Consider the following 72,089-nt stretch of genomic DNA (forward strand, 5'->3'; position numbering starts at 1 on the left):
ATGTATACATGGTGGGGTGGGGGGTTACAGTCAAATGTGTGCTGTTAGTTGGTTTTTGCTTTGATAACCCAGCTGTGCAAGGGGGGGGGGGGGGGGAGAGGATGAGAGGATAATCTCCCGCTCTGGTGCTTCACTGTCATCTGTTCCTCGCTGCTGCATCCTCTGACTGTTTGACAAGCTGTAATGGCAGTGTAGCGCTATGAGAGGGGTGCAGAATAGCAGCAGTAGTATAGTGTGTGTGGAGAGTAGGGTGTAGAGCGGTAATGTAATGTAGTGTGTGCAGAGGGAGGGGTGCAGAGTAGCGGTGGTAGTGTTATGCATGTGGGCAGTGGTATGCTAGGTACCAGCAGTGTAGTGTGTGGGGAGGATTGTTGCAGGGTAGCGGTAATAGTGTATTGTGTGGAAGGCGGGGTCCAGGGTAGTGCAGGGTTGCAGTGATAGAGTAATGTATTTGGGGGGTGGGGTCTAGCAGCGATGTAGGGTAGTGGCAGTAGCATAATGTAGTATGTACAGGGTAGCGGCAGTAGTGTAGTGTGAGCAGTGAGTGGGGTACAGAAAAACTGTGATAGTGTAGTGTGGGAAAGGGGGTGCAGGATAGCGGTGATGTAGTGTGCAAGGAGGAGGTGCAGAGGGAATACAGGGTATTGGTGGTAGTGCAGTGTGTGCGGGGAGGAGGGTGCAGGTAGCAGTGGTAATGTAATGTGTGCAGGAGGGGGGAGCAGGATAACAGTGGTAGTGCAGTGTATGCAAGGGGGCAGGGTGGCAACTGTAGTGTATTGTGTGTGAAGAAGGGGGTTTAAGGTAGTGGAGGCAATTTGTGCAGAGATGGGATGCAGGGTATCATTGGTTGTGTAGTGTGCGTGGAGAGTGATGTGCAGGGTAGCACTGATGTAGTGATGTAGTGTGTAGTGTGCAGGGCAGCGGCAGTAGTGTGTGATGTAGTGTGCAGGGCAGCGGTGTACTGATGTAGTGTGCAGGGCAGCGGCAGTAGTGTGTGTGTAAGGGGAGGAGGTGCCAGGGTAGCACCAATGTAGTGTGCTGTGTTTTTAGGAGGACACAACATTTATAGTTTGCAGGAGGGCCCCAAACCTACTAGCATCGGCCCTGAATATGATGTTGCCTTGTATCCTCCATTGCAGGCCCATACATACTGCACATGAGCAGTACGGGTTTGGTACTTTGAACTATGCACAGCAAGTCCATCTGGACCTGAAAAAGGGTGCCAAATGACTAATGAAGGAATGGCACAAGCTAAAAATCGTTTTGCAGATGCAAAAATGTGACCATCTAAAACTGTAGTAAAGAACAAGTAACCATATAAAAATATACTAAAGAACAAGTATATTTTTCTTATAAAGAACTGACCATACTTTGAGCATGTTAAATGTAACAGATTGTAGAAACTACCAAACCTACCAGCATATTATCATATTTATTAACAAGTGTTGATTATGAAATAAAAGCATATTAGGAAAAAAAAGCAGTTTATTTTCAGTACAATTATACAGTACATACCGTTACAGTAATCGTTATCTAACAATAACAATTCTTAACTGTTCTTTCTTTCAATTGTGTAGGACAACAGTGTAAGATACAATACTCAATCATACCTCCCAACTGTCCCGCTGGGGCTGGCGGTGTCCCGTGGCAGGGGAGTCCCACCTGTCATCCGTGAATAGAGGCTGTGCGTCTATTCATACCCCACAGCAGCAAAACCAGGGTGTGGCCTTGTGGGAGTGTTGCAAGTATAGGCCACACCCCCTCCCTGCTAGGTAATGCCCCCCCAAATTTTGGGTATGTGTACGCTGCACACCACTGTCCCTCCTTTTCCCTCTTCAAGGTATGGGAGGTATGCTCAATTCTGACCTTAAAATATGTGGAAAATGCTGTTTGAAGGCAGAATGAAGTGTCTGGTTATTGTACCGATAAGGAAAGCTGATTTCAGAAATGTCCTGCTTGTTGTCTTCCATGCAGGGACGGACGTGAGCAGATTTCTGGGCCAGATGGCCATTCCGGCCCTGCTTGCATGTGTTCTAAAGGCCTGATTCAGCTTGAGTTGTAGTTTTGCAAAACTACAACTCTTCTCAGCAGCAATCGAGGGCCCCCACCACAGGGCAAAGCTGCACATCATGCCAGGTCCCTCACACTGATGCATTCACAAACTTTTGCAAATACATCACTATTATGCGATCGCTTCACTAGATAGTGAAAGGATCGCATGGCAGGAGTAGCCCACTTGCTGTGTAGCCTAACTGCAAAGTTAGACACAAACCCGCCATGTTTTAGGTTGCAGCGGCTGCGTGTGACGTCAGGTGACATCTGTTTTGATCATGGTAGGACCCAGTGCCTTCAATGTAACAATGGGTTTGATTTGGATGTGGACAGAGTAGCTTTTTCTGCCGCTTCCTTAGAAGCAATAGTGATAGCGCTGTATGGTAATGCAGTAGGAGGCATCTAATACAAGCAGACGCATATTTCTGCCAGAATGATCTGACCTGCACACTAGGACACAGCATCAATTCACTAACAATCGGGTGGTTTTCGGCACCCATGGGGTTGAGCAAGCTGCCTGACATTAAGGCCATTAAATCTCTGTGCAATGAAGGACATCGCTCTCCTCTTCCCTCCCCCTAAATGAAAACGTGCGGCTGTGATAGTCTCTGTGAAAAGAAGGCCCGCCCCCAAACAGCATCATACTGTCAATAGGTGACAGACTGATGCCGGTCCTGTTTCTCACAGGCACAGAATGGGTCCTGTGCATGTGACGATAATTGGTGCTTGGTGGTGTGACTATGCCAATCACAATTGAGATAATCCATATAATAGTATAATATGTAAACCATTTAAAAAACAAAAATGGTAGTTTTATTTATATTAGTATATACCACATCTACCTAGTACTGTAATCCTTTCTTTGGGACTTTAAATCCTAGATCAATTTTCAATTTCTTTGTGAACATTTCATAGTGCTTTGAATTAAGGATATAATTCCCATCAAGGTGAAATCACTAATTTAATGTTTGTGTATTCAAAGGTCATTTGCTAAAAACACTCAATGTTAATGGAGACATTTGTCCTAGTATTCAGACTGTATGGAGTGTCAGCAGTAACCATAATCATGTTTGTTCCTTATATTCCATGACTTCCCAGAGTCTTGTATCCTTGCTCTTGTTGTTCTAATACCACTTCTAGATTTGCCAGGATCAACTGGTAGGGAGTCCAAACTTACAGGCTCTTCATCGAGGTTTATTAAACCATCATTGTGTTTCCAGTACCTGAAGCTGCTCTCATAGCACCTGGAAGCCAGTGGTTGGCATATGATGCCATTGCATTGGAATGTCCATAAGAGCTGCTCAGCTGTATTGGTTAACAGGTCATATTAGAGGATCAAGCTTGGTGTGTCTCTTTGAGGGTGAGTTTAGATCCTTCTAGAGGAGAAATAAACACGAAAAAGGTCATGTGTCTTGTAAATCGATTAAACAGATAATCATGTGTACAAAAACGCTAAATGAATCTAATCACCTAGTCATCAAGAGTACACCTTGGTGGCAATGGGAAAAAGGTAATTACAGTAGAATATGTGTCAGAGGCTTCAGTGATCAAAACAGCATGGAAATAAAGAAGGCAGCAAGGGTGGAATGTAATACCGCCCGAGTTCGGCGGCAGTGCGGAATGCCAGCCAAACTCAGACCTTTTCTTAAAGGGGTAATCACTTACAAGGCAAAACCATGCCGCCAAACTCGGGTGGCATTACATTCCGCCCCAATAGTTACATTTACTAAGCAGTGGTTTGACCGTTGTTTAGAAAATAAAGGCATCACAAGCAGTTTTGGTGTTAAAAATATAGTATTTACTAAGCTTCAGATTTAATACTGTTTTTTAAATTGTTGTCCAATTGGATTCTAAATGTGGATCCTACAAGCAAATATGCAGCAAATCTGACATTAAGGGGTATTTGTAAGTGAAAATATCTGAAAATGAAAATGTAAATTGCTGATCCCGGTGCGAACGTGTGCGGACGTTATTGCCCGTGAACGGGCCACTGATATAAACGGAGAATACGGGAAAGTTACAAAGCTGCCGTATTCTCTGGATACATATTTCCCGATGTCAGTGGCATCTGTATTTGGCTGCCAAATTACCGGCAAACTTATACGTATGACCCAGCAGCATCACAAGGATCAATCAGTGTGATGCTACCCTGTGTAAAAGATAGGATAAAGAAATAAATAATAAAAAAAGCATGGTCTGTGGTCCCTGGCAATTACCAGCCCCTGCTCATTGAGCCAGTCCTGTTGGAAATACAGGGGGGGGGGGGGGGGGACTGGTGCCCCACTGTATTTCTATAACCAGCACGAGGCTCATGGCGCAGTCTTGATCCCCAAAATATAGGGAGACACAATGACTAGGGGCCCCCCTTATTTTTGCAACCAGCAAGGGGCTAAAACAACCAGCAGTGTCATGTCACAGGCGGGGGACACTTTTGTCACAAACTCCCTTGGCCAAAACATGACAGTCATGGCTGGTCAGCCCAGAGCGGGTCCCTGGGGGAGTGGGGATACCCCAATAAAGGGGTCTGCCACCTCCAGGGGTAGCCCAGGGCTGTCCTGGTGCCCCTGGGTGGTGGCCACTGGGCTGATGGCATGTCAAGTGTTAAAAATAAAACAATAAACACATGCAGGGACTTCCTGAACCACAAGTCCCAGCCTGGTCCGCTGATAGTGCCAGGGCTCTAGTAAAAAGGGGTGTGGTCAATGGGAGGGGCATGGTCAGTGTAAGGGCATGGCTACTCCCCTGTAAAACAATCAATTTAGCAGGGGCTGGGGTATGGGTTGTGTACGGGTGGCCGACCAGGGAGAGAGAGAGGACAGGCTGCTTCTTCCTCTCTCCTCCGCTCAGCACACAGCACTGAGCCGCATGTGCTGAGCTGCCTGGCTCCTTGCAACTAGGGACAGAGGAGGACCCAACCCCCCCCCCCCCACTTCTCAACGGCACTGGTCCCAGCATGGGGGGCATTGATGGGCCTGCTGGGTCTTGTAGTTCTACAACAAAACTAATGTTCCAATAAAACACAGACACACCTAGAAAAATAAAACTTTAATACATACTATAATCACCCATACATACTTACCTATAGGGTCCACTGTAGGCCTGTCCTCTTCTCCAGTAGAATCCATAGGGTACCTGTGAAAATAAATCATACTCACCAGCTCCTCCAGCGTAGACCACATCCTTTTCATTCCATGTAGGTAATCCACAGGTGTAAAAAAACAAACCGAGTAGCCCGACACCATACTGACATGAGGAGCCACAAGTGTTTTAACACTTATATCACCTCCCAAAGAATAAAAGAATAACATGTGCATCTATGGGCATTCCCACCATAGAAGCCCATGTTAAATTTTTAGCTAATTTTTTGTACTAGCAGCGTCGGCCAGGAGGACATTCAACTATGGGCCTTTAATTCTACTTCTCTCATTAGTCTAACACATGCATATCTGAGAACACAACTTGTAATGACTTGTAATGAATATCATTATCATCCAGTGCAGTAAAGATAGCTACTGGGAATATAAGAGTTTCTAAACAATTTTCCCATCATTAGCACACATCATGTTCCTTACCGTAGGAAAGTGGTGTAGGATAGTGGTCTGGGTACGGTTGAATCCCATCTGATGTTCAGAAAGCTGTACAAGGAGCTGCTGTTTCTCTCGCCCCCATCGCCGAGCTGCCTCCTCTAACTAGCAGTAAGAGATACAATACAGTAAGAGAACAGTACCAAACCACAAACAAACCTCAATGGCACTGAAGGCCAATCAGAAATGATGAAATATCGTTAGACTGTCACCTCTCTCTCCAGGCTCTGCACTCTTGCTTGGGATTTTTCTAGCTTACTAAGAAGGGTAAACTTCTCAGTGTTGGTGAATGTATCTGGTAACTGTTAAGAAAACAAACCACATGAATATTTAATATTCCATTCATTTAAAAAAACATATTTGACATTGTCGCTTGGCGAGTGCCTTATCGCGGAGCTACAGTATGAAAACGGAAGAGCAGAATCCACATGCACACAGTAGAATGCACTCTGAGCTAGATTCTCTAAGCTTCAAAAGTGATAAAATGGAGAGTGATAAACCACCAGCCAATCAGCTCCTGCCTGCCATGTCACAGACTGTGCTTGAAAAATGTCAGACAGGAGCTGATTGGTTGACTGTTTATCACTCTCCATTTTATCACTTTTGAAGCTTAGAAAATCTGTGAGAAATTGACTAAGCGTTTTTTGGAACCCCCCCCAAAAAAAGTAAAGCCTAAGTACAGTATAGACACACTTTATTGTACAAATATAAAACAACAAAACTGTGGAATAAAAAAAAAAAATAGTTGTTGCTGATCCATAGCTGCACATGGCATGCTGTGGGCTTGACTCCTTTTGGGATAACTTTACTGCAAGCCATCTGATACCCCTTTCACACCAGAAAATGCAGGGACCTACCCAGGAATACGACCCAGGGATCATGCTGGGGGTTGGCCCCTTTCACACCAGAAAAGTTCCTGCATTTTCTGGTGTGGGAAGGAGACTGGCAGGAGGTGGGATGTCGGTGGAATGGTGGCGGAGGCGGGCAGGAGGTGGGTTGGTGGCGTATTGTACTTACCCCAGGTTGCTGGTCCTCTGTGCAGGCCGGAGATCCACACAGGCGGCTGGCGCAGATGACAGGTCAGACGGCGGGCACAGGGAGAGCAATGGAGAGCTGCGTCACCTTCATCAACCGCCTGTCCTGTCATCTGCACCCGCCGCCTGTGGATCCACAGCCTGACCGCACGCACGGAGGACCGGCAACCTGGGTGAGTAACCCTACCCCTTTCACACTGGATAGGACCCCGGGTTGAACCCGGGAACAACCCTGCTCCATAGCAGGGTTAAAATCACGGCTAATGTTGCCGGAATTTTGGCCCGGGCCCAACCCAGGAATTTAGGCTGGTGTGAAAGGGGTATTATTCACACCTGATGCAGGAACCCGAAAGCCTTATATAATTAGGAAGACGGTAAATGCTGAAGGCTTGCAGGGATACGCTTGGGGTTTGTCACAATGTAAGCAAAATTATTTTATTTATAAAAGTGCATTTACCATAAATACTGCGGTGTGGTGGTGGGCTCCCTCATGGCCGATAGTCTCGACCCGCCACCATGTTGTACAGTAAATATGCTAAGTAAATGCTCATTCAGCCCCAGGGACATGTTGGGGAAATGTATGTGGAGCTTAGCCCAATTTTTATGGAGCTGAGCTCGGCAATAATTTCCACACCAAGTCTCTGGGGCTGAATGAGTATCTATGTAGAGTAGCATAATTACACGGTGGCGGCCGAGACTATTGTCTACAAGGGAGCCCACTTTTATAGAGCTACTGTAAGCTCTGCATACTCTACACAGGTAAAGTGGAAGCAAAGGCGGACAGGAAATGGCAACGGCGCTTCACATATCCATCCGCGGCACTGTACTGTAGTTTTCATTATTGGAGCATTCGCCACCCAGCCGCGAAGCAGTGTAATTACATGCTTTCCCATGCTTCTGCCATAGTACACCTTACTGTGCCATAACGAGACATTTCTCATGGCCCGACAACAAAGCCAGTGGCAGGCAAAAAGGATAAATGAGCGTGGCTACATTTGTATAACGCGTATTACTTTCTGTTTAGTTGTTGACATTTGATGGCATTTATCTAGCCTGGTTATTTTTATGCCTGATACGCTCAGACCATACTTGGTCTTTGGCATACTGTGCACCTGTAATCTACTAACCAGAGCATGCTGTGCCAATACTGTTGTTGGGAGTCGGGCTCTCTCCATCTCTTCTCTTAGGCGTGTATTCTCAGCCAGTAACGTAGCATATATCTCCCCTTGCAGAGTCTCTGATCGAGTCCCTAGGAATGGAGAAAGTAATAATGAAGAAATACAACCAAGAACATTTATCTTTATCTTTGTCATCTCTCTGTCACCACACACACCGAACAAAATCACTATAACAATTGTCTCTTGCAAGAGTTACTAATTAGGTTCTTATGATGTGTCCCACATAACGTGGTTCTCATTCACATATATATTACAAACAGTATAGGGGGTTGGTAACCTACAGGGCCTGATTAAGGTTTCTAGATGTCCTAGGTCAGAGATGGAGAACCACTACACAGCTGGAGTGCCACGGTTCTTGATCAGTGTCCTAGGGTATTACATTTGTAGCACCCACTGTAATGTTGCTAACCACAGAGCTCAGCTCAGGAATTTGCCATTCACACTGCACACATTAACATTGTCCTCTCAGGGTGCTTGTAGAGTGTAAAGGACACTTTGGCTTCTGGTGAATGCGAGGAAGACGCTAAAGATAATCATGCACGCCTTCACAGGTTACCCAGATAGTGTCATAGCACAATATTCATAGGTTTAGCACGGAGTACAAGGGTCGCATAGCCACAGCCACCTGGTAGTTACTACAGTATAAAAACTTTCCTCAGTACCAGGACAGCTGGTAATTATTAACAACTTCTTTACTTAAGCTGTGTGGCTGATACTAACATGGGGCAGATGTAACAGGTGCAGATAGAGTTAGATTTGTGTGAGTTTTATTGTTTCTGTGCAGGGTAAATACTGGCTGCTTTCTTTTTACACTGCAATTTACATTTCAGTTTGAACACACCCCACCCAAATCTAGCTCTCTCTGCACATGTTACATTTGCCCCACCTGCAGTGCACATGATTGGGAATGAATTTGCCCTGTGATCAAGTCTGAATTGGGCCCATGGTCTTCATTTTATTCCCCAGCTGATTACTGTGTGGTGCCCTCACTACCCACGTCCTGGCGCCCTAGGCTGCAGCCTAATTATCTTAATGGTTGACCAGGCTCTGGTAGCTAATAGGCTGTTTGGTAGGTGACCATATTTGCTAAACTAGCTAGACCTACTGTTGTTAATGGTAGTTTTATTTATAATTTTGTTTTAGCACTGATGGAACATAACAAGGATGCATGTTGGAGGTCTATTCACCACGGTAATCTTTGGGGGCTTAGTGGCTCCTGATAATTAAGAATCCAACTTGCAGTAAGTATCACCAATGGATACAAAATCAGCTGTCCCTGCAACTCCTAACACTGCTACTTTATTAACGATAACATTTAGTGCTGCCAAAGAAGTCTGGTGGAATGAGCCAAAAAAGGAGCAGAGGGATCCAGTTGAATCCCAATTTGCAACCCCAGACTATAGGTTCCCACTGTCAAGCTCCAAAACAGTCATATTTAAGGAGCTTGATGAATTTGGTTCCCCACAAAATAGTATGGGGACAGTGGCCAAGATTGGTACTGACAGGTACACAGGAGATATCTGTGATACCGGCTGTAGTACCTTTACAATGAAAGCCTGGGGGGGGGGGAATGGAACATGTGCAGATAGAGTTAGATTTGGGTGGGATGATGAATAGGCTCCTTGATGAATAATTCAATAAACTTCCTGGAGATATATATCCCTAAATATCTAAAGGCCCTATACACTAGTGTGAGGTATCGAATGGAAAACCCCTATGTGATACCTCACCCACTCAACCGGCAGCTCCTGGGCGGTTGGACCACATATGATACATCCTAGTGTTATTCTTTTTGCATATGATGTATTGTATGCGATCCCAGTCATAGCTGTGGGATCCGACAAATTCTTTTGGCGGCCATGACAATCTCCAGATCCTATGCGCACGGGACCACGCATTGGATCGAAATCAGAGGTAAAATACATAGGATGTGACACTTTTCACGCGATTTATTGTCCCGATGGGTCGAAATCGTGTGAAAAAGGGCCAAATTGCACTAGTGGATGGTTGCCTTTACAGTACGTGTCTACTGTAGAGGAATTTCTGTTATGTATGGGCAAGTATCTCTATGAAAAGGATGCTGAACCCACAATGAACAAGACGTACTAAGGATAATCTGTCCTACCTTTATTGTACAAGTGAATCGAAATGGAAGCATACCCCCCAATGATACACACTATATTATGTTCTAGCTTTTTTGGTCCTCACTGCACCAAATAAAATTATTCCATTCTCACTCACCAATACCAGGCTCTGACTCCGCAGAATCGCCCATTATGTTTTCCTTCCCCACAGTCACCTATTCCTACACACCACTGACCCTTACAGTACATTTGTTTTAGTTTGCTGGGTCATTGCTTTTGTTGTACTATATATTATATATTGTACCTCACACAATGAGCATGCTGCATAAGCCCCATAGCAGTAAGTAACACTCCCTGATGCACACAAGACGGACTAGCCTTCTGTAGTCAAACACGCATTTAAAGTGATTTATTCAATGATCCCTCACTAAACATGTGCTATAATGTCCTCATTTAATGCTGTCACTACTCATGCTCTCTTTCATCTGTATTATCCCTTAGCATAGTGCTATTTCTCACCCTGCTCAATCACACAGTACTTTAAGATTAATATCACCTCTCACCCAGCTAAGGAAAGTCATATATCATAGGGCACTTCTGGAGAGAAATGATTGCTTCATATATATCATAAAAAAAAGATCACAAATTATTTAGCACTTAAGCCAAACATTTTGCACCTTTTTGTTTTAGCACACTGGGGGCGAAATGTAATAGGGTGCGTTTTTTTAGACTAAAAAAAAATCGCACCAAATCGCACCTTTAAAAATCGCGTTTTTTGCCGCGAATTCGCATATGTAATGAGATGCGAATTAGCGGCAAAAAATGCGATTTGCCGCGATTTGCCGCGATTTTTAGTCATGAAAATGTGCGCATTTTCAGTCATGAAAATGTGCGCATTTTCATAAATGCGCTTTTGTTCCAAAAAAAAAAAGTTTAAAAAAAAACGGCGTGGGGTCCCCCCTCCTAAGCATAACCAGCCCCGGGCTCATTGAGCCGGACCTGGTTCCAAAAATACGGGGGGACAAAAAGCATAGGGGTCCCCCGTATTTCTGAAACCAGCCCCGGACTCTTGGACCGGTCCTGGTTCCAAAAATACGGGGGACAAAAAATCTGGGGGTCCCCCGTATTTTGAAACCAGCACCGGGCTCCAACAGCCCGCGGTGTCATGCCACAGCCGGGGGACACTTTTTATACAAGGTCCCCCGGCCAAAACATGAGCACCGTGGCTGGTCAGCCTTGGACGGGGTACCTGGAGGAGTGGGGTCCCCCCCCCCCAGGCTTCACCCGTCCAGGGCTGAAGCCCGGGGCTGTCACCGGCGTCCGTGGCCAGTGGACGCCGGCCTGATAGGGTTAAATCCATCATACATATCATTACATTGCTTTTTACCGGCGAACTACAAGTGCCAGCAGACCTCCCCCGCATGCTGGGACTTGGAGAACCACAAGTCCCAGCATGCGGGGCATTAATGGGCCCGCTGGGACTTGTAGTCCACCTGTAAAAAGAATGTTTATAAAAAACACACACACAGAGAAGTACAAGTTTATTACACACACACACCTCAATTTTACACCAGCGTTACTTACCATTCCTGGATCCAGCGCTGGTCTGGCTGCTTCACAGCCGGCTCCCCCCCCGCACTGACAGGCAGCGGGGAGAACCGGCTGTCTCCGTTGCTTCTAACAGCCTCTGTAGCGCTGTCCGAGTGCTACAGAGGCTGAGAGCGTGATTGGCTGAGCTACAGTATGCGTCTCCATGGAGACGCATAGCTCAGTCCTGATTGGCTGAGCTATGCGTCTCCATGGAGACGCATACTGTAGCTCAGCCAATCACGCTCTCAGCCTCTGTAGCACTCGGACAGCGCTACAGAGGCTGTTAGAAGCGACGGAGACAGCCGGTTCTCCCCGCTGCCTGTCAGTGCGGGGGGGGGAGCCGGCTGTGAAGCAGCCAGACCAGCGCTGGATCCAGGAATGGTAAGTAACGCTGGTGTAAAATTGAGGTGTGTGTGTGTAATAAACTTGTACTTCTCTGTGTGTGTGTTTTTTATAAACATTCTTTTTACAGGTGGACTACAAGTCCCAGCGGGCCCATTAATGCCCCGCATGCTGGGACTTGTGGTTCTCCAAGTCCCAGCATGCGGGGGAGGTCTGCTGGCACTTGTAGTTCGCCGGTAAAAAGCAATGTAATGATATGTATGATGGATTTAACCCTATCAGGCCGGCGTCCACTGGCCACGGACGCCGGTGACAGCCCCGGGCTTCAGCCCTGGACGGGTGAAGCCTGGGGGGGGGACGACCCCTTTATTGGGGGGGTCCCCACTCCTCCAGGTACCCCGTCCAAGGCTGACCAGCCACGGTGCTCATGTTTTGGCCGGGGGACCTTGTATAAAAAGTGTCCCCCGGCTGTGGCATGACACCGCGGGCTGTTGGAGCCCGGTGCTGGTTTCAAAATACGGGGGACCCCCAGATTTTTTGTCCCCCGTATTTTTGGAACCAGGACCGGTCCAAGAGTCCGGGGCTGGTTTCAGAAATACGGGGGACCCCTATGCTTTTTGTCCCCCCGTATTTTTGGAACCAGGTCCGGCTCAATGAGCCCGGGGCTGGTTATGCTTAGGAGGGGGGACCCCACGCCGTTTTTTTTTATAAAAACACTTTTACACATTTTTATTAACAGAACCATGCACAGATCTCAATGATCTGTGCATGGTTCTGTCAAATTCGCCTGTCAGAACCTGGTCTATTTTTTTTGCGATTTTTGGTAACATTGACCAAAAATCGCACCCTATTACATTTGCGAGTTGTATACTTTATAATGGGAAAACATCTGGATGCGAATTGAAATGTGACTAAAAATCGCACTTAGAAAAGTGCGATTTCGCGGTAAAAAGTGTGATTTTTTACCGCGATTTTCAACCTATTAAATGTGCGATTTTCGGAAAATGTGCGATTTCGGCCGTTTTTGACCAAAAATCGCACATGTCTAAAAAATCACACCCTATTACATTTCGCCCAAATTCTGTCTTCTATTTTACTTCGCCCCCCATGCCCTTCATCAGATGCTTACATATAATGGGTGAGATGCAGCAAGCATTTTTTGCGATGCTTGCCGCCAGCCTCTGCATGCATACCATCATTTACTAACATTCTGCATCACTCGGGATGCTGGGAGGGATCCAGTTGGATTTTTTACTTTCATGCATCTCACCCACTGTCACTTATGAAGCTCTGTCATAATGGAATGAAGCCTAGACTTAGCGCTGGTGTTGGCTGATGATTTGACACTGCCTTATTATCTCATCATTGTATCTGCACAGTGCACTGTACATGGCACAGATTTTTCTTACTAAAAGTATAAGCATTCTATCTTAATAAAGCAAATATTTTATTAAAAAGCCTTTAATAACATCACCATTTTACACATGTCATCTGCAGGGGCGGCGAGCTGGAGGATTCACCCATGTGAATGCATATCATTTCATGAGCGTTCCCATGAAAACGCTGGGTGGTCCCATGGAAATTTCCAGATGATGCGGGTGTGGGGGGCAGACAGCTGATGTCAGTGTATGTCAGCTGCCTGCCCGCTTCCTGCAGAGGGTACTCGCAGATCAGAGACACCACAGAGAGCGCTTGAGAAATTATGGTCACTGCGGGCGGCGTTTGGTCCACACGCAATGCTGCGAAATCACAGCATTGCGTGTGAACCAGAATAAGGGCCAATGTGCAATCAAGGACTCTAGGGCATGGGTTCGCAAACTCGGTCCTCAGACAGTTCATGTTTTCCTGGTCACTCATTGACACATTTTAAAAGAGCCACAGGTGGAGGTAATTATTTTACTTGTGATTCTGTGAGGAGACCTACAAAACATGCACTGTGTGGGGCATACTTGCCTACTTTTGAAAGTTTCAGGGAAATTTATAGTTGGTCAGATAATTTTGCACAGCACCCCATTGGGGCGTGTCATGCTCCACCCAAAGGGCGTGTCTATTTCCATATATGAAGAGATTGTGAAAAGTTTTATCACAAATGCTGGGAAATGGCGCTGACAAATCAATTTAAATGTATCTCTCATTCCTTTTTTCTCCCAAAAATGCAACAGCTGAATAATATGGGCTAGGTGAAATGAGGGAGATTGCTAGACTAATGAGGGAGAGAGGGAGATTGCTGCTATTTCAGGGAGTCTCCTGCAGAATGCAGGAGGGTAGGCAACTATGGTGTGTGGTCCAAAGAACCGAGATTGTGAACCTGTGCTCTAGGGAGTCAGAGAGATTGCAGCTATTTCAGGGAGTCTCCCTGACAATCAAGGAAAGTTGGCAACTATGACACCTGCATTAGGGGGATTACTGTCCCCTCCGAGTAGAAGAAAGTCATTATTTTTGACACAGCTATTCCTGAGAAGTTTGTGAAAGAAAGAATAATGTAGGCCAGACACAAGTAAAGAACTGTATGTCTGTCGATTGGATAAGGCAGAATATGACTGGCAGCCTCTTCCAGGTCACAATGGTCTTGCATCTGCCCATTTAAAGCCTTTTTCTGGTCATTCACTAACAAAAACAGCAATTGCTTGATAGCACAATGGACCTATATAAACCCTTTAAATCAAAGTGTGACATGTCACTCTCTCATCAGTGTTACCTCTATCTCCTCCTTCTACACGGCTCCTCTTCTCTTCTTTGACTTTACTGTCCAGCAGCTTCTCCATCTTCTGAATCACCTAGATAAGGTTAAACCCTGTGTTATATGTAGTATAAGGTGCAGGTGGTCTATGTCTACAGGAGACAGAGGCTGACTTTGTGGCCAGCGTTTCTCTGTGCAAGGAGACTTATATTTAATGATTAAATGAAAAGAAAAAAAACAATAAGCTGTGTGGCCCAAGGAATGTTGCCTTTCCTAGTACGAGTAGGGCGAGGGGCTGGCCTAAACTGTAGATGATTTACATATAAAGTGGGCCAAATAGTGTGGTCACAGTGCCACCACTGTGACTAGATGAGCAAAGTCTCAGAAACTTAAGTTTGAGGCACAAATGTATTAAGCCCGGTGAAGTGATAAATGGGGCTGGTACTTTATCACCAGCCAATCAGCTCATAACTGTCATTTTTAAAACCCAGCATGTGACTTGACAATTAGGAGCTGATTGGCCAGTGATAAAGTACCAGCAACTTTATCACTTCACCAGCCTTAATAAATCTGCCCCACAAAGAGATATGGCAAGTAGTTCTGCAGAACTATCCTGTGTAGGCCAACCTTTCTTTGGCACTGATGCTTTCTTCGAGTCAATGGCCATGACTACTTTATTAAAGGTACTCATGTCTGATGCATTTATAACTGCAGTACATACTCTTGCATTGCGGTACTTTAGCATTATATGCAATCTAAGTCCTCAGGAGGCTGCACCTCACCTTCTCCTGCTTCCTCACAGTCTCCTGTAGGGCTTTTGCCCGGCTCAGTCTATGGTGGTATTGGCTGAGCACAGCCTGCTGCTGTTGGTGGGCTCTCTGCAGCAGAAGCAGCTCCTTCTCACGATCATTTCTCTGCAAAATCATTACAACATTAGCACACTATAATACTAAGAATAAGGAAGCTTACTCAGATGGATCAATACTCTGATTACAGGAGTGCAATCCCCTTATAAGGGCAGGCATGCATTATTTATAATGAGATTCCTATTGACTGATTTTAGTGTATTAGCTGGTTAATGGCTAAGATAATACAATGCTTGATTGCACATAAACTACAGAGCAGAATGGAACCATGTCAGTTGCTTGCTATTGCAGGGCTGTTTATGGCTGATAACATAAAGCTTCAGCGTCACTACTGACTCTACAAAAAGTGAAGTCATTGATAGTCTGGCACTGAGGCACAATGGGGGTCATTTAGAAACCACACTTATTATGAAGCACAATGCAGTAGCGCTATACACCTTCATTTGCGCACATGATTTCCGTCTGTACCCTGCACATTGTAAGACAAAGCCACAGTCACTCAAAACAACCATAATACAGTAAGACAGAAAAGGGAAAACCCAAAATTACCCCAGATAAAACCCTGGGTACAGAAAACATCAGTTTTTGCTATTTGTTATAATGTTTCACGGATTTTTTTTTTTTAAGCATTTTTTTATTGAAGCATGAACATTGAATACAAATGTAGGAGATATAAACATAATGAAAATTACACATGAGTTACGTTATACAGTGGGATATAGATGAACTCCTTTCAATAAAGAAACTTTACAATGAGACGACTGACTTAAACAATGTTTGCATAGAAGTTAAGTCGCTGGATAAAAAGCCAACGTACAATTTTATTCTGCGATTTGGGCAGCAGTCCTGCCCTCATCAATGGACTCCGGGTGGTAAGTATTTGAAAAATAGTGTGCGGTGTGGCCCCCTCACCCTCCCCTGTGACTCAGGGGCCTGTGTGCACCGTGCACACTGCACTCATTACACATACGCCACTGGCAAGGTCGCAATGAGACTTTCCCATGTTTAAAAAAAAAAGAAAAAGCCTAACATAGTTCCTGTCCAGCCAATACAGGAAATAAAAGTGAGTTTCTCTTTATATTCACCAATGTTTTATATCAGGGTATCCAAGTTGACCACCAAATAAAAAACACATTTCGTCCCAAAAACACACGAGTTCAGTGAAACCTGTCTGTTTTTGGCTGCATTTAGTTGAATATAGGGCTGCTTTTGGGGATTTCGCATCACACGCTGGCTTATCAGGGCAATTCAATAGCCTACGTTGAGCCGGTTACCATCACAGGAAATTGGATAGCACTCAAATAGTTTTTTAGAAAAATGCAAAGGAAGTGGTGGGTCTTCTAGATTGGTAAAAGGTTGGACACTCATGGGACACTCACACTTGCACAGTGCAACTGTCCCCATCTCTCGCTTCTATCTTGCAGAGCTTCGGAGCTGTGCAGCTTAATGGGTACTTGGGAGACCATATATAACACTAATGCAACTTGTGCTGGGCATTCACTGCAATTTGGTAGTCATCGGTTCTACCAACTCATAGAAACATTTCTTTGACCATTATTTATTTAACACCTTGCTTACAAATATGAAATGTAAGATCTAGGACATTTCAGGTACTGGATAATCAAAGAATAAGGTATCACCAGCAAGGCCCAAACCACTGCTTACATGTAGGGAAGCCAATCCCGGGAATTTTTTTCAATCCCGGGATTCGGGATTGAAAAATGCTCAATCCCGTGATTCCCGGGATCCCGGGATTGGCTTCCCTAATAAAAAAAACAGCCTGCATTTACTTACTTTTGCGGCCGGTTTGCTGGGTGGGTGGGCAGCTTCATACTGCCAGGACCCGGGTTGCTGCTTGCTGGCTAGGTGGGCGGACGGGAGTGTGGCTTCATACTGCCGGGAGCTGTGGGGGGGCGGGGAGCGGGACTGCGGAGTTGCTTGCTGCCTTGCTTTGGGCTGGCTAGGTGGGCGGGCGGCGTGATCTCTGCCTGCCTGCGCAGCGTAACTTCTGATGTCACGCTGAGAGGTCACGCTGCGCAGTGCTTTCCGGGTATGGGAAAAACCGGGCAGCGTCTGAGCATGTGCTCAGACGCTGCCCGGCATTAGACTGCGCATTTGCAGTCTAATCCCGAAATCCCGGGATTGAAATCCCAGTGTTTTGGGGGCCAAATCCCGGGATCCCGCCGATCCTGGGATTGGCTACCCTACTTACATGTATGTTGTGTATACTGTCTGTAGTTTTTCTTCACAAACCACTTCACATTGTAGGTATATACTGTACTTTCATATTTATGTGTATAATAGCCACACATACTCACCCTGACTAACTCGTTCTGCAATTGCTGGACCCGGTCTCTCATACTGCGGACCTCAGATGTTTCACTTGCCAGCTTCTGTTTCACAGTCACTAGAAGGGCCGGAAACAGAATAAATATTTACATATATCACTTGAGATTGATGTGTGCTACAGAGCAGTGCATCAGTCCAAATGTAGCCAGTAGAAAATATCATCATGAGAACCAACGCTGGATTCTTTCACATAGAAGTTCACGCAGTCAGACCTACAGATGTGTTCTGTATCGGGTCAGTAGGTCAACCGTAAATAGGTCTACACATGAAACGGTCGACATACGTTTTTGGGAATTTTTTTGTTTTTCACCATCGTATTTTACCATCGTATATTGCCATCAACGTGGACTTCAATTGGGAATGGTAAATTGGAGCGAGGCACCTTGCCCAAAGAATGGCAACATTGAGCCATGCAAGAGGACGAGGTACACTAATTTGGAGTCCATATGATGAAATATACAAATTGACACCAAAAAACATGAAAACCCCATATCGACCTTTCATGTGTTGACCATTTCCATGCCTATCCTTTGAGTGAGTCCACCTTTTGTCTTTGTCAACCTTGTGCATGTTGGGCCTTTTGATGTTGACCTATTGACTGTCGACCCTTTTTACATTAACCAATGTGTTCTCATACACTATTGCCCACGCCAAACAGCCCTTCTCAATGCGCGGGTCCCTGCTTTTGTTTCTGCACTAATGTGCATCTAAATCACACAAATGAAACAATCTGTGAAAAAAATTGTTTAAGAAGACTGAACTGATTTCATGTGCAACATTTGTACATCTTTGAGCGAATGAGTCTGAAACTGCGCTACGATGCAACGGTTAATTATGCTGATTATTATTTGATGACAGAGTTTGTCCTTCCTCACCAAGTCTGTCAGCGATTTCAGCTTTGGTCATGACATCGATATCTGTGTCACTAAGCAGGCTGCGGCCCACATCCTGGTGAAGACTACGTTCACTTCGGAGGGCGCTGTTTTCTGCCTCCAGTCCACTCATCTGACGCCGTAGAGCAATTATGTCATCCGCCATACGCTGCATGGCAAGCCGGTAGTTTGCTAGCTCCTTTGGGAGAAATAAAGAGAAATTGTTTAATACATTTTTGGTTATACTGTAGCTATATAGTTGTGGTGCTTTTGGTTATACTGTAGCTATATAGTTGTGGTGCTCCTGAAACTGTACAAAATTTAAATTAAATTTCACAAATAAATAGCGAAATTGTCCAAAATGTGTCAATAACTACAAAATAATGAAAACACAAAAGACTCATAAGACTGAGATAAGGGTTTAAATGTAATTATAATTTCACATTTACAATATTTGCTCACATGCCTCTTGCAGTGGGGATAACATTTTCCCTGTAGATCACCTAATGCAGCATACACTATCTGGTCCACCACATAAAATCATATAAAAATCTATTAGATTGTCAGATATTTCCAGCCTGGGATCGGCTTTACTTATTACAGTATAAAATTCCATGTGCCTCCACAAATCAAAAATGTAATTTCCATATATACTCTATATATAAACTACAGTACATGCAGCTTTGTTTTTGACCTAAAAATAACAGATTTTGGGACATAGGGTCCGATTTTTCCGGAAGTGTAGGATGTCGGTCGATAGTAGACGTCATTTTAAAACAGCGATCAATTAAAAGGCAAGCTGGCCTTTTGCCTTGTAAATGATTGTCACTTTAAAAATACAGATTTTATCGTCTGACATCCTGTATTGCCAACAAACACAGAACCTATTACATATACCCCATAGTGTTTTTTTTTTGTTCATTAAAATAAAAATCTAATCTCAATTTTACAAAAATGGATTGCGAGTTAGCACCCAGCCTATTGGCAATACAATGATTTTTACTAGTCTATGAACAACGGGGAATATTCAGACCTGATCACTGCTGTCTGCCTGCTATCGGATAGTCGCCACCCAGAAAACCCACCAAACAGCTTGCAAAAATATCATCATACAACCCCTAATCCATATGCAACTCACTGAACATCAAAGTATTTTTCCAGTCTTCGCAGTCAGTGCACAACCCTGACTCCATACAGTAAGTGATAGAAACAGGCTGTTTGAGGTCAGAGCTGGTGTCATCTCCATGAAATGCCTAGACACGCCTGGTTTGTTCTGACACTGAAAATGACAGGTTACCACCCCCAAATGCTGGCTTCCTGTCAGTCAAGTTTTTTTGTCGCTGTCTAGCTTCGCGCATGTGCGCTATGATCCATACTTATGCGTAGCCCTCTGATAATCAGTCGCCAAATGAATTTGCACTACAGCAATTAGCTCTGAATAACCTCCATTGTTTGAACAGTGCTCCATAACTGCTCACTTTCTACATATGCACTAGCCTCCAAGCTTTCAAGCGTTCCCTGAAAACTCACCTCTTCCACTAGCCTCCAAACTTTCCCTGAACGCTTTCAAACGTTCCCTGAAAACTCACCTCTTCCACTAGCCTCCAAACTTTCCCTGAACGCTTTCAAGCGTTCCCTGAAAACTCACCTCTTCAGGCAAGCCTATCATATTTAAGTTCCTCTGAGGCACTTATGTATTATATAGCTTTTCTTCTGGACTTGTAACTTGGTGGACTGCTATGCTATTACTGGGGCCTGTCCTTGTGTTTCTCTCCTATGTCCCTATAGATTGTAAGCTTGCAGCAGGGCCCTCTTACCTCCAAGTCTGTCTGTTGTTACCCAGTTTGTTTTATCTCTGTTTACAATTGTAAAGCGCAAAGGAATTTGCTGCGCTATATAAGAACCAATAAATAAATAAATATGCATGTGCAGTGCGAAAACATCGACCCATATGCATACATGGGCTGGTTTGTATCCACACCTAAATGAACCCCAATATAGTTTTTATTTTTAATATTGTGGACTCCGCACCTCCCCCCCACAAATGGTACCGAGAATAAACACGGGCTCCAGCCTAGGCTTTGGGTATACTTGGGAGGGGAAACCCCTTTTTTGAGGATCCCCACTTTCTGAGAAATTAACAGTCTGGGCTAAAGTCTGGATTTATACTCAGAACCTACTAGCAGCATTGCAGAGATCCTTGTAGTCCTAGACTACAAGATCCCTGCAAGGCTGTTTCTGTAGAAGAGGTATCCTTGATAAAGAGTGACAACTCGAAATGCGTTGGTTACAGCAAGAAGCCAGAAGCCCCGATCCGACATCCAGAAATGTGCTACCTGAACTTCCTGTTTCAAGATGGACAGGAGAACACAGACGCGGCACATGGGAGACTGAGATGCAAAGAAGAACTTGTGATAGTGCCACACGGACCCTGCTTTCGGACAGGAGGTATTGTAGGGGAAACGGTCATCTGTCAGACCACACTTAGGTTGACAGTAATTAGGTCGACCCCGGAAGGTCGACTGGCCCCAAGGTCGACAGGGTTAAAGGTCGACGTGGGTCAAGGTCGACATGACTTAAGGACGACACGGGCCAAGGTCAACGTGGGTTTAGGTTGACAGTCATTAGGTCAATATGAGTTTTTCACAGTTTTTTGTGCCGACATGTGCCGACAGGCGGTATTTCATGCCCTACCATCCACTAGGGCGTGGAGGGAGAATAAAATAGTGTGCTGAGCGTAGCGAGGCACCGTGCCCGAAGCATCGCGAACGATGCGAGGGGCTGCGGTTCAACTCCAACTGTGTCGACATTCGGGTAAAAAAAACTGTGAAAAAAGTCATGTCGACCTTGACCAATGTCGACATTTAACCCTGTCGACCTTGGGGCCAGTCCACCTTCCGGGGTCGACCTAATGACTGTAGACCTAAGTCTGGTCTGACAGATATACCGATTCCAGACGCGGCACATGGGAGACAGAGATGCAAAGAAGAACTTGTGATAGCGCCACACGGACCCTGCTCACGGACTGGAGGTATTGTAGGGAAAGTGTAGGTTGCTAATGCTGTCAACATTGCATGATACCTAATGCCACCTTGCAGATTGCTCCCCCACCAACACAACTACCCAAAGGAGAACTGTAAACATTGTTATTGTGTAAAGCATTTTAACCTATATAATAAATATGAGTGCATGTGAGTTTCAAATTGAAACTCACAAGCACTCCTTTTAATTTATATAGATTCCTGCACACATCACATTGGCATGTGCAGGCTTCTGCAGAACACGCAGCTTCACAGGCAGGTCTATTGAATTTGTTCCAATACAATTGAACTGGCACACAACAAAACACGACTGCATAGACCATCGATAAACACAAAGCGATATACTGATCTTAGTAAATCTGTGGATTTGATTGACAAAAATGTACAAGTAACACAGAGATGCCCAGTGTATTCCTTCTCAACCAAACAAGAATCTTAGTAAATTTCACCCCCGTTAGCATAGCATATTGGGTGCTACCCACCCTAATGATGCCACTGCCCACCACTACACATTATTACAATCATTTTCATCCTTGTACAAATCATTCAAAACATTAGCATTGCTTGGGACACCGCCATTACAAGATATACTTATCATTCCCCTTTTTCCTGTGATAAATTCTATATGTGGAAAGTTTTTAACATCTTAATGCATCGTTTACACTTGTACAATATTAGTAGATACATGTGCCATGTATTGCAGACTGGCTTTGATAATATTGATTAGCGTAGAATGTTGGCGTTTCATCCAAATATGTTGCTATGGGACCTACAGCAGCAATTAGGGGCTGCATAATATGCAAAGCAATTAGGCATTTAGCCAATGTGGTTTTTCAGTGCCCAGCAGATATCCGTGCAGACACAGGGAGAACTCACACACTCCACACAGTCAGAACCGAACCAAACCCAGCACGTTGCCACTACAGTGCTAACCACTGTGCCATTCTGAGCATTCTATTGTATTTGTAGACATGTGATTTCACTACAATTGGCAGCCTTGAGTTTTGTTAAAGACATGGTTAATAAAATCCATATGTATGCACACAAGTATTATCCATTATTTGCTTTCTAAATGAATATGGCATATATTTTAGTACACGCACGATATCAAGTACTCTACATTAGATAGCTATGGCGTACTACCACATCTTAATAATACTTTGCTTTTTTTTATTGTAAGGATCTGAAAATATCATCATTTTACAGAAGTAAATATTATTTATTTGGTCTGTACGTACCTGTTCCTGATGCTCCATCACAGGATCTTCAGGAGGCTCCCCATTATTACTACAAAGAGAGATCAGGGATCAGCTCTGGTGCTCACGGAAGGTCACCACACTGGGGTCCTACAGCTGACAGCTTACCTCACGTAGTTTGTAGAGAGGTTGGTGTTGGGTTGTTTCGGAATCCCCACTGTATGTGTGGCCTTTTGCACTTTTGGTGTCTGTTGGATCCATGGGTCAGGCAGGATATCCGCCAGAGCATTGTAGGGGGGCAATAAAGGCCCATCTTTTTGCAGCTAAAAATAAACAGCAGAGATACCTCCTAAGATTATTGCTGAAAACATACCCTATAACGTACAGTACAGTCAAAATAAACATTAAAAACACTAATGATTAAATTACTTACAGAGGATGAATATGGTCTATAAAAACTATCCATTTCTGAAAAATTGTTTGTCCTCTGGACTTATGTAATATGCTGACATAAGCCAGTCCCAATATACTTAAATAGCTTTTCTAAATGCATATTGCAAGAGGTGTGTGCTCCATGCCATATCCTATACTAGCAAGAGAAGGCTGCATGTCTAGTTGTGTGTGTCCGGCTGTAAACACTACAGTATACCACTAGTAGAACGCTAGCTTAGAACTCAGAACCTACACTAGTCAGAGAATGCAGGGGGTTGTATGATCAATACTACTAATGACCATAGCATAGCTGTGCTCCCAAGACCTACACTAAGGAGATATAATAACAGCACCCAGCCCAGTATCCTAGAGAGATAAATGTTTCTGCACCCAAACACACACCCTCCTCCCTTTACCAAATAGCAACCACAGCTTTATGTCTATTATCCCACTTACCTTTTGTAATGCAGCCAGTATGATAAGAGGTGCAGCCAGCAGGCTTGAGGGCAGACTTAGGAGCACAGCGACACTAGCTATATACACACCCTCTCTTCTCCTTCTTGCGTAATTATTCTTCCTCAGATTTCTCTTCTTACCTGGTTTGATCTACCTGTTTCCCCTCCCTCTAACACCTATGTGGCCTCTCCTCTTAGCAACACTTCATTTCCCCCAGAAATACCACATTTAACCTGACTTCCTATTTACTTTCATTTTTCCTTGCACACTATCCCTGCTGGGACACATTGCTCTGCATGCAGGTTGTCACAACAATAAATCTCCCTGGGAACGGTCACTAAGAGGAAGAGGACAGGCAGGGTATTGCACACCGCAACTGTCCTGCCTTGGCAAGCTACTAGCATTAATACATCTTGCACAGCACAGTTACATGTACTGTACATATGTGTCTTCCATATGGATATGAAAAGAGTGAGGAGCGGGTTTAATAGCATTTCTGTCATTTATTATCATTATAACAAAACTTATATAAAATAAGATCAGTTACACAGAGAATGTTGACGGCAACATAATTTCTAGTACATGCAGCAAAAAGTACCCAAGCTTTCTAATATAAACAAAAATATACACTGTACAAGGAGTATTTTGCACGACTTATCTGCAACATTCAGCATAAGGGAGTAATTATGTGCTATAACCTAATTCATCTGCATTGTGGCATTTTACAGGAAGAGGCTAAGGGCCAGATGTATCAAGCGTCAAAAAGTGGAGACTAATAAACAACCAGCCAATAAGCTCCTACCTGTCATTATTCAAACCCAGTCTGTGCTATGGCAGTTAGGAGCTGATGGGTTGTATGTTTATCTCTCGCCACTTTTTCACCTTTTGAAGCTTGATACAATTGGCCCTAAATGTACTAAAGTGAAACCGTGGCCAAAACTCGTCAAACCAATTTTTGGAGATTTGGCAGCATCTCTCTAATGTACCAAGTTCCAGAAACCTTAAACCAGGTAGGCAGTCTGTAGCTGGCATTGCCTAGGAGTAGCCTATGGGCTACTTAAGGTACCCATACACGGAGCGATGTGCTCTGTCATTTTTGTACCAGATCACATTGCATCATGGGCCTGATTGTGGCTGCCTCGATAAGCTATGAAGGCTGCAGCTTACCGAGTCCCAGAGCTCCCGCCCTGCCGAAAACACGCTCCTCCGCCGTATTCCCTCACTGTTATAAAAACACGTCCCCTCCCCTGGGCTCGCAAATATAAGTCAGTGGCGAATCACTTATATTTGCGAGCTCTGGTATAAAGACAGGGCGGGCGGCTGGCTGACGTCATGAGACCTCAGCCGGCCGCCCCCGGCACACAGCGTCATGGCCACATTTACATGGGAACGCCCAGCGTTTGCATGGGGACACCCAGGAAACTCTGGGCTTTCCCATGTTGGAACGCTACCCCCATCCGCTCCCCCCTGTGCAATCGCTGTATCGACAGTGCAGGTCTGCAAAGGTGCCCACAAAGAAGCTCTGCACATGGGCATATGAGAATATACACATGCGCATGAGACTTACCATCGGTCCCCCAGTGCAAGCACGCAGGGGACCGATGGGAATAGAATCAGGCCCCTAGTGCAAAAAGCATGTGATGTGCTACAGCAGGGTGTTTTTTGTATGAAATGTAATCTAGTACGTGCCGCACATACATTTTGTGCTGTGCGATGTGATGTGCGCAGGAGCGGGCATCGCATGGGAGTAACGCTCTGTGCATAGGCACCTTTATCATATTCTAAGCATCATCATAGGAATGTGCAGGTCTCCGGGGTCATAAAGCCGGAAGACGAAGTCCTTGTATCGAGGGAGAGAATATACTGCTGCTGTCTTCCTTGCCATCCTGTATTATCCTTCTCAGTTACACAAACACATTGAACACACTGGGGTGATTTTTAAAAAAGGCAAAAAACCACACATGGGGCATGTGCGATTGGTGTGATTTCTAACGTTAATAAAAATCTGCACCATATGGCATTTGGTCTTCGATGTCTGGAAAGGAACATCAGTAAAAGATGTACTGTAGCAAACGCATTGCTGTTAATCATGCTCAGGATGAAATCTGACCAGGTTTGGTTTTTACTACATATCAGATATACAAGAAGCCTTATGTTATTTTACAAATGATTAGAGATAGTCTCTTGGTTGGTATGTAGTGTATATCAATATACTAAAACTGGGCCCTTTGCTGTAAATTTTCTAAAGCTTCTAAAAATGAAGAGAGGTGAGATTCCATCTATCATTATCTAGGATGCAATAAAGAAATGATGGACAGAATCTGATTGGTTGCTATGGGCTCTTTTAATTTTAAGGTATAATTTACCCCTTATTACTGTGCCAGGGAATATTCCAATTTGAGCATCTCAATGACCTATTGTTACAGCGTTATTCCCAGTTTTAACCACTAGGTGGGCATTGAAACCACACAATGTAGCCTCGGGAAATAGGGTGTTGGCTTTTCTGTGTATAAACCTGTAGAATGCAAACTCTCCATCGCAGCTTAGGAGTCGGACACATACAATAATTTACATTATATCCCAATCTCTACTGGTAATGGCATTCTATACATAACAGTCAGCAGATAGACTCAGCAAAATTTCTAGTTTGTTTAGGATAAATATAAACAGATTATTTTATTCTGCAATTAAATATTAAAAGTTCCTATTTGATTTACTTTTTTTTTTATTTCCAACAAACAAATCATTGATGTACAGTATACTTAATTTAAATATAAGCTGCTGTCCCACACGATGCAGTTAGTTGTGCACTATTTAACAGAAGCTGTTTTGTGAGCTGTGCGATATTCATCACTAGTACTGACGCTACGGTCTAGCGAAATACTGAATATGTATCATCAGTAAAACATTTGGCAGACAGAGGCTTCATAACATATCACTGAATAAATCATTAAAACAACATGTTCTGTTTCTATTAAAGATAACATCACATGTTGAATGAAAAAACATGCCAATAGAATGAGAAATATTTTTTTAAGGGGTTTAAATAAAAACCAGTGCTTATAACAATACAAGTATTATAATACAGGATTGATAGAGGAGGTGTGTCTGTTCTCTGTTGTACTCCGCACCCATATCTAGATACTTTATCATGTCCCCTTTCATTTGGAATTATCTTTCCCTTCTTTGCCACAGGTACTTTTGGCAATCCTGACTGTTGGCAATCCGACATCGGAATTCTGACTGTCAGGAATCCGACTTGTAATAGTCAGGATTTCGATGTCGGACAAATGACCGTCGGAATCCAGACTGTTGGTGAGTCATCCGGCACCCACATAATACCAATAGAGAACATCAGCTGTGCAGAGACGTTTCAGGACATTTAGGAAAAGGGAGAACGTGGCAGTGATTTGGGGGTGTGTGTACTAAGCCTTGGAGAGAGATTAAGTACCAACCAACCAAATCTTGTCATAGACAGCTTTTATCATGGCAGTTCAGACCTGATTGGCTGGTAGTTTATCTCCGTCCACTTTATCTCTCTAAAGAATAGTACCCAGACCCCTTCATGACTATACAAGCATCAAAACTAAAGGCATGTTGACACTGTGCTCTAAAGTGGGCACAACCAGGTTTGTTTTATCCGTAAGGATGGCTCGGGTGAAGACAAGGGGCCCTGAAGGGACTAGGGGCCTGTCAATTTGTTTTTGCTGAGGCACTGCCTCATAGGACTCAACGGGTGCCGGATGCGGTCCCGACAGTCTGGATCTCGACAGTCATTTACCCGACGTCGGGATCCCTGACGGCCACCGGCTATTCTCCCTCGTGGGGGTCCACGACCCCCATAGAGGGAGAATAGAATAGGCGGCGAGTGTAGTGAGTCACCATGCCCGCAGCGCGGCGAGCGCAGCGTGCCCACAGCGTGGCGAGCGCAGCGATCCCGCAAGGGGCTTTGTTGCGCTCACCATGCTGTCTGAGTCCGAGCAGTCGGGATCCCGACGTCGGGCTAATGACTGTCGGGATCCCGACTGTCGGTACCCTATACCACACCCGACTCAACTGGGTATAGGCACTTTGCACACTGACCCATAGCTAGGCACACTTAGCTGAGGTTTGCTTTAAGACAATGAGGGAGGGGGGGAGGCAGCGGATCAATAGCGCACTCTAGTGCATGCCCTACCACCCACGTCAATGGCTGATTGAGCTGAGAGCCACCTTCCCCTCCTCAAGTCCTGGTGGCTGCATTGTTCTCCTCCACCTTGCGGCCTGCCCTTTCTGAAACTCAAACATGTATCTGTCAGTCGGCATTTGTCCCCTTCTCAGTTCTCAGCTGCTGGAATTATAGAGGCAGAGATGTGTATAAGGGGCACTAAGCTGGGCATTATGTGTGTAAAGGGTACTACTACTGTGGACATTTTGTACTGTAAAGGTGGGCTACTGTGGAAATTATGTATATAAGTCTGATTGACGTAATGTGAATAAGGGGAACTACTATGTGGTGCATTATGAATCAGAGGCAATACATGTGGTATAACCTAAATAAGATTGATCTACAGTATTGTGTGCTAATGTGAATTATGGGTACTATTGTGTGACCACGCCCCTTTATTGAGAGACCACTGTTCATTTATAAAGTGTGGGAAATGTTGTTTAAAACCCTAGCACTGACCCTGACTCTTCCTAATGACCTAATGCGGAGAGGGGAGGGGTGTGGCAGGAAAAATATGTTCCACGACCTCTGCTTGACCACTGTGCTATGGATGCACCTGGAGCTCTACTCCACCAGGGCACCTGCCTCCCTTGTTAGAGGTTGGCTCTGGGTTAACCGAGGTGGATTAGCATCCTACATAGGGGGAAATACTAGTAGCAGTGGTAATTAACCACCGCTAGTTCATTCACTGGGGGTTATACTATTAGCCCTGATGCCGGCATCCTGATCCCTGATGCTGGCACTTATGGGGTATTGCACATGAAGCATAATCTCCAATAAGCAGCCCTTTAGCCCTACAATAACACATTGGTACGGGAACTTATCCTTGATCCTATGTGTTTTTGGGTGATCGTGGCTTTTTTGGACAAAGGTAATGGACTGTAATATAATAGCCTAATACTTACCATTGGGCTAAAATCACGATATCAGCCCATTTTTTTCATCATAAAAATTATTGGGGCTAATAGGATACACACCTTTGGGCCTGATTCTGGTTCACTTACAAAAGCAAATTCTATCTCTAATGGACAAAACCATGTGCACTGCAGGTGGGGCAGATGTAACATGTGCAGAGAGAGTGACCTATTCACCATCCATTGTCCCAGGCTATATACAGAATGTGGAATATGCATTTTTTCCAATTTTAAGTAACAGGTTCAATCTTTATTAGGAACCTGATGGGGTCGCTTAGCAATTCACAAAGTCCAAAAACTGACATAAGTTTGCATGGGAAAACGCCATCATCAGGTGGTGTTGGTTCACTGACTCCATTTTGTTGTAGAAGATCATATTTTGTGAAGCAGGATCTGTTTTTTTGTACTATTCAGGAGGCTCACAGCTAAGTTGCTGTCACAGTGCACCCTGGGGAGTTTTGTCTGCATTCACATCTAATTTATGGACTTTACTGGGCATATACTGTACAGTCACCTGTCAAGACCTGCATCTCTGCAACACTGGACAGTTGGTACAACAATCCATATCAGAAAGCCAAAAGTCACAACAATAGATAAACACAGTCTGCTTAAACTAATACCACACAAACAATTATAACGTATGTTCTCATATTTTTATTGAACACACCATGTAAACATTCACAGTGCAGGGTGGACAAAGTATGTGAACCCCTACGCTAATGACTTCTCCAAGAGCTAATTGGAGTCAGGAGTTAACCAACCTGGAGTCCAATCAATGAGGCGAAATTGGAGGTGTTGGTTAAAGCTGCCTTACCCTATAAAAAACCCACACCAGTTTTTCTATTCTCAAGAAGCAATGCTTGATGTGAACCATGCCTTGCACAAAAGAGCTCTCAGAAGACCTACGATTAAGAATTGTTGACTTGCATAAAGCTGGAAATGGTTACAAAAGTATCTCTAAAAGCCTTGATGTTCATCAGTCCACAGTAAGACAAATTGTCTATAATTGGAGAAAGTACAGCACTGTTGCTACTCTCTATAGGAGTGGCCGTCCTGTAAAGATGACTGCAAGAGAATGGTGCAGAATGCTTAATGAGGTGAAGAAGAATCATAGAGTGTTAGCTAAAGACTTATAGAAATCTCTGGCACATGCTAAAATCTGTTGATGAATCTATGATACGTAATCACTAAACAAGAATGGAGTTCATGGGAGGACACTCAGGAAGAAGCCACTGCTGTCCACAAAAAAACATTGCTGCACATTTGAAGTTTGCAAAAGAGCAACTGTATGTTCCACACCTCTACTGACAAAATATTCTGTGGACAAAGGAAACCAAAGTTGAGATTTTGGAAGGAACACACAACACTATGTGGAGAAAAAAAGGCACAGCACACCAACAACAAAACCTCACCCCAAGTGTGAAGTATGGTGGAGGGGGAATCATGGTTTGGGGCTGCTTTGCTGCCTCAGGGCCAGGACAGATTGCTATCATCAACGGAAAAATTAATTCCCAAGTTTATTAAGATATTTTGAAGGAAAACCTAAGGCCATCTGTCCATCAATTGAAGCTCGGTGAGAGTCCTGACCTCAACCCAATTCAAATGCTGTGGCATGACCTTAAGAGAGCGATTCACACCAGACATCCCAAGAATATTGCTGAACTGAAACAGTTTTGTAAACAGGAATGGTCCAAAACTCCTCCTGACAGTTTTGCAGGTCTGATATGCAACTATAGGAAACATTTGGTTGAGGTTATTGCTGCCAAAGGAGGGTCAACCAGTTATTAAATCCAAAGGTTCACATACTTTGTCCACCCTGCACTGTGAATGTTTACATGGTGTATTCAATAAAAAAACATGAGAACATATAACTGTTTGTGTGGTATTAGTTTAAGCAGACTATTTTTGTTTATTGTTGTGACTTAGATGAATATCAGAACACATTTTATGACCATTTTATACAGAAATCCAGGTAATTCCAAAGGGTTCACATCATTTTTCTTGCAACTGTATGAGGTTGACAGAATGTAGACATGGCTCTACAATATGGAGGGAGAGAGTAACACTGAGACAATGGTCCTGATTCAGAAGTGTCATTATGCCAAATCTGCAGCCAGTGCTCTTCCTACTAAGATGCCCACCAGCTGCAGTGCAACTCCACCACTGTTATTAAGAGATGCATCACCAGGCGCATCAACAAAGATTGCAACCGCCCTATGAAGGCACAGTGTAACTGCATCTTTAAGCATAATCAGAGAGGTGAGGAGAAGAAGGAGAGAGGTTAGTGATGTACAGATGAGAGCTGAACGTCAAGGTTTTGAGGTTGAGAATCTTGAACTGAATATCAGTAGTTATGTGGAAGTAGAATCATAAGTAGAAAAGTTAAGGGGCATACACACGTTGAGATGTGCTAAGCGATTTAGGCTAGGTCAGTGGTTCCCAAACTGTGCGCCGCAGCTCCCTGGGGTGCCGCAGCGCTGTTCCAGGGGTGCCGCCGCCGCAGCCTGCCATCCGCAAGTCTTTTTATTTATGTGAGTGGCCGGGCAGTGTGTATGGAATTGGGAAGGGGAATGTAGGCAGCAGAGCGGCTGTCTGTGAAGAGTCAGTGGGCCGGGCAGTGTGTAGCCTGTAAACAGGCTAGCAGGCACCGGAGGAGTCAGTGTAAGGCAACAGCGGGGGGGCACCCCCCTGTCTAGATCCGCCCCTGGTCTCCTGTGACACGTCCCAGCGGCAGCAGCAGGATGAATAGGCAGCAGCAGCAGGATGGAGCTGGGGAGCACAAATAGATGTCGGAGAGCACTGCGCTATCTGGGGGGGATGCCTGGCTACATGCGGTCACTGATGCTCAGCCAAGCTCCCCCCCACCAGCCCTCTATATGGGTTGTACTGTAGGAAGAGGAGGGGAGATTACCGCAACTTCATGCTGTAGCCTCCTCTATGTCCCCACACTAGCAGCCCCTCTCTTCTTCCTCTGTGGTTTTCCCTGGCCACATATTGTGAATAGCCTGTTATACCCCTTTTACACTAGCCTTTTTTTTCCTGGGTTGGCCACAGGAACAACCCGGTTGTAGTGCTGGGTCCCGAGCCAAAATCCCAGGAGTAATGCTCCAGCATGTCAACCCTGCTATGGGACACTGCCAACCTGGTCTGCAGGTGGGGAAGAAGGGTGACCTGCCACAGGTCTATTGCAGTGCCTGGTTCCATGTGCTGGACTCCAGGCTGCTGCTAACTGGGCCATGCATAACCTGACCATCTGCAGTAAGTACTACCAACATGCTGGGGTGTGATAGAGGGGGAGCTGGCTGCAGGACATGGTAGAATGGGGATAGTAGTAGTACAGGTGCCTAGGATCCAGCTGTAGGGGATGACAGAGCACTAACCCCCCATAAATAGTTCCACCCCAAGTCTCCAGATAGAAGTCCAATAAGGACACTTAAGCACTTTTAGTTTAAAAAGTTTTGAATGTTTAAAATGTTGTGTTGATTCATACGCTGGGAATTGTAATAAAACACCATTTGTGTGATGGAAAAATTGAGACTGGGAAGGTGATGAGGGGAGGGTGAAGATTAAACCGTAAACTGCCAACCCTAGAAGAAACGTTAGGTCCGTCCCTGATTGCCGGAATCAGAGCAGCTGGTTGCACCAAGTCAGCGGGAAGAGCAGATTAACTACTTTAAAAAAAAGGGACAGTTTGGTTATTATTTTGGCTTAAGGGTGCCTTGAAAAAGTCATGGAGCACCAAAGGGTGCCGTGGACTGAAAAAGTTTGGGAACCACTGGGCTAGGTGATTTCCCCAGTGTCAAGATCGCCCATACACAGATATCAATGTGTGCTAAGCCATTTGTGCTAAGCTTTTTTGCTAAGCTAAAAAAAAAACCTGCTACGAGATCTATCTAGGTTTATTCTGCATGCTCATATGATCTGACACATGGGACCACACATCGCCATCACTATGGGGTGTATACACGGAGCGATTTGTGCTTAATTTCTAAGCTATCTAGAAAGATCACTTAGAAAATAGGCAAAAACTCTTTTTTTACAGGAGCTTCCAAATTGCCTCTTTTCCCTGCCATTACAGGTACGGACTGCCTGACATGTCTACTTGGATGCTGTCACCAATGTAATCCTTAACCATTTTTTCAATGGTGACAGCATTGTATGCAGTGACAGTAGACATGTCAGCAATCTTTGGCAGGACCTTCAGTCCGGACCAGATGTCCAAACTCATTCCTGCCTGCCCTGCATCACCGCCAGTGGATTCGGTAGGATTTGAGCTGTTTCCTTGCAGCCACAGGTGTGGGATAAAATGAAAGAGGAGCTGTTGTCCTGTCACAGACCACTTCAGATGATGTCCAGAATGTATTCAACTGACTTTAATAGACTGACCACCCTTGTATCCTGGGAAAGGGTATGACGGGCTTCATCCACAAGAGCTACATGCTTTGTGGAATCACAACTCTTTAGCTCTCTTTCTCTTTCTCCAGCCGCTTTTGCAACAGCCTGATCAGGGGAATGACCTGACTCAAGCTGGCAGTGTCGGAACTGACTTCACGTGTGGCAAGCTCAAATGTCTGGAGAACATTTCACAACACGGAAACCACTGCACTTGAATCAGGTGAATCCCCGATCCTTTGCCTATGTCATAGGTGGCTGTGTAGGCTTGAAAGACCTATTGCTGCTGCTCTAACCTCTGCAGCATATAGAGGGTGGAGTTCCGCACATCACAACCTCTTGTTTGAGGTGATGACAGGGCAGGTTTAGGAGTTTTGGATGGTGCTCCAATCTCCAGAAGGCAGTGGCAGAATGGCAAAAGTGTCCGGTACTTGTGGATTATCACGGCTCCCATCGCATGCCATCGCATGCCATATATAGTGGCATGCGATGGCATGCGATGCAATGCGATTTTTACCGTTTTTTGCAGGTTTTTTTTACAAAATCGTATGCAATCGCATCGCATGCGATCGCATCACATGTGATTTGATCGCATGCGATCGCATACGATTTTGCACTGAAAATCATCCAAATGCATTGGAATTAGTATTAAACATGTTCAATGGCCCCCAAATGGCATTTTTGAGGCTGTACCACCCTCACTATCAACGCGAACCCGAAGTGTGGCGAGCGCAGCGAGCCCGCGAAGGGCGGCGGTACGCGTCCTATGACCTTTTCATACCCCCACTATCCACGTCGCCGTGGAGTTGAGAATATAAAGTGTGGCGAGCGCAGCGAGCCGCTGAGCACGAAGCGTGGCGAGCGCAGCGAGCCCCGTGAGGGGACGCGGATTACCTGTGAAGCCCGTGAGGGGACGCGGATACCTGTGAAGGTATCCGCGTCCCCTCGCTGGGCTCGCTGCTCTCGCCACGCTTCGGGCTCAGTGGCTCGCTGCGCTCGCCACACTTTCTATTCTCAACTCCACGCCGACGTGGATAGTGGGGGTATGAAAAGGTCGTAGGACGCGTACCGCCGCCCCTCGCGGGCTCGCTGCGCTCGCCACGTTTCGGGTTCGCGATGATAGTGGGGGTGGTACAGCCTCAAAAATGCCATTTGGGGGCCATTGAACATGTTTCATACTAATTCCAATGCATTTGGATGCTTTTCAGTGAAAAATCGTATGCGATCGCATGCGATGCGATTGCATACGATTTTGTAAAAAACCTGCAAAAAACGGTAAAAATCGCATTGCATCGCATGCCACTATATATGGAATGCAATGGCATGCGATGGAAGCCGTGATAATCCACAAGTACCGGACACTTTTGCCATTCTGCCACTGCCTTCTGGAGATTGGAGCACCATCCAAAACTCCTAAACCTGCCCTGTCATCACCTCAAACAAGAGGTTGTGATGTGCGGAACTCCACCCTCTATATGCTGCAGAGGTTAGAGCAGCAGCAATAGGTCATTCAAGCCTACACAGCCACCTATGACATAGGCAAAGGATCGGGGATTCACCTGATTCAAGTGCAGTGGTTTCCGTGTTGTGAAATGTTCTCCAGCCATTTGAGCTTGCCACACGTGAAGTCAGTTCCGACACTGCCAGCTTGAGTCAGGTCATTCCCCTGATCAGGCTGTTGCAAAAGTGGCTGGAGAAAGAGAAGGAGCTAAAGAGTTGTGATTCCACAAAGCATTTTTTCGCATATGATGGCCATCGTGGGAGCCGTGATAATCCACAAGTACCAAGTGTCCAGCCACCACAAGCATATCCTGCATGCTTCTGTCTCTTTTAAGGAAATGCTGCACCACCAAATTTATTGTGTGGGCAAAACATGGCACATGTTGGAATTTGCCCATATGTAATGCCTGCACTATGTTACTGGCATTGTCCGATACCTCAAATCCCCTAGAGAGTCTAAGTGATGACTTCCTTCAGTTTCTCTAAGAGGTTGTTGGCATTGTGCCTCTTACTGAAACCAATGATACACAGCGTAGCCTGCCTTGGAACAAGCTGGCGTTTCAGAGATGCTGCTGTGGCTGCAGAAGGTGATGCATCTACCCAGTGGGCTGTGCAAGTTATTTAATCCTTAGATTGCCCTGTACCACAAACATGGTTAAGTGGACAGTTGGCACAATCGCATTTTTCAGGACACTGAGGACACTTTTTCGGACATGTATGTACATCCAGGGTATCATCTGCCTAGTGAATTGGAATTTGGTACCGGGGACACAATACCTCCATCAATCATCTAAATACTACTCCACCAATGGAGGACACCGGATGCACATCTAACACCAACATAGCTGTCAAGGCCTGAGTTATCTGCTTTGCCATAGGATAATTTCTATCTTACTTCATCCTCATCGCAAACGACTGTTGGACAGTCAATTGCATAGTGAAAGAAGTAGTGGTGTTCCGACTTCCTCTTTGAGATGATGAATAACTCCCAGCAGCAACAGCAGCAACAGTAGGCGTAGCACTGTAGGATCCTCCGGAGGAATTCCGGATAGAAGAGGAGTCAGTCATGCAGGTGACATGGCCTGCAGTTCTACCTCCGATCCAGATCGGAGCAGCACTATTACAATATGTTTTTAAGCACACTGATGTGATAATCTGCTGGAAGTAATTGTCATGGGCAATACGGACTATTCTTTGTACATCCTTGTAATATTCCTGTCTATTTTTTGGACCTCCTCTACTGGTGATCCAAAAGGAAAGTAGCAAGTAACCAACATAGGCAAATGGTGATGCAATATGTAGCATCATTCCCTGCCACCTAGGACACAGTACATGTAATAACCTCATTGCACAGCCAATACCATAATCATGATGATCCAATGTACAGAAAATTAGGCCATCAATGTCTCCACTCAGTTCACTAGAGAAGTGGGTGGGAGCAGGCAGAGAGACGAGAGTCCCATTGAGAGCTCACCAAAATCCATAGGCCTCCAGTAGGCAAGCAGCCATAATGGAGCACTCTTCTCAGTTTCTCTGCACTTGGGTTCCCCACCTCCATGTAAGTAATAACCACATACTAATATTGTATAACCCTACACATTACAGCTGAGTCTTAGAAGACAATTTACAACTCATGAGATTCTCTCTTTCTCTCTCTCTCTCTCTCTTCTCTCTCATGACCTGGGCACAGTGTGAAGCTGTAGGGCACCACACTACATTATGAAACCGTACGAGCAATTATTTTGTTCAGCAGGACAGAAAAAATCTGGATGAATATTTTATTTCAGGAGGCATAATAATTTAAACTTTGCCTAGGGCTTATCTACATGTTAAAACTGTTCTATTTCAGTAATGAGAAATGAGAGGCAGAAAGGGCCCATATTACCCATAAAAATGCAATTTATGTAATAAAAGCTATAAAAATGTGGCATTTGACAATCTGGCCTGAGAGTCAACAAAACACAACAAGATAATTACTATATAACTGTGTAACACTTTCATGGATGCGTAAGTTCTCTTTCCCAATCCATCCTCTTCTCATTTTGTCACTCTAGCCCTTATTTCTTAGTCAGCACCCTCCCTGGCCCCCTCCCCTTGCCCTCCGCTCCTTGGAATCCCTATAAATCTCCCTCTTTCATTATGTGTCTGTGCGTTTACAAACAGAATCAGCTTTTAATCAGATCCTCCCTGAGGGGCCATAAAACTGTCCTAGAGATATGCTTGCGGCAGACTATGGCCTCATCCATAGTACATACATACGTACATACTTATAGTAACCAATATGCTGCTGGACCCTGTATACTAACAGTGAGTACACTACTTGTATTGCTCAGTTTATAGTATTACATTACTACATTCTGTATGCCCAGCATAACTAGGGATGGCCATCGACCATCGATGAATCAAAATCATCAATGGTTGATGGCCGATGTCAAATACCTTTGACATTGATGGGGGAGAACCAGATGGGTTTCCTCCATCGATGGCACAGCAAAATGATTTTGCACTTTTTTTTCCAAAGTCCAGGGACACAGAGCATAGCTCCGCCCACCCATGAAGCCCCACCCCCACATTCTGATTGGTCCATGGCCAGTCAGTCAAACCTATCGATGGTCATCCATTTTGTTCGACTGACAGCCGATGGCTATCTCTAAGCATAATAAATTTCTACTGGTCAGAATGGGACTAAGTAAAAACCAGAACCAGACCGAATTATCAAACTCCGTATTCCGGAGCTTGTAACGTCTAGTCCGGGGGTGCATGTCCAGGGGAGACCCATCCGGGGGGGGTGGGGTGGGGTTGAGGGTGCCTGTAATATCTTTCACCGGGGATATGGAGAAGGGGACATTACAGCCTCCTCATATGGGGCCTTATTTTGGTTCATTCTTTCTGACAAAATCCTTCTTAGATGGGCAAAACCATGTGCACTGCAGGTGGGGCAGGTGTTACTTGTGCAGATAGAATTAGATTTGGGTGGGGTTTTACTTCAAAGTGAGATCTATATTGAAGTGTAAAAATAAAGCAGGCAGTATTTTCCCTGCACAGAAACAAAATTACTCACCCAAATCTAATTCTCTCTGCACATGTTACATCTGCCCCCCCTGCAGTGCACATGGTTTTGCCCATCTAAGAAGGATTTTGTCAGAAAGAATGAACCAAAATAAGGCCCATGGTCCGGACGATTCTGGTTTTATTACATCCTCGGACCATACAGGGAGGCTGTATTCTCCCCTTCCTCCTCTCCCTGGTGACAGGTGTCACAGCAGCCCCACTGCTGTGCACCATCAATGCACCATCCGGGCATGACACTACAAGCTCCAGAATGACAGATATTGATGAATGAAGCCTGTTTGGTCCAGGTTCTGGATTTTACCCATACCCGGCCAGAATCTGGGCAAGCTGTAATGGGTATGTTCAGCTACAAATCTTTCTTTTCATAGTCCTGCATTGAGTCAAATCTGTAGTGGATGCAAGTATACAGAAGAAGCTGGATTACAAAACAAAGTTAAATAGCCCCAAAAGACAGGGCTCAGCAGTTTCCCCAAACACACAGGAAAAGATGAGAGGTCTCAGTGGTCCCGCCACATGCCGTTTACACTCTGGACGCCAGAGATAAGCAGAACAGCTGCGGTTTGTCTTTCATCCCTCTCTTTCATCCTTCGCTTTTATGGAGTAATCCAACAGCAAACACACCCCATGGAAAGAGCAGGACTCTGTATATTGTGTATCATAGCCACTGTATCTCTTCTGTCTTCTCAGACACGTTCCTTCCGTCATTACTCCAAATACCCAACTCTTTATTTCGCAAAGATAATTTCCTGTGTGCTTTGTCTCTGTCACTGGAAATCTGTTAAGCGCTGAAAAGCTTTATCTCATATACAGTGACCATAATTAAGAACTATGGTTCTATATATTAATATACAGCATTTACTGCTAAACCAAATGCTCAGTATTCAGCAACAATATGTCACTGTACAAACAATGATGTCTCACTATTCATTGATGTAGTGACCTGTTGGTATGCAGCAAGCATAGTGAGCACTTATTCCAGCAGTAGACAGCACCAGGCTTTCGGTATAGAGAACTGACAAGTAAAGCAATGTCACTGTATATAGGGCAGGCCATATAGTGATGATTTTTCTCATTATAAGGCACAATGTAGTTAAGCGATCTAATAATGTACTGTATAGTGATCCTTTAGAATATAACACTGGCATGTACTGTACATAGGCAATCTGGTACACAACAGGGTATGACAATAATAATCCTGTATAGAGCAATAGGCAGTGCAGTGATGGAATGAGAATTTATCTTCAAACGCTTAGGGGCATATTTGTCAATATTTTGTAATAAAAGTTTTATTAATATCTATTATATGTATCAAATAGCTTTAGTAAAAATAAAAAAAAACTTCTCCAAGCCCTTAAATTTGCATTCTTTCAGTAAGCAGATACCATTTCCCATACCTGTAATAGGAAAGGCAATCTGTTTCAGATTTACTAAAATACATTTTGAAATAATATCAGGGGGAGCTTTGCAATAATAATGCCATCTTCAGATGGTCATTTATTATGGCTTTGATCTGTTTCCCAGACTCCTGCTCTGCACTTGCTCAGTAACTTATCACAGATCAGATGACCAGTGTCCCCTTAATGGAGTTTCATGGAGGGATAGCTGATGGTCCATGCACATTCTTTGAGTATTGTTTGCAAAGCAGTGTGGGGATGATAATCTCAGGACAGAGCTTGCTCTCAAGCTCTGTCCCTGCATGTGATTTTTAATACAGTATATTCTTGGGATGTATTCAAATATGCAGTGCAAATACAGTTACATTTCTCATATCAAAACTATAGCTTATTTCATACTCTCCTACCCTCCCGGAATGGTTGGGAGGGTCCCAAAGATTAGGTCACCCTACTGACCCCCCAGACCAGACGGGTGTGCAAGTCTCACGCATATAGTGGGGGCCCCCGCGCCAGCCCCTGCATCCCCTCTCTCTGCCGGTCAAATACCAGCACTCATGGCTTATTGGGGAGAGCCTAAAATGACACAAATTGAGTCATTTAGTACCACCCCCTCCTCGAAGAGCCATGAATCACAGCATTTGCAGGACTGGGGGTGGGGCTTAATAAAGGCAAGCCCTACCTCCGCCAAAGCTGCAAAGAGTCTCCTCTCTGGGCTTCTCCTGGGCCCTTATTCTGGTTGGGGGCTCCGGCCGCACAAACCAATCCCCGCCCACCCTACGGATCGCCACGGCCGTCCGTACACGGACGGCTGGCGATCCGCATAAAAATGGTGGAGGCTACGCCTCCACCATGGTGGGAGCTGCCCCCTGCATTCGATGGTCGTCGACCATCGAAGGCAGGTCCGCACGCCGCGGCAGCTCCCGCAAGCTGAGACCACACGGACAATCGTCCGTGTGGTAGCTTGTATGGGGGCTGAAAGCTGACATCCGGCGACGTCAGCTTTCCGCCCCCATGAGTTGCGTCATGGCCTCATTACCATGCATACGCCCCGCGTTTGCATGGGAACGCCCATGAAACGCGGGGCGTACACATAGGGAAATGAGGGCATGATGCCTCTCACGCCCCTATACGCCCCCTTTGCGGCGGACGAAATACGTCTGCGGCGAAGGGGGCTGCACATGCGCAGATTCACCTCTGCGCATGTGCAGAGTAAAAACATCGGCGGTACGGCCGCACGCGGGCCGTACCGATCCGATTAGAATAAGGGCCCGGGAGAGGAGACACATATTTACTGTAGGAAAGTATTGCTTATATGCGGATTGTAGTAAATCTGCCTGTTACTATGAAGCTCTTACAGGCAAGGTCCTACACTTTCTTGTCCCTACCTAGCACTCATCAGGTCATTTGCGGCTTGCCACTGTACTCTTATGCTAGCTTCAGCAAGTAGCCATACGCTTGCCCCTGTTATTTGTCCTGTCCAGTCCATGGTAGGATATTAATATTTGATACTTATGTATTTATGTTCTGGTCTCCCATTGTGTAATGTACATATGCTCATATACTGTGTTACCGTCTTCTATGTTTACCATGTAAATTAATAATAAATGGTACAACTTGCAATAAAGCTATAAACTTAGATGCCATGTTTACCTGTCCACTCACCTCATGCCTGTCAGGGGTAACTGTGCCCCCCTTTGTGAAGATTGTAGTCTGATGGTTTTCAGTGGACTGCATTGCTGATGGACTCAAAAAGAATTCTGGGTGCTGAAGAACAAGACACATTATTAAGTGCTGCACACAGTGTACAGAGGTTCAGCATGTGTTTGTATTGCATATGCCAGGAGTGCAACACATGAAATGACTAATCTTACCCCCTTGCTACTTCGTGCTGCGGCTGAATATGAGAGCATTACTTGGTAATAGACGATAATGAAAGGCATCTGTGTGTATTTGTCTGTGGGCAGAACACAGAGTGTGTGTCTGCATGAGCCCCACTCATTAGTCTGTGATTAACATAGGAGCACACAACTGGAGCAAGAAACACCACAGACCAAATGCTTGGAACACCCCCCCCCCCCCCTCCTTCTATCCCACAATCCCTTAGTAGTTCCTTAATGAATCACTTTAAGGTCTTCACCTTCAACATTTCTGGTTAGTTTGCCTGTGACTATTACCAGCATTCTCTTCTATCACCTACCTATTATACCAGGACTAGAAGCTTGCCTTATGGTCATCATAACGGCAACCAATGATCTAGCCTTCCTAATATTTACTATCAGCCGTCTGAATGAATAGCCCGATAGAAGAACATTTCTTCACAGACCATCATTTTATGTTTCCCCATGGTGTATATTGGGTTTAAGTGGCGAGTCTCGGAATTAATTCAGTTCCTCACATTAGAGGAGGAGGGAGGTTATTTATTGCAGCTCAAGGCTAAAAAACCCCTTGAATTATTCAGCAGTACCCCTCCTTTTTTCTTCTACTGTCTCGTGGGAGAAATTAGGCAGAAGCATCCCCCCCAGCCCACCTCCCACTAGCCCTGAGGTGTGATATGAAAAGATATCGACAGCTTGTTAGTTCAGATTATAAATGAGAGAAGAGAGAAAGCAAAAGGAGCTTGGTAAGGGGAGAGGGAAAGATTGACAGGTGGTAGAATCCCACATTGTCATCAGTTGTTCAGGCACTTGTGATAAACGGTTTTCTCTGTGTTTCTACTTGATCTAAGCACCAGTAATACAGTCACTCAGCAAATACCACACAAAGGACCTAAGCAGAAACATAGTGATGAACACAAATGATAATAGATAACATGTACCACAAAAACCAGAAGAGACACAGAGAAAATACAAGGGACTAGGAATTATCAGACGTGTAAGTGCAATGACAGAGGAAAGGTAAATAAACAGTATGCAAGAAAAGACAGAAGATTATAATTAAGAGTCAGTACCAGACAATGTTTCACCTCTCACCTCAGACGTCAGTAGTAGCAGCTGTAGTGACACTGAGGGAGGTCCACCAGAGAGAGTCTTCATCTCTGTGCCCTAAGGAGGGAGAGGTGCATGAAGGCAATACTGTACCATCTGTAATACCCCACAGTTTGGTGGTTTTCCAATCCACACAAAATTCCTCGCCAACTTCACACCCAAGTACAAAGCTTGTCATGGCAGAACGGATTTCCCCAATACTTGCCAAATATTTACATAACTTATTTTCCAAACCTTAGTGATCCCCAACATCAGTTTACCTGTATAGGCACGCCAGTTAAGGTCAGTGCCTTGTTGCTACTAGCAGGCATCAGCTGGTGATAGATATCCATGTCCAAGGGGATTACAGAGAACCCACAGTAATTTGATAGATGCCATGGGACACGCTGGGAATCTACACAAAGAAATTAACGGTCAACTTTCATTCCCTCACAGCATTATTCTGTAAACCCTTTTTTCAGTTCCTTCTGGTAATAATCTGTTATTATCATCCATTAGTTATAGCCCCAACAAATGTGTATAGCAATTAAAGCTTAAATCGAAATTTTCTTCTCATCACACTGGAGTCCATTTTAACAAGAGCTTGTTAACCTGTGTATATCGCATTCACTCCCTGAAGATGGCTACTGGCTGACACTAGTAGGTGGACGATAGCCAGCATTGCTACACACTTAAGGGGGTCTATGTACTAAGCCTTGCAGAACAATTAAGTTGATGGAGATAAAGTACCAACCAACCACTTCCTACTTGTCATTTTCAAGTACAAGGAGTCTATGTACTAAGGAGAGATAAACTGGAAGGAGATAAAGTACCAGCCATTCATCTCCTCACTATGGGGCAGATGTATTAAGCCTTAACAAAAGACAAATGCAAGGGTGATAAGGAGAGATAAACATCCAGTCAATCAGCTCCTTACTGACTTTTTCAAACACAGCCTGTAACATGGCAGTTAGCAGGTGATTGGCTGGACGTTTATCTCTCTTTGGGGCAGATGTATTAAGCCTTAACAAGAGATAAATTCAAGTGTGATAAGGAGAGATAAACGTCCAGCCAATCAGCTCCTTACTGACTTTTTTCAAACACAGCCTGTAACATGACAGTTGGCAGGTGATTGGCTGGACGTTTATCTCTCCTTATCACACTTGCATTTATCTCTTGTTAAGGCTTAATACATCTGCCCCTTTATCACCCTTGGTTTTATCTCTTGTTATGGCTTAATACATCTGCCCCTATGGGCGGGATGTATTAACATACATCGCCACCCTTCGCACTGCAGCCGCCGCGATGCTGCCGCATATGTACAAACATATGCGGCCAGCATCGGGTTGCGGTGACGGAGACCCCCGCGATACCTGTGATGTGGGCTGCGGGGGTCTCCGTCACCACCCGGCGGCTGCCAGCGTCCCCCTGCGTCTCCTCCTCCCCCCTGAAGCCGGATGTCCTCCCGGCTGTCACACCAGGGGGAGGAGGAGATTTTGGAGGACGGGAGGGGGGGGGGGGGGGGGCGCGGACGTCATACGGCGGGAGGCGAAAGAAGCCCATAGGCTTCTATAGGGTATCGCCACCCAGGGGGTGGCGATACCCAGCCTTGCGAAAACGGGGCGGTCGGGGATTGATACATAGGAAAATGCCGTAAAACGGGGGTTTTACGGCATTTTCCCTTTAGTAAATCTCGCCCTATGTCGAATAAGCATATTTTTGCATATACTACTTTGTCTGTGTATGTACAATGAGGCATAATACAGATTCACTTTGATAAGTGTATTTTATACAGTCTTATATAATTGGAGCCATCCCATGTATTTATATATTCCGTGGAATGAAACAAGAAAAAAATGGCAATCACAGGAGAGCATACAAACTCCACACATACTTTCATGTTCAGAAGAAGCAATTTGAGACAGAAATCTTAATCACCAGGGGTCTACAGTGACAACACCAACATTCATAATGTTGATACCACAATATCTACAGTTATGTGAATGACATTGTTCACAGGCAGCATTCTGACATTCTCAGAATGTGAAATGCCAACAATTTCAGAAGATCGACACTAGGGCCAGGCTGTGGGACAGGAAGGTTAGGCACTAGGCTGTGGAGGGGGAGGAAGATGGTTACATACTATAGTTAGGGGTAGGGTTAAAGGATAGTACATACCACTAAGGTATCGCATCAGATTAATATGTTGGAACTGAAGGTCACATGACTGACCAAAACCCAAAAACCACCACTGCCACCCTGACTAAGCAATTGACTGCGCGGCCACCAGGGACGAGATGTTGGCAATCCATTATTTCAAAATGTCATCAGTGTCTACATGATATTGACATGGTCAATGTTGACAATATAAACATGTTGACATTCTCACATCGACATTATGAATGTCAATATATAAACCCTAACAAGTATGCCACCTCTGCCTACGTGCTTGAAAACTCCTAGATCGGATTACTGGCATTAACCTTGTGACCAGCATCAAATGCTGCTGGAGATTGATTTTATACTCAATAATAAGGTGATTTTATGCTCACTAGTAAGGTCATTTAAAACTGACCTTTTTTTCCCCTGTGCAAAATGATGGTACATTAGGGAGATGGATGGGAACAGTGAAACAAGATAAATAACAAGAAATATTAATTTTAAAAGGTATACTGGCAGCCATAAACATACATAATAAAGTAAGTTTAATTTATATAGTGCACTTTCTCCAACATGAGGCAGTGCATAGTCTGCTGAGTCCATGGGGTATATTTACTGAAGGATGATATATATCTATTTCAAATCAATAAATTGTTCTATGTCAATGTTTTGCTTTCATGGTTAAAACTAAAACACACATTTGCTAACAGATGATTTATATATATTGTTGGAACGAGGGTACTCAACTACCACTATTACATGCTTTTTGGCAAAGGCAAGGGTGAATTTTGACCAAATGGTGATCAGATACGGTGCTCATTTGATTTTGAACACATGATCTACACCACCACCTTCAATATCGAATCACATCATTTGGAAAAAGTGGTCACACCACATTGACCGTTCATTGCATTAGACCCTAAACTACATGAAGTAGGTGCAAAACATTGCAGAGGACCTAACTTGAAGCAGCTACTGATGATGCCTACCCTGCAATCTTCCAAGAATACTTCTACATGGATACCACTGGAACATTTAATGGGATGGATATCCTGACTTTTGCTATTATTAGTAAAAAAATCGTCCGAATTCGCACACAAACAGACCAGGTTCCGACAGATGATTTTGACAAAACCGTGTACAGTCCAGTGCGATTTGTGCATGGTTCTGTCCCAAAAAATGTGTGAAAGTTAAAAAAAAAAAAAACGTTGTGGGGTCCTGAGCATAACCAGCCCTGGGCTCAAAGAGATGGTCCTGGTTTCAAAAAAATCACTGGGCCAAAGCAAGTAGGGTTCCCCTTGATTTTTTAAAACCAGCACCAAGCTCAGTGGTTGGTCCTGGTTCCCAAAATATGGGGGACAAAATGAGTAGAGTTCCCCCGTATTTTAAGAACCAGCACTAGGCCCAACCAGCCAGCAGGGTAATGCCATAACCAGGGGGAGACTTTTTATACAAGTCCCCCCTGGCCAAAGCATTCACCACCTGACCGGTCAACCTGGGCAGGGATCCTGGGGAAATGTGGACCCTCCCAATGAAGGGGTCCCCCCTCTAGAATTTACCTGCCCAGGCTGAAGCCCAGTGACAGCACCAGGCTGATGTTTGTGTAACAAATAGAACAAACTATTGTGTATTGTTGTGGAACTATAAGTCCCAGCAAGCCTGCAGCACATGCAGGGACTTTGAGAACCACAAGTCCCAGCATGAAAGTGCCTGCTGGGACTTGAAGTTCCACAACAGTACAAATAGTGAAAAAAAGACAGACACATACGACCAGTAAAACGTTATTACATACTACAATCATTCACTCATACATTACCAGTGGCGGTTTGTACCTATGGGCTGCAGCGTTCCCAGGTAAAATCCGCCACTGTAGTGAAACCAGATGCAGTCTGTGAGACTGCACTGGCTTCACAGTGACTGGCAGTGACTTTCTATTGGAAGTCCGACCTGCCAGTCACAAAGGCAGTCCCATTGGGAGGTGTTCCCTCCCTCCGGGATGCCTTTCTACGGGCTGACATGCTGATTCGTTGTTTGTGCAGTACCTATTCCGGTACTGCGCATGCACTGGTCCCTGTGCCTGTCATTTGTATAGTACAGGCGCCAGGACCATAATTACTTCTATGGGCTGCTTCGGCAATTGCGCAGTACAGAGGATTGTACTCCGCATGTGGCAGTCCCGGTGCCTGTTATCAGAGCACACGCCCCGGGAAGTCACTGCAGGGACAGGCGGCGACAGTGGCGACAGGGCGGGGTGCCTGCATCACGGTCAGAGGCAGCCCCCCACACACAAAAGGTACGGACCGCCATTGTACATTACCTATGGGTCTACCGATGGGACCGATGGGTCCTCTTGTCCATGTTCCTGCTGTAGGAATTGTATCCTGATGAAGGGGGTTACACCCCGAAAGCTCGATGTATATTAATACAATACTTTTACTTGGAGCTTTAGGCAAACTCTCCAAAAGTCTCTCACTTTATGATTCTCACATCCTGTTTCATTTGGTCCGTGTTGTGGCATACCATCCTACAGACCACCAGATCACTCAGAGAGAACAGAAGGTGGAGCAACACACACAGCGCGGCAGAAAAAAAGCGCAGCAGAATGCCACACCTGAAATACCCTATCACTCAGGATATGCAAATGGCACTAAAGATACCTCCTAACAGAGAATAATATAAAGCTGTTATGCCTAGTGGCATTGGAGGATCATGCTGCCGCTGCCTAAGTGGCCTCCACACTGAAAAGGAAAAAAATGGCTTCAGGCTGGCCAGAGACAACCAGAGACATTCTGACTGCATACCTTATCACATAGCAATGAAGAGAAATAAATGAAACTGCATTCATTTCTTCACAGGGGTTTCATTTCCATACAACCTTAAGAGTATTGCTTTAGGGCAGGCTTGTCCAACCCGCGGCCCAGGTCGGGTAGTAATGCGGCCCAGTGCATTTTAAGAAATTCTAAGTATAATATATTTAGGGCAACTACCTGGTCCGCCCGCAGCAGCGTCTGCGTGCTGGCCGCAGCACTGTGCCCAAAGTAAAGATGGCCGCGGCCAGCATCGAGTTCTCCCAAACCTAAAATGGCCGCGGGAACGCCGGTGCGAATGCGCAGGCGCACTCAGCTGCTCCCGCGGTCCGAAGGACATCTGAGCTGGCGCTTCCCCCACGTGATCCATCCCAGCAGCGCGCAGGGCTGGATGGTGATCTGATGGGTGGCGGCGGCGGCAGGAGCAGGCAGCCAGGCCAGCGGTGCCTTCTCATACCCCCACTACCATCAGTGTCTTTGTGAATTGCTGCACTCATCCCCTGTGTCAACAGCTGTGGTAAGTGATCACTACAGGGGGCATTATGAATATAAGTGGCATTACCAGGGGGCATTATATTCATAATGCCCCCTGGTAATGCCACTTATATTCATAATGCCCCCTGGTAATGCCACTTATATTCATAATGCCCCCTGGTAATGCCACTTATATTCATAATGCCCCCTGGTAATGCCCCTTATATTCATAATGCCCCCTAGTAATGCCCCTTATATTCATAATGCCCCCTGTAGTGATCACTCACCACAGCTGTTGACACAGGGGATGAGTGCAGCAATTCACAAAGAATATATAGAAAAATATCCTGCACTTCACAATCATGCCTTATTCATGTCATCGCTATTTGCAAGCAACTACATTTGTGAGCAGCTATTTTCAAGGATGAAGCACACAAAGAATAAAACTAGAACCAAAATATCTGATGAGCACCTTGAGCACTCGCTGAGAATTGCAACAAGTTCCATCGAAGCAAATCTGGATGCATTGGTGGCTGAGAAACAATGTCAAACATCTCACTAACTTCATTTCCAAGTAAGTTTAATATGTTAACTATGTTTTCTATGTTTTTTTGGATGATCAGGTATCGTTACTGTTATTTTATTTTATGTGCGGCCCAAACCAAATTTTCAACTTCTAATGTGGCCCAGGGAAGGTGAAAGGTTGGACACCCCTGGTTTAGGGCTTAAACGCATAAAAGTAGAGATGAGCGCCGGGGCCAAAGATTTGGATTTGGATTCTTCACCGGGATTTGATTTTGGCTTTGTCGAGCAGCGGTGAAAAGCTTTGGAATTGGATTTTTTTTATGGTAAAAAACGCCCAATTTTTGCGGGTTTTTTGTCCCTAGATTAGTATTAACCGCAATAACATTAATTTCCAGCCCTTTCCAGACAATTTTGACCACTTTATACCTCACAATGGGGGTTATTCTAGTTCACTCTTTCTGACAAAATCCTTCTTAGATGGACAAAACCATGTGCACTGCAGGTGGGGCAGATGGTTCTTGTGCAGAGAGAATTAGATTTGGGTGGGGTTTTACTTCAGAGTGAGATCTATATTGCAGTGTAAAAATAAAGCAGCCAGTATTTACCCTGCACAGAAACAAAATAACTCCCCCAAATCTAATTATCTCTGCACATTTTACATCTTTCCCCCTGCAGTACACATGGTTTTGTCCATCTAAGAAGGATTTTGTCAGAAAGAGTGAACTAGAATAAGGCCCTATATTGTTTTTTTTGTAGATGGATAACTATGCTAAGCCACAAGTGTGCGGCCATAGGTGTGCGCACATTGAGTGTGAAGGGTACACAGGCACCCCCTAATGCTGTGCCCCCACCCCCACACTTATTGCTGCTAGTAATACCAGCAATACCTTTTACCAAAGACTTTTGCTTTTTAGACCTGTATTCCATTAAAATAAGCACCCATCAATCAATTATGTGTGTTTTGCATTGCTAATTGTATTACACCATTGTCATACAGTATCACTACATACAGTATCTGTGTCATCCAGATATGATTTTGACTTTATTTGCATGCACTGTTACACAGAGTAATTTGAAGATTAAAACTGAAATAAGCCGGATATAATGGTGTGGCTGAGAAACGTTTTATATTGTAGTGAGTGCACGCCTGATTGGCAGAGTTAGACAGACCCAATGGCGGTGTTAGACATGCCCAATAGGTGGTGCTAAACACACCCTTTGTGACAGTGCACCCCCTAATAAAATGTGTGCGACACAAACACGTGGCTCATCTAGGAGTGGCACTGCAGCAGCAGACAGGATGGTAGTTTGAAAAAGTAGGCCTCAAAAAGCACATAATGGCAAAAAAAAGAGGTGCAAGATGGAATTGTCCGTGGGCACCCATAGCTTGTAAAAAAATGACATACACATTGCACACTTGAACACAAACCAGCGACGGCATTAGTATTAGTAGCATAGTTGCCTACCTTTTAGATTTCCTCTCTGGGAGAAGCCTTAAAAGACATGGTGGGGGATGCAGGGGGAAGGCTGATGTCATGAAGCGGGTCCGCGAAGAGGCGGTGGGGCTTAAATGACGCGAAATTACTAGATTTAAGTAATTTTAGCCCCTCCCCTGTACAGTGCGAATTCCACCCACCTTCTGACAGTATATACTATGGGTGCACTACACACAAAGAATTAATAATTAAAGATGAGGAAAATTGATTAGGATTTTTAAAATTTAATTTGTTTTTAATGCGCAGCTTGTATAACGCTGCTTGGGGCCGAACAATCACACACCCACCTTCTGACAGTATATACTATGGGTGCACTATACACACTATAGAGCTGTGCACTATAGAGCTGTGCGTAGCTGGAAGCGTGACTGAAATTGCACCAAATTCTCGGGATGCCGAGCTTTTATAGACTCAGCGTCTCATTAGAATCTGTCGCCAGATTACCGCGTTCGGGTTTCCGAACAAAGCTAGAAACTTGCGAGCGCGGCTTGCGGGACATTGGGCCAGCTATGTCCGGAGCAGTTTGGATTTCACGGAATCCGAACCGATCATCTCTACATAAAAGGAAGCTCTTATGGTGCAAATTTGCTGCACAATTAATAAAGTTATACTGTATTGGCCACAAATGTTACTGTGTGTGTGTATGTATGTGTGAGTCAAAGAAGGTTGTCCAATAAAATCAGATCAAGATCATTCATTCATTCTTCAAGTCCATTTGGAAGATTAGTAAGTACAAATCCAAGTCAACATCAGCCACATAATTTGTATTTGGACAGTAGGAAAAAAGTGTGCGTACTGCGCTTAGCTGCTCAATATGGTAGAATTATCCCAGATAATTCTACCACATAATTTGTATATTGATGTCAGTTTGTGTAGTGTAGAATACACAATTGGTTCTGCACATGTCCAGATCCTATACAGATTTGAATGAATCACACTCTTGCAACCGCTTGTGACAGGTAAAGACATGACGGGAAGGACCAAACTAATGTAGAAGCACAGACAGGGCATTTTCACATAATGATGCTTTCTTCATTACACATGTATATTTTATATTATTTTGTGACCATGGGCCCTTATTCTGGTCGGTGCGGATATATCCGCGTGCGTTCGGCCCGCCGATGTTTTGTGTCTGCGCATGTGCAGAGGCGTCTCTGCGCATGTGCGAGCGGGGCATACGGCCAAATCCCGCATGATATGTGAACACTCCGAACAGGGGGTGGAGAGGGGCGTGAAATGCTATTTGGGATCGTTACCATATGCATACGCCCCGCGTTTCATGGGCGTTCCCATGCAAACGCTGGGCGTACGTTTGGTAATGCGGCCGTGACGCACGTGTAAGGGGCGGACATATGACATCGCCGGATGTCAGCTGCCCGCCCAGATCCCTGCTTTTGCACGGAAAAATGTCTGTGTGGTCTGAGGTTGCGGGAGCTGGTGGACCACTCTGCGACCATCGAATGATGGGGGAGGTTCCCTTAGATGGAGGAGGCGTATTCCGTGAAAAATACACGTGCGGTCCGTTCGGCCAGCTTCTTACCGCGTACGGACGGAGTTGGCGATCCGTATGGAAGGCGGGGTTTCGCATGCACGGTCCTGGCCGCATAATCGGATCCGGCCGCACCGATCAGAATAAGGGCCCCTATTTGACCTTATTTCATTATTCATTTACAAGGAGATTTTTCAACTTTAATTCACACGATAGTGCATACTGTATATTGCTATCAACACAAATGTATTAAAATGATGGGCTTAGATGTGCCTTACAGCATGCATGTCTGATCTGAGCCTAGCACATATGCGACCTGTGCAGACATGCAAATGGAAATAATAATGTTTTTTTTTTTTTTTTTACTTTATGCATTTTCCACCAGGGATCTATGGGGCAGATGTATGAAGAGTCGTTATGGGGGAGAAGGGGTATCAGTGCATGTTATGTGCACTGATACCACTTCTCCCCCATGTATGATGGAGCCAGCGTGTTGTAAAGGGCAGGTGCGCTATGCTGCTATCCAAATGATAGCAGGCCGAATATATGAACGGTCAGCATCGTTCCGCATGATCTTGGTTTTGGCTTCGCCAGCAGCCGGCTGGCGAAGCCCTATCTAAACAGCAGGGACAGCGCTGTCCCTGCTGTTAGCTCTGGGCTGCACTGGGGATCTCACGTGAGTAGCGAGATACCGCGCATGCCCAGTCCAGCTGGCCGGGGGGAAAGGAGACAGCGCATCAGTGTAAACTGATGCGCTATCTCCAGGAGGAGACATCCCTGGAGGGGGGAGTTAGCGCTCCCCCGCTTCAGCAGACAAGCTGTTAATACATCTTGTCGGTCTCCCCTCCTGCTTCGCCTCGCTAATGAGGCGAAGCAGGAAGTATTATAGCGGCACGATAGGCGCCACTATAATACATCTGCCCCTATGACACAAGTGCAATAAAATTCAGCATCAGCTCCTATGGACATATCTGTCCGTGTATTTCTGGAACCAGCACCGGCTCAATGAGCCCAGGGATGGTTATATTTGTGGTGGAAGAGACCTCACGTAATTTTTTTAATGATTTATTTTTCTTATTTTACATATAGAAGCCTGCACTGATCTGACTGATCCATGCAGGCTTCAGCAAAATAAGGATGGAAAATGTAATGTATTTTCCATTTGTATTTTGAGCTGACTACACGGACGAATTCAGCCATAGGAAAGATAGTAAATTTACTGATCTGATAGAACTCTATGGCCATATACGGCCGAATTCTATGGATGACGTATTCATTCATACGATCCTAAAAACAGCAAATATGCCAAATTTGGCTGATTGTAAATTTGTCCCGGCCATATTAGCAATGAATGTGAATGAATGGGTGCCTTTGTACCCATTCAATCTTAGTAAAATTTGCCCAAATAGTCGCTTCTGCGATATCGTCATAAGTTAGTATTAGAAAGGACACAGTGATGATGAATATCTTAAATAAGCAAGTGAGCCAGATAGTGTATATAATAACCCATGTCATCTATGCATTTATAGCCACAACAACCATGCAGTGTTCCCTATGGTCCAAGGGAACTGGCAAAGACACTAAGGGCCCATTTATCATTGATCGCATTTACAATGCGATCTGGGCGGAATATTACCGCCCAGGATCGCATTGTAAAATGCGATAATTTTGCCCCAATGTATCACCTGCTAGGCGCAGGGACAGGGCTCCGGCGATGCGATGCGATGCCCGGAGCCGGAAGCCGGGGGGTCTGCACATGCGCGGTTACGCGCTGACCCCCCCACGACCCCGCTGACCGCACTGCCGCTCGGGCAGTGCGATGTGTAGCCGTAGGCTACAATGGGTTATCACCATATCAGAATGGTGATAGCCCAGGGGTGCGATGCCAGGCTGCCCGATGTTGATACATTGGGCAACTTCGCATCCCCCATAGAAACCTATGGGGGATGCGGCCGGCGGCACTGCAGAGGGGATTGCAGCAGGTATCAGAAATTCCTGCTGCGGCCCCCTGTGATACATTAGGGGGATACATAGTATTTGTGGTTAACCCCCCAAAACTGGTGTTTTCGGGGAATTAGCTGCAATATTAGTTGATTAATGCGGCCCTAATACAATTAGAAATTTGTTAAGGCTTCCCAGGCAGTAACTACTATGGTATATTTACCAGCAGTGACAGGGTAATATTCCAGGACCAGCGCTGCTCCTTCACTAAAGAGGGTCACCCCATCTCTTCCCTGAAACAGGTAGGAGTTATTCCAAATAGGCTGTGAGGGTGGGAGCCCAGGAAAAGAGATCTGTGGGAAAGCAAGGGTAGGATTATTCCACATGTACAATGACAGGACCACAGATATAAATAAGGAGCAGATTTTTACAGTACATTGAACACAACATTTGAATACATGCATGCAATAATCCAGACTGTAGCCTGGATTATTAATTCCTGGGGGAGTAATTTATTTATTTTATACACCTAGATAATGGAATGTGAGGCAGGCCAAATATTTGTATGTACACAGGTTTGGGGGACAGCCAAAGTAACCGCAGAGGTGACAAAGTATTACGGTCTGAAAGCCTCAACATACAGATGTCTCCTCACACAATCTAGCTGCAGTTGCACCACACATCACTTCATGGTGCACCAGGGGCCTTATTCTGGTTGGTGCGGCCGGGCCGTACGCGTACGTCCCGGGATTTTTTATGATCTGCGCATGCGTACATTCGCTAATGCGCAGGCGCGAACACTCCACAACGCTTACGGACGGGTCTCTACGTGCGAAAAAACCTATACGCGAGTGTACGGGCATTGGGGGCGGCATAGGGGCGTGATGAGGGGAGCGGCCGAAATAATGAGGGAAAATGGGCGTAAATATGGGCGTACACGGGGGTGTGCACCAAAAATGAGCGGTGCTACTACCGCACGATCGACTAAAGCACCGTTCATTTCGGACACAAAACAGGCGGCCGCCAACCGCCATCTCAAACCACCCCTACAGATACCGCATGCCAGCGTGCGCCTGGGTTTGCTAATTTACGCTGATTACTACTCAAACACATACACCTGAATGTAATAAGCAATGCTGCAGTCTATTGAGTCCAAACCATGATTTCACTACCTGCAAGCCACACACAGCACTCAAACACATTGGAAGCTTATCTTTCTATACTTCTCTACATTTAAAGGTTTGTTTAATTTAAGGTAAGAATCTTTTTAAGACCTGCTTATATATGCTAAGGTAGCTATTTGCTAAACAGTTATACACATTCACTACGTCCTTTCATAGACTTTACACAGTAGCACACTCAATCTACACAAGTCGACATGTGTCAACGTGTTCACTCTAATACAAACATAGGTTTTGTATTTATGATACAATAACATAAACCACATCTAACACCTACAAAGGATGTTTCAGCAATGTTTGAAGCCCATGCCCACTATTTTGCACACAATCTTTGTATAGTACCCAAAATACAGAACTGTACCACTATCTGATCTGCTATGAATTGGATTTGACTACACTCTGGATGTAAGATGCCACCAATCACATTATTGCACTCACATCTCTCTAACAAAGGATTCCTACATCTGCTTATGACACTGTAAAATCATATATATTAAAAATCTTATACATGTTTGTTCACAAGCAATTTTATCATGTTTGGCCGATTCACACATCTTTTTTTAGGGAGGACACATATGCATTCCTACACAAATGTACCTTTTCACCCTTGTTTGTCTGCCTCACCCACTCCATGAGGAAAGCATTGTTCTGGACCTGCTTTTACCTACTACTGTAGGAGCTACCTCACCTGCACACAAACTGCTTTCTCACCTATTAAGTTGCTCTGCACATGTGCTGACACAAACTAATTAGCAGGGAAAAGTTGGATAGGAACATGGGAATGGCCATGGAGAGGGTTACACATGGGAAACTTCGACCACACTTCAACAAATGTTCAAAAATACCCTGGTCAGTAAGTACACATAAATCTAGTATTTGTTTCAATTCACACAAGAAATTACACATACAACAATTTTGTTTTAATTGGTCAAATAAATTTATTTGCTGTTCAGCATCACAGCTTAGTAGACACTTTCATGTCATAAATCAAATAAACAAATAAAATAGACACAAAAATAAAAAAAACAGCCAGAACAAGAAGTTGCATATCTCCAAACATGTGTTACCCTGCAAATGCAATGGTGAAAGAAATGGGGACACCAGAATACGTACTGCAACAACCAGGGTGAATACTAAGCAAGATACACACCACCAAAAATGTATCCTGCATTTGTAGAGGTCAAAATAAGAACTTTAATGCCCATGGCACGAAAATGGATCGATGGCCAACTCAGGAAGTGGATGTCCAGTGCAATTTAAACATTTGGGGTCCAACCACAGAGGAAGTGAACCAGGTCTCATTATTTGGGCCCTTTTTTCCCCCTTTTAGATGGGGCCTTGGGGACAGGGGCCTTTGGGTCAGATGGCTTGCGGCGTCTTCCCCTAGTGGACACAGGAGGGTCAGCAGAGGTGGAAGATTGGGGAGCAGCTTGGGGTGGGCCAGCAGATGGGGGATTGTCCCTTAGGGACCTGGCGGTGGTCAGCAGCTCCGCAAGAATGTCATTCAGGCGGCTGAGGTGTTGGCCAATGCTTTGCATGCCAGCCGCCAGAGTGTCATTCATGCGGTTGAAGGCCTCACACTGCTGCCTGTTTGTGGCCTTCCAATCCTCCAAAAATTCCCCAATCTGCTGCTGACGGAGCGCAGCATCCACCCCTTGCTGCTCGATCCTCTCCAGCATCACCATCATGCTCTCATCCCATGTCTCCTGTGGCTGGGGCTGGGGGTGTCTTCTTGGTGGAGGCTGGACCACTTGCTCCACCTGTGGCTCTGCAGAGGAAGATGCTGCCGGTACATCCTGGGTTTCTGCTTCTGCTAGAATAATAATTGAAAACAATGTCACCATCACATACGCACTAAAAAATATCTTTCAAAATACAATGCATTACTGTGACTTACCATCAAAAGCAGCATCAAAGACCTCCGCCGGGAGCTCACTGTCCATATTGGAGATCCCCCTGACCTCGGCCACATCAATGACGTCCAAGGCGTCCTGCTCCAGGGGGGTATACTCCAAAGTATCGGGCATAGGACCTCTCCCGGTGGACATGCTGTGGTTGTACCGGTCAGTCATCTTCCTCTTCAGTGTACTTTTGAAGTCTGTCCACCTACAAGTTTAAAAATACAAATATCACCATGAGATATGTGCACCACTGTGCTAGTGAACATCATGACTACGTGACATTTCCTAGTGTGGGTGATCTTATGTTTTTTAGCCATATGTGTCCCACACACACATTAATGTCTCCATTAGGAGGCATTTCAGTGTCTCATCTCATTCATTAGGCCACTAAATGCACATACATAGATCACTATGCAGAAATGACATCATCCATGGCCAAATTAGGCACCTCCACCTGTTGTGAAACTACACATTCCACCATAGCTTGACAGTGTGGTTATTATGGAGTCATTTAACTATGGGATGGCATACTGGGATGTGTAGTTTCTCACCAGCTACATGTGCACAGTTTGCTCATTCTTGTTTCAGTTGCATCATATGGAACATGTAAAGGTGGCCATACACGTTACAATTATTGTATACAATATTGCATCTCATAGCATATCGGTTTTGCGATGAGATCAGATTAGATGAGATCTAGTACAAAAAGTATGTGCTGCACATACTTTTTGTACTCATCGCTAAACCGATATGCTATGAGATGCGATATTGTATACAATATTGTATACAATAATTGTAACGTGTATGGGCACCTTTACAACAACTCTTTCCAAAACACACTTTCTCTTGTCCCATCACATACTTCACATACTTCACATGAGCAGAACTGTGCCCATAACCTCACATCACACCAATGGTGCATGTTTCATATATCAATGTGGGTTATTAGACATGGTTGTGTTCACATGTGACATTGAAGTGTAGCACTATCTACAAACACACCTTTCTATTATTCTCAAAACATACATGTAACATATGTACACACATATGACATTATCAGGGGGACAAACACACTTGCCTTTTCTTCACCGATAGCCAATCTCTGACCACTGGTGACACCTGGTTCACTTCCTCTGTTATCTTGTCCCAAAGGTTTCTCCTTGCACTGGCACCCGGCTTCCTGATTGGCAATTCTATCCATTCGCGTGCTCTGGGCACTAAAATTCTTAATTCTGCCTCTACAAATGCAGGGTTTCTCTTTTTGGTGGTGGTATCCTGCTCAGTCCTCACCCTAGATGTTGCAGCTCGTTTTCTGGTGGCCCCAGTTCTCTCACCATGCACCTGCTGGGTCACACCTGTTTGGAGAGATGCAACCTCTTGTTCTGGCTGGTTGCTTGGCCCTTGTGGAGCTGGTGGAGGTTGAACAGGGCCTGTTAGTGAGGGGCCCGCTTGGTCTTGCAGGCTACTTCTCTCTTGAGCCCTCCTTCTCCGCTCCTGTTCCCTCTGCTGTAAAGCTTGAAGCAGGGATTCTGCTGTAGCTCTCTGTAGAGCGTCCTCAGCTGCGGAATCGTCTGAGCTAGACATGTTTGCAGCAATTCTGGCCTGCATCTGACTGAATATTTATATGTTAATCTCCCGCCATGAACAAGGGGGCGTATATTTTTCACCGCAATGTAGTTGCTAATTTACGCCGATATTTCCCGCCGATAATTGCCGCTTAAATTACGCAGGTCTCCACGCACCTGATCAATCACCTGTATATGCACATACACAGGTTGTGGAGCATTGTGTGCTACATCGTGAAATGTGTGCACCTGTCATTCCAATGATGAGTGTTGTCAGCTGGTATCTGTTGGAGTTTGTGTATGCTTTGTGAGTCACATTTCAAAACATCACGTTATAATGCTTTCCTTACATATGTAATGAGTCTGAAATTGTCATACACCAACATGTTGCATTGTGCCCCTTTTAGCAGCGTATTTATTAGTAGACGGTTGCGTGTATTCTTTTACGCACACTGTATATACAGTACGTCTCTCCATGGAAATCGGTGTATTGCGCCCCTTTTAGCAGCGTATTTATTAGTAGACGGTTGCGTGTATTCTTTTACGCACACTGTATATACAGTTCCTCTCTATACATTGAACGGTCCGCGTAAGTTTCTATTCGCATCCAGTTTGTTCATGTAAGAAGGATTAATAAAGTTAATACTAAACAAACAATTTTTTACACCAATCAGCAAGCACCAAAAGTGATATATGTACCTGCAATTAATAGCTGCGCCATTGCCACTATGACTTCAACCAGGGCTAGGGCGTTTTCTACCCAGGAGCTATTGGCCTTGGTTGAGGTCATGGACCGGCGCCTGGGGCCCAGGGGCCCTTATGTGTCGAATATTGACAAGCGGCGGGCATATAATGCTGCCCGCCGGCTAATCTTCGCCCGGACCGGCGTTAACAGAAGCCTGGGCCAACTTGAGCGGCGCTGGTCTGACCTGCGCCGGCGGCAGCCAGTGTTGCTATCTTCACTTCGCCGCCATATTGCCCGATGTAAGTTTTTATTTACTAGTATGACTGCGTTTTTTTGCAATGTTTTCTGTACTTTTTATAAATATGTTCCTGAGTATGGGGGTGTATATGGGGTGTATATGGGGTGTATAGGGGGTGTATAGGGGGTGTATATGGGGTGTATAGGGGGTGTATAGGGGGTGTATAGGGGGTGTATATGGGTGTATAGGGGGTGTATAGGGGGTGTATAGGGTGTGTATAGGGGGTGTATAGGGGGTGTATATGGGTGTATATGGGGTGTATATGAGTGTATAGGGGGTGTATAGGGGGTGTATAGGGGGTGTATAGGGGGTGTATAGGGGGTGTATAGGGGGTGTATAGGGGGTGTATATGGGTGTATATGGGGTGTATAGTGGGTGTATAGGGGGTGTATAGGGGGTGTATAGGGGGTGTATAGGGGGTGTACATGGGGTGTACAGGGGGTGTATATGGGGTGTATATGGGTGTATATGGGTGTATAGGGGGTGTATAGGGGGTGTATAGGGGGTGTATAGGGGGTGTATATGGGTGTATAGGGGGTGTATAGGGGGTGTATAGGGGTGTATATGGGTGTATAGGGGGTGTATAGTGGGTGTATAGGGGGTGTATAGGGAGTGTATAGGGGGTGTATAGGGTGTATAGGGGGTGTACATGGGGTGTATAGGGGGTGTATAGGGAGTGTATATGGGTGTATATGGGTGTATAGGGGGTGTATAGGGGGTGTATAGGGGGTGTATATGGGGTGTATAGGGGGTGTATATGGGGTGTATATGGGTGTATATGGGTGTATAGGGGGTGTATATGGGTGTATAGGGGGTGTATAGGGGGTGTATAGGGGGTGTATATGGGGTGTATAGGGGGTGTATAGGGGGTGTATATGGGGTGTATAGGGGGGGTTTAAGTAGTTGCTCAGTTTTTGGGTGTAGCATATCAATTAGTTTGCATGATAAATGTCTGAAATATAACAGCAATGATAATTTGGAAGGTTATGAGCATGACTAATAGTGAATTTTTCTTTCCCCCTTTTTTATGAAACCCAATCTTCGATTTCTATGCCATCAACATGAACATTTCAGCACGGGCAAGAGCCCGCATAGAAGCCCGGGAGCAGGCAGCCCGGGACCAGGCAGCCCAGGAGCAGGCAGCCCAGGAGCAGGAGGAAGAGGAGGAGGAAGAGGAGGAGGAAGAGGAGGAGGAAGAGGAGGAGACAATGGGTCAAGCTGGGGCCCACCAAATTTCCCCATCCCCTATAATTTGTACAGCAATGTCCTAAATTTAAAATAGTAAGGAGTGCTTAAGCCGCAACAATGTCATAACCCTTAAATAGCACAGCCTAATTGTGAGGTTAGAGGAGAGTCCCCCAAAAACAAACTACCAATTGGGATACAACATACATTCATCCAAGAAGGAGTAATTTAATTAATGTTATTTACTATGTACAGTATGTGTGTGTTAACATATTATTTTTTAGTACTGTGTTTACAGCAGACCCATCTTCAATGTAGTTTAAAAATGTATGTGGCCTTCACACATAACTCACAACTTTTTATTATGTACAAATACAACAAACATTTGTGTATGTTATATATTAATTTTTTTTTATCCCTTCACTACAGACACTGAACAGCACCAGGAGGAGGTGGCAGCAATAATTCGGGAGATATTCCTGACCCTCCTGTATTTGAGCATCCTTTTTTCCCAACTGGAGGCCCGCATTTAATTTATTTTTATCCCCCCCCCCTTATTATGTTTGTTAAAAATAAAAGTTTATATTCTGTTATAAATTGCCTGTGTTTTTAATAATAAATATGTTAGAGGGCTTGTAAGGGTAGGTACATACAGATGTGTAATGTAAGTTATATTTGTAATTTGAGGTGAGGGGTAATGATTGATGTGTGAATGTGTGTGTTTTTGAGTAAAATAACACATAGTGAAAATGCATGAATGTTTAATGTTGTTCGATTAAAACATCACACATAACATCAGGGTAGGTATACATGTTACACATTTTGGACAAACTAATTATGGACATAATTTAGTACATATACAGAAACACCAACATAACTTGATTTAAAAGTAACAGCAATATGGGGACACATAGATAGTGATTAAAATGCCACATTAGAACATAACAAATATACATGTAATGAGGGTTAAAATTTTGTTTTATGACCTGGCTTCCGGTTCCATGAGCGTGGCTGCCTAACACCGCAGCTCCCGGCGATTCCCGACCAACGGCATACAGGGGGCACCTCCAGCCCCCCGCTCACCGCTGCCTCCCGGTCACGTACCCTCCAGGACACCCCGACAGCACAAAAGGAGCCGACAGCTCACGCCCGCAAACAAGTACAAAACACGCCGGCAGCTGAGTGACGTCACCCGCTCCCAGACGCCAGATCCCCGCTCACTGCTGCCTCCCGGCCACGTACCTTCCAGGGCATCCTGACACCACGAAGGAGCCGACAGATCACACCCGCAAACCAGCACGGAGGACGCCGACGGCTGAGTGACGTCACCCGCTCCCAGACGCCGGGCGCCATTACCCGCGCGAGCCTCCTAAGCCCACCGGATCACCAGAGCCCAAAGGGAAGAGCTGAATCAGTCTCAGGCACCTCTCCCTCCAACAGACATTATAGAAGCAGGTACTCCCAGCATCTCGCCCAGTACACTCAGACTCTCCAGAGTGTCTGCACCTGCTATACCCAGCGTCTGCCAGCCAGACTCTCTGGTACACAGACGCAGCAGAGGGGAAAGTACAGCCCCCAGCAAAACACTCATCCCCGGCTGCCCTATATTACGCATCCCTGCACAATAACATATATCTCACTGGAGTGACTTCTCTGGACTCTATCAGCACCTATTTATCCCAGCAAACTCAGGATATAAAGAAAAAGTACTGTGACACAAATAATTTACACAGAATACTGTAAAATCTACCCTACAGAAGCCAACAAACGCCTCTCCCTGCCATCTGAATTAAGGGTGCTGACCTCCACCTAACAAGATCAACACCACACTACTCCCCCCCCCCCCATAAAGCAACCCCACCAGAGTCTCACATAGCGAGAAGACTATTCTCCTCCCTCCATCCCAGCGATAACTCCAAGCAACCCCGGAATCCATTAAAGCCGGCCCAAAAGAGAAACCTAATACTAGACGAAACAACAACCCACTGCACTTGTAGGGACTGTTACCTAACTACCTCTCACTGATGGATCAGTCCCTCCCCACGGGGAAACAGTCCAAACATAACCCGACAAGAAATGAGAAGCGCAGAGCTGAACACACCATGCAGCCAGAGGAAGAGGATGATATCACCCCCCTCTCCCCCGCCTCCAAGAAGTCAGCGGCCATTGCAGGCGACTCAGACACCCCACAGATTCGCAGGGATCTCGACTCACCAGTAACCTACAGAGACATTGTCGATGCCATAAAAAACACCATGGCCCCTCTCTTGTCCAACGCAGTACAAGAAATATCTCAACAGCTTCAACAGCTAACTACCAGAGTCTCCACAAATGAAAACACGATAGGAGCCATATCCCATGACATGCATGTTATGCAAAAAGACATCATCAGACTTCAAAAGGACAATTTCCAGCTATGGAACAAAGTAGACGAGATGGAAAACCGTTCACGTAGAAACAATATCAGAGTAGTCGGTCTGTCTGAAGAAATCAAAGGCCCTGCGCTCTCGGACTTTGTCACCAAGAAACTACCCGAATTACTAGGCATCTCAGCAGAATGTAAGGACCTAGTAGTCGAAAGAGTCCACCGACTTGGCTTCATCCCTAAACACAACGACCCCAGACCAAGGCCGGTCCTCTTCAGGTGTCTAAACTACCTCCATAAAGTAGCGTTTTGGAGAGCATCTCGTAAAGCCCAGAATCTAATGTGGGAAGGGAAACGCCTACGCTTATTTCAAGACTTTTCCGTCGAACTATCTAAACAGAGAAAAGCGTTTTCCCCCATCTGCACCAAACTGGTAGAACAGAAGCTTAAATTCGCATTGATGTACCCCGCCCGCCTAAGGATCTTCCTAGCAGACACCCACTATGACTTCTCAGACCCAGAAGACGCCAGGGGATTCCTAAGAGAAAAACTTTCCCTAAGGCCTGAAGACATCACAGACAACTGACCTACAAGCAACTTTGAGCTCTTTATTATAACCTGATAACTCACTGCAAAGACGTTGCAACTGAAGAAACCCATTTGAAAGTTGCCACTTCCAGTCCTGAGACACTAATTCCTTGCTAAAACCTTCATATCCCCCTTATCCCCCTCCTCCTTCCCCCCAACCCTCCCCTACCCCCATAACCCCCTCCCCCTCCCCTCCACCCCCCCCCCCACCCCTACCCCCCCATTACTCGCTCTCACCACTGAGCATCACATCCGATTATTCTTAGGGATGTCCTCCTTATCTCTGATCAAAAAAAAAAAAAAAAAGGGAATACGCCCTAAGCTGAACCCCTCATGGCCCGTATTTGCATTAATATCTGGAACCTTGTTATATGGTTCAAATGTAAGTTAACCAAGTTTTACTGTTTTCAGCGGAATGTCCGTTCATTGGAACGCTCTCTCAGTGCGTGGATCGCACTATCTTGTTTTATATGTCTTTCTCCCCCCATGTCTCGTCTATATGTGATCCCCTTTTCTCGTACCCTCCCATTGTATCTACAGGTTACCCCAAAAGAAGGGAAGAGGATGGAGTACCGTCTCAACCGGATACCCCACTTACCCATGCACCCGGACTCCCATGACTGAAATCAAAATTGGCACTATAAATGTCGGTGGTCTACACTCACCAGCTAAACGCCGTAAGGTACTGATGTATCTCCAAAAACACACACTAGACATAGCGTGCTTACAAGAGACACACCTACTCCCCCCAGAAATTTTAAAACTCCAGATGCTGAAGTGGAGGGTCCTGGCCTCGGCTCCATACAATTCAAAATCAAGAGGCATAGTGATACTGGCCTCTAGATCCCTTCCGATAGAGGTCACGTCGGCACAACCCGACCCTGAGGGCAGGTATCTCATCATAGAAGCCAAAATAAAAGACAAGCAGTATGTCATATGCTCTATCTACGCACCCAATACATACTCAAAACTCTTCTTTAAGAAAATAATTAGTTTACTCACCCCATACGCTGCCACCCCCCTAATCCTATGTGGGGACTTCAACCTTACAGCCCACCCCACCCTAGACCGCTCTAACATACACACCAAAACCAGAAGCACCCCTAAGATCAATATTCCTTTCCTCGCAAAGTCCCTACAGCTCACAGACATATGGAGAGAACAACACCCAACCCAAAGAGAATATACATGCCTTTCGGCAGCCCACCACACCTTCTCACGTATTGATTATATATTTATCTCCACCAATCTGATACCCCAAATTACTACAGCAAAAATCCATCCTATCATCATCTCAGACCATGCACTAATACATATTTCTCTACAATTATCTAAAGAATCCTCCCCATACCGATCCTGGAAATTCCCCTCCCACCTCGCTACCTCCCCCCCCTTTCGCGAACAATTGACAGCAGCCTGGGAAGAATATCATACCACCCATGAAAACTATCTAGCAACTAACCCCACTCTCTTTTGGATGACAGCTAAAGTAGTTATGCGGGGGATAATTATGAAATATGAGAAAGAACAAAAAAAAAAGCTAACTCAATCATATAAAACAGCTCAGAAAACACTAGAGGACTCTTATTCCACATATCTCAAAACTCCGACCCACACAAACAAATCTAAATACCTGCAGGCTAAATCTTCAATGGAGGACATATTACAATCCATGTCAGATAAGAGCCAATTTATAGCCAACTATAAATATCATAAACTAGGGAATAAAACAGGCAAATTGCTCTCCACAATATTAAATTCCACCCGCACCCCTATGGTAGTCCATCATCTAAAAACCCCAAATGGAGAACTTACTTCCTCTAACGCCCAGATATCCCAAGTCATGTCAGACTTCTACAAAAACATCTACTCTGCCCACACTCCTCCCCCCCCCTCTCCAAACACCACAGATGACACTACATCTGATCCACAGAAATCAAACTTATGGGATAAATTAAACTACCCACAACTCCCTAACGAACTAGCACATAAACTAACAAACCCTATAACGGTTACTGAAGTAACAAAAGCAATCAAAGCCTTGAAAACTGCAAAAGCTCCGGGCCCAGATGGGTTTTCGGGAGACTTCTACAAAATGTACCCAGACAGACTAGCCCCCATCCTCACTTCAGTTTTCAACTCAATATTAGCGAACAAAACCATACCCCAATACTTTAATTCAGCAACCATCAAACTGATCCCCAAACCAGGGAGAGACCTCTCTCTTCCGGGCTCCTATCGCCCGATTTCCTTACTTAACTGCGACTACAAGTTGCTAACAAAAATACTAGCTGACAGGTTGAACCCTATCCTCCCTCATATTATACACCGGGACCAAACCGGGTTCATATCAGGCCGCCACTCAGTCAGAAATGTGAGGAAAGTATTAGCAGTTACACAACATACAACCACGCATACCTCAGACTCCACCCCCAAACTAATACTAGCAGTCGACGCTGAAAAAGCGTTTGACATGGTGAGATGGACACATCTCTTTCACACCATGTCAAACTTTGGCATACCCCAACAATTCATCCATTTCCTTCAAACCCTGTATAACAACCCCACGTCCCAAATAGCTTGCAATGGCTACCTATCCCCCCCCTTTGAGATACAGAGAGGCACGAGACAGGGCTGCCCCCTGTCTCCTCTATTATTTGCAATAGCCATTGAACCTCTCACCATTGCACTTAGATCCTCTCAAGCATACAAAGGGATTAACATCCGAAACGAGGAGCTAAAACTAGCACTTTTCGCAGACGACTTACTGCTATTCGTTTCCGACCCTCTTACTTCCATCCCTGCCATAATGACTCTAATCAACTCTTTCGGCCCTATATCAGGATACAAAATAAATATTGACAAAACTGAAATACTACCCCTGACGCCCCTACCGACAAATATGACCATTCACCCCACCATTTCCCAATTCAAAATACAACCTGACAGCATAAAATATCTAGGTATTAATATAACCAAGACCCCAATTACAATGTATAAAGCAAACCTTACACCACTAATCCATAAAATCACCTCACAACTTGAAGTATGGACAAAACTACCAATCTCTCTATTGGGTAGAGCAGCTACCCTTAAAAGCATCATATTCCCTAAAATATTCTACCAATTACAGTTGATTCCTTGCATTATCCCTAACGCAGATCTACGCACTCTAGAGAAAATAATGTCTAAATTCTTGTGGGCAGGGAAAAAACCCAGAATGTCCCTAGCCAGATTAATGCGCCCTAAACATCAAGGAGGGCTTAAAATCCCCAATTTCCTATACTACTCTCACTCCATTCAATTCAGATACATAACAGACTGGCTCTACAACAACGACACGTATACAGATCCTAGCTTAGATGAAAATATCTTCCATCCCTTCTCCCCTAGTGCATTACTCCACTCTCCTCTGTCAAAAATCCCCCATCACATCCAAAACCACATTCTTTTTAAAAGCACGTATAATGCATGGACCTTGATCAACAGAAAACTCCAAAGAGACCCACATATCTCTCCTTTTGTCCCAATATGGGGAAACCCCAACTTCCCCCCCTCCCTGACTAACACACAATACAAAGAATGGCAGCAGAAAGGACTAGATATTGCCACCAAACTCTTCGACCCAGGGGGAATCTTCCTCACCTTTCAGACATTACAAGACAAATATAACCTACGAAAAAACCAATTCTATATGTACTTACAAACTCGCCATTATGTTAACTCAATAAAGAAAAACATAGTATCCCCCAATCAACCAGACCCCCTAGAGCAGACCTTTATGACCTTACACCACTCCAGATGTAAAACTTCTCTCATATATGACATCCTGCTTGCCAAGTTCCCAAATAAATCCCAGGTAACACTCAGCCTATCATGGGAAAAAGATGTTGCAGACGTGACCTCACCTGAGATACTCTTCTCTAACTACCAAAAGTCTTTACAAACACTGCAATCCTCTTACCTGCAAGAGGTCCACTTTAAAACTATTCATCGCCTTTACATAGCCCCAGCTCAAAGCAAGCATATGGCCTTAGAGGCCACAGGCGAATGTTATAAATGCAGAATGAGCAATGCAAAATTTCTGCACTGCATGTGGGCCTGTACAAAAATTCTAAAATTCTGGCGCAAGACTCTTCACTTCATAAACTCCCTCCTGAATCTCAACTTACAACCAGACAAGTTAGCATGTCTCTGTCTAAACTTCCAAAACTGGGAAATACCCCCACCAGCATCGAAACATATCCCGCTCATAATCATAATCCTCACGTTAGCGAAAAAAATCATACTCACCCACTGGATTGCAACCACATCCCCAACATTGAGCGAACTAAGAAGCAAATTATTTCAAATCCTCCTATTTGATAAAAGAACCTTAATGCTCGGCTTATACGATCATAAAATATCCTTCTTTAACAAATGGAGACCATACATAGAATCCCTGGACCCGACCCAAAAAACCCAAGTCATGACACATCTAACTGAATAAATTCCCCCACCTCAGGAAACATCTGGATCTGAAACACAATATCTCCAATACTTAATTTTGACACAACAAAACATATTAAACGCTCCTCCACTCCTCCTCTACCCCCCATCCCCCCCCCCCCGAATATCTCCCTCCCTTCTCCTGTCTTGTCTTGTCTAGTCTACTTCTATCTGTTTGTCATTTCATCATCGATGCATACTCCTACATTTGCCTCTGATGCTAAGTAGCCCCTTCTTATCTCTATCTTGCTTAAGGATAAAACGTAGAAAATTCAAAGAAAAATATAGTACTGAAATCAGAATATCCAGACTTTATGCCGCCCATACGGGATTTAATGTTAATTGTTAGAGGTAACGTTAATATACAATGAAAAGCCGAGTCTTGATTGGGACCATACTTACTGCTGTATTAGTTCCGGCTATGTTTATGTTATTCTGTACAACATCCATCTATAAATGTATATCGATGTATTTATCATTTTCATAATTCATGAAAAATTTATAAAAACTTTTCAAATCAAAAATGTTGTTTTATTAGGGTCTTTATTAAGGTAGACAATTGAGTTAATAGAAAACAATAATTGAATAACAAATAGAATAATTAATTAATTGTCAGAATTGTAGTTGAAAGGCAAGATTTGCAGGTCCATATATGTGAAGGGTATGCCAGCGTACACGGACGTACGCTCACTCTCACGAGCGGTGACATAAGCTGAGTTTTCCATTGAAAACAATAGGGACCCGTCCGTGCAAGCTGGCGTACGCTCAGATTTCCGCAAGAAGTCGGCGGGAAGACGGACGAGAGGCGTCCGTAAACGGTGGCGTACGCTCAGTTGTACGCCAGTTGTCGGAGTGTAAGGGCTGGCCCGTCCGTGTACGTTGGCGTACGCTCAATTGTACGCCACTCCCCTTTGACGTTGTTTCTGGCCGTACGTATGCGGCTGACTTGTGGGTGGACTTAACCCCAACGGCCGCGTACGGTTAGCGTACGTTAATAGCGAACGTACGCACGTTTGGCCGCTACGATCAGAATAACCTCCCAGGTCCCTTGCAGCTTTTGCACTGAGTGTATTTTATGCTTTAATATGCATCTGCATCACAATGCAATGCAAAAAGGCTGTTTCATGAGAATGCACTGATTCAGTCTAATGGGAGCTATTACAGTGCAACGCAGTGTGGCATAATGTGATTCCCACTAGAACAAATTTGAAGAAAAATATTATTTTAAGACTAAACTGTTAGTTTGGTAGGAAACATATATCACTGCTTTTACCATGGCATAATGGGGGAAATTCACTACAGTTCACTAAGCATCGGCTTTACGCCGCCCGGCCGAACAAACCCACCGCACCGCCGAATCCCCTTGGGACCATGCCATGGGATGTGTATGGGAACACACCCCCTCGCATGCAGCTGCTAGAGGAGATATCATTCCATGGTCACTGACCACCAAATGATTTCTCCTGACTTCCTAAATAAAAGTCAGTCTGACTTTTAGGTACTTGTGTGATAGCACGGCACCCGTTACATAGAGCGGCACGCGCAAAGTTAAATACAGAGTCTGGCAAGCTGCCAAGTTTCTGAGACAGACTGTGCACGCGGCGGCGCCGTGAAACTACACAAGTACCCAAAATTATTATTTTTATTATTCTAATCATTTTTATAATCAAAACTGTGGAGTAAAAAGTCTATGGCAGGAGAGGCAGTGCCTCACCTGGCTACCTTTTTTGCACATCTCTTATTAAAAATCAGTGAATCTCCAGCATTGTATACTGCTGCACATGTGTATAATGCCAGCATGTACCCCATGGCTCATATATTGTGTGTATATCTAGCTCTGGTACTTGCCAGTGACTGTTGAGTCATTTACCTCACCGCACGTTACTGGTAAAAGTTTACAAGGCCCCAAGCTTTCTGTTGCTGGCCTTGACTGCTAGGGGTAGCTCACTCACCCATTTGTCTCACGCTACATAGCATATTGAGGCTAGGTGTTTGACAAGTCATCTGTATGTAGAACAGAAACATTTTAATACATTAAGTATTATGTTATCCATGTTACCTGTGGGTGTCCTTGTGTTGCTCTTTGTGGCATCAAGAAACAAGATGGAGAAGGTTCTGGAAATGTAACTGTGACATGGCCCACTCCAGACGTACCAGGAGGCTTGTGTGTCTGACTGCAAAATACACAATATTATATGTACACGGTTAAACAATCATCAGTGTAGTACAGCACCTTCACATATTACTACAAAAAGGGAATTGCATTAAATTGTAACATTTGGGTTGTTTTTAAGAACTTCCCAGTCAATTCTCAGAGTGAGAAGTCATTTCTTCTTGATACCCAGCTAATTTTAATTTAGATCACATAGGCCCTTATTCTGTTTCGTGCGGTACGGCCCGCGTGCGGCCGTACCGCCGATGTTTACAGTCTGCACATGCGCAGAGGTCATTCTGCGCATGTGCAGCCCCCTTCGCCGCAGACGTATTTCGTCCGCCGCAAAGGGGGCGTATAGGGGCGTGAGGGGCTTCATCCCCTCATTTCCCTATGTGTACGCCCCGCGTTTCATGGGCGTTCCCATGCAAACGCGGGGCGTATGCATGGAAATGAGGGCATGACGCAGCTCATGGGGGCGGAAAGCTGACGTCGCCGGATGTCAGCTTTCAGCCCCCATACAAGCTACCACACGGACGATTGTCCGTGTGGTCTCAGCTTGCGGGAGCTGCTGGGGCGTGCGGACCTGCCTTCGATGGTCGACGACCATCGAATGCAGGGGGCAGCTCCCACCATGGTGGAGGCGTACGCCTCCACCATTTTTATGCGGATCGCCAGCCGTCCGTGTACGGACGGCCGTGGCGATCCGTCTCGTGGGCGGGGATTGGTTTGTGCGGCCGGAGCCCCGTGTGCGGCTCTGGCCGCACCAACCAGAATAAGGGCCATAGCCTGGAAATAAATAATCAAAGGCTGGCAATACACAAGAGCTGTACAGTACAACAGTGCTTCAAAAATTAATGAGAAAATCCTTTGTGGAATGAAATGTCAACATTCAGAATGTCAACTTGGATGTTATAGCATAATGTGACATGTTGCCATATTTATAGTATTTAAGCCTTAACCCTAGCATACACCTGTACAGTTGGCATAGTGATTGTAAAAATTCACAAGGGCTCAGTATGATTTCCTGACAGTCAAAATACAAGTTCAAAATGCCGGGATGCATTATACCGACATGGTCAAAATGCAGACACAGTCAAAATGCCTTCATTTAAAATGTTGATATGCACACCTTATAAGTGTAATGCGTCGCATGGCTCGCTGTGCTTGGCATACTTCGGGCAGTGTTTTACAGTGTTTAAATTACAAAAATGAAGATGCTGTCATCTTGTCTCGTGTTTGCTCAAGTTTTGGTTATATATTGTGTATAACAATCATACCTATAATCCCTGTAGTTGGGAACAATCCGTGCCACTGCCAAAAGGGAATGAGATGGTTCCTGAAGAGGAGCTTCTATGCCAACAAGCAGAACCTGAGGGTAGAGCCACGTAACCTTGTATCTGAATTTTACCACAACAGATTATCTCTTGCAAACATATGCCCAACTCACCTGTAAAGCGCTATATGTGAACCCACTTTGCTGAGCAATACAGCTGCTTCTGCGTTCAATGCTGACATAAAGATGGCACCCACCAGGAGCCTGATTGTGTGGCTGAGGAATGAAGAAGAAATCATATTCTTTTATATGGTGAGATATATGTTGTCCAAGTACATTCGATTACGTGATGACTAAACAAAGGCAGTGCTTATATAATGGATAAACAAAATGTAAAACTGTCTAGTATTTTTGCGCTACTGGACTGGACTCCTTTTAGCATATACAAAAGTAATTATTCAGATTATTGTTTTTTATTTATATTTTAAAAGGCACAATGGGGCTAATTCAGGTTGGAGCTAACCCATAGTTTTTCTAATTGGGAATCTGCGCATGTGCAGAACAGGTCCTGTGATCACAGCACATAAATGCAAACTTCGCTGCCTGATTGACAGCCAGAGTGGTGCGGGAAGGCCAAAGACTTACTCAGGTTGCATTCGCAGATGAATTGCAACTGACCAAATGCTAAGGTGCACCAAGCAGCTTAGCATAGACGATCCTTCATGAATTAGGCCCATGTGCTCCAGCTTTTCTTAATTGCTTAAATGTTCTCATGAACAAACAATAAACCAAAATTGAAAAAAAAAAAAAAATCATAAAAAATTATCAAGGGGGTATTCAACTGTTGGAACTGTTCAACTGAAACTCGACAGTTGGAATTCAATGTTCCATCTGACGAGTGTCGGAAAATGGGCGTATTGCCAAAAACAGATGCAGATTGTTGAAAAATGGCAGTGAACTCGACAATCCACAGCCATTTCCAACAAAACAGATCCAACTTGTTTTAAAGTCAGATCTGTTTTGTTGAAATTTGCCTTCAATGCTGTCGGAAACTGCAGCATTGAATAGGCAAGTGCCGCTATTTTCCCTGTCGGAAATAGCAACCGGGATTGAATACCGCCCAAAGTGTTCAGGTAATTTCCCTCAAGAAATGGAATGTGCTACATTTTCCTTTTGCTTTCAGAATATACACCATGCAGTGAATGATTACATATGAGTAAATACTGGCTCCCAACAGGTAAATGCACAACTCATTATAATTCCTTTCTCCGGAAATCCACACATAAATCACAATCCAAGTATAAAGGAATAAATC

At 44.9% G+C, this 72,089-nt stretch overlaps 1 protein-coding gene across 2 annotated transcripts; it reads right to left on the minus strand.

Moving 5' to 3' along the window:
• Positions 1-1,494: 1,494 nt before the first annotated feature.
• On the minus strand, positions 1,495-42,520 carry CCDC33 (coiled-coil domain containing 33). Of its 2 annotated transcripts, none has more exons than XM_083183585.1 (13): positions 42,480-42,520; positions 42,205-42,276; positions 40,898-40,999; positions 23,037-23,191; positions 22,911-22,959; positions 18,635-18,830; positions 17,729-17,817; positions 15,327-15,458; positions 14,563-14,641; positions 7,798-7,919; positions 5,849-5,938; positions 5,625-5,741; positions 1,495-3,425 (listed from the first exon to the last, which is right to left on the minus strand). In XM_083183585.1, exons 2-13 carry the CDS (start codon positions 42,265-42,267, stop codon positions 3,375-3,377), a joined length of 1,245 nt encoding a protein of 414 aa, XP_083039711.1. In that variant the 5' UTR covers positions 42,268-42,276; positions 42,480-42,520; the 3' UTR covers positions 1,495-3,374. The 2 variants fall into 2 exon arrangements, with proteins under 2 accessions (XP_083039711.1, XP_083039710.1); XM_083183584.1 differs by having other exon boundaries at positions 1,495-3,428.
• Between the last annotated feature and the right edge of the window lie 29,569 nt (positions 42,521-72,089).

The sequence above is a fragment of the Crinia signifera genome, chromosome 4 (assembly GCF_055691185.1).
Source record: "Crinia signifera chromosome 4, ASM5569118v1, whole genome shotgun sequence".
Taxonomy (NCBI): Eukaryota; Metazoa; Chordata; class Amphibia; order Anura; family Myobatrachidae; genus Crinia; species Crinia signifera.

Excerpts from the sequence above, each read along its gene's own strand:
- CCDC33 (XM_083183584.1), bottom strand. The coding sequence starts at position 42,267 with ATGAAGACTCTCTCTGGTGGACCTCCCTCAGTGTCACTACAGCTGCTA. Across the intron at positions 17,818-18,634 it reads TGAAATCGCTGACAGACTTG|TGACTGTGAAACAGAAGCTG; the intron begins GTGAGGAAGGAC and ends CGGCCCTTCTAG. Across the intron at positions 14,642-15,326 it reads CTGTGAGGAAGCAGGAGAAG|GTGATTCAGAAGATGGAGAA; the intron begins GTGAGGTGCAGC and ends AACCTTATCTAG.